Genomic DNA, 60,948 nt, shown 5'->3' with positions numbered 1-60,948 from the left:
GCACAGGTGTAAAGGGAGGCACTATAAGCGGGGTCAGGCTTTGATCGCTGGTGATGTAGACGGTCACCTCGGTTTTATGGACAGCCTTAGAAAGCCCGAATCCTCAGAAAAGTGTATTTGTTATGATTCTGAATACACATAGGAGACTGGGTTGCACACTCCCAATTACATTTTTGCTATGTCCCTCAAGCTGGAAAAGTCCTGGGAATTTAAGGGTGATGAGTGTCTTTCTGTGTTTGTTCAGACCTTTATTGGCAAAGAGTTCCGGGTCTACACGTTCCAGGCGCACAATTCCAAAGGTTACGATGCATACTTCATCATCAGACAGTTACTGAAGAAAAAGATGTGCCTAGAACTGATCACTCAGGGTAGTAAAGTAATGTGTGTAAGGTCCTGGGCATTCGTTTTATAGACTCTTTAAACTTCTTGCCCATGAAGCTTGGTAAGCTCCCACAGGTGATGGGGTTTGAAGGGTGCAAAGGGTATTTTCCACATTTTTTGAACACTTTAGAAAATCAAAATGACATGGGGCCTATGCCCGGTGTGGAGCACTATGGTGTAGAAAGCATGATGCCCAGGGAAAAAGCAGAGTTTCTCGACTGGTAGCAGGCCCACAGATAGGAGACGTTTGACTTGCAGAAAGAGCTCGTGTATTACTGTCAGCAGGATGTCAAAATTTTGAGACAGCCTTGTATCCTCTACAGAAAAGAGATTATGAAAAAGATGGAGAAGGGAGATCTAGTAGAGAGAGAACCTGGTAAATTCACCGAGATAAAACTGTGTATAGATCCATTCTGGTACATAACACTGGCATCTGTCTGCATGGCTATGTACAGGTTTATGTTTTTGGAGCCTAACACGGTAGCTCTTCTCCCTCCAGACAATGATCACAGGCAGGAAAAAGATATTCGACCCCATCTGTTCAGTGGCTGTTGTATACCTCTCACAAAGAAACTATACAAATACGGCATGCTTTACAGGGTGGGGAACTACAGGTAGGCTCCTACTCTTTAGACAGTTATGCCAGTGTTGACAGGGTACACACAGCCTTAGAGTTTAACGGGTGTTCTTTTCCATGCTTGTGCCACCTATCATTGTGAAAAAGCACAAAACCCTATGACGGGGACAACTTTTGGGTTTCTTTATTACAAGACGCAGCTCAAGACCGACTATCTGAAACAACTTGGTTTTGTAGTGAGGACTCTTTGGGAGCAAGAGTGGGAAGTGATGAAAGAAAGAGACAGGGAGCTTGCAGGTTTTTTAAACTGAGCCCAGTTGCCCTAGCCTCTCGTGCCTAGGGATGCTCTTTTTGGGGGAAGGACAAATGCTATGCACCTATATTACAAACTTAACTCCAGGGAAGAAATCCACTATTATGATTTTACCAGCTTCTACCCTTTTGTAAAGAAAACCAAAGAATACCCTCTCGAACACTCTGATATAGTTTATGACAAATTTGGACCCCTTGCAAATTATTTTGGAATTGCAAAAGTTAAAGTGTACCCCACACAAGGCTTCTTTTTTCATAATGCTTTTAGGAAACAACATGCTCTTCGGGGGGTGCCCGTATGAGTCTAAAAGCTCTCCACGTTATCCTCCGCCAGACACAAGGCAAGCCAGTATTCACCAGGTTGGTTGTGTGGATGTGCAATACAAACCTAGGGGTCTCTGAGACAGCTTGTCGCCAGGGAGCCAAATCACAAGGGAACACATCTAAGAAATTCTTTTTTTGTGTAAGGCACCTTGATAAGGCACACGAGAGCTGCACGGTGTCCATGTTCACATATAGTCAAGCAGAACGTCTCTCCTCTGATTTCTCTCTATGATGTTGTCAAAAACCCCATGCACGATCAGATTGACGGTGATGGTTAAAGCCTTCCCAAAACGTATTTCTGCTCTCAGGTTCCCGGTTTTAATCAGGGAATAGCCATCGGCGCATTCCTGGTCGGGAGACAGGTCAAAGGCAAACAAGATGTAACCCTGTGGAAACTTCTCACGGTCGATTAACAGAGAACAATCTGTCATGTGTTTACCAGCGTCTGTACCAGATTCATGTATTCTCTCACGCAGCATCCTGCCTCCAAGTCTGGTTGCAGAGGCTTGGTTGGTATCTGTTCACCATCCACATACAAGGCCACAAAATTAATATCATAATGTTTAAAATGAAAGGGATTTTTCGTGTAACTTCCACTCAAGGCATAGGACAAACCCTAGGACAAGCATTTTGGGTAACTGTCCCAAAAAACAGGTTCTCCTGGTTATTGACCCTGCTGCCCACGGGGATGCTGAACACTTTCATTCCCACACGGTCCACGGGATATTTAGCATTTGTGGTAAGCAGGGACTCCGCGTGCCCCAGACGAACGCTCAGGGCCATCCGTACTTTCTTCACAAAAAGCGATGCTGATACAATGCGCAATTTAAAGCCTTCGGCTGCACTGCCCATTAAACAGAAAGCGTCTTTACTGCGCGTCAGTTTAATTTTCACATCCACTCCGTTCAACAAATGAGACGTATCTGTTCTGATCTGTCTTTATTTCAATGGTAATGGTATCGATGTGGTGTTTTCTGACAGGAACGTGATGAGGTTTATCGTAGGTGATGGTGACAAACTCATTGTTCCTTCCTCAAACAGGGACACAGCATAACAGGGGAACAGAAAAGTCCCTCACAAACTGGTGTTCTACAATAACTGTGTGCAGATACAAGGACTTAACCCCCCCTGTGATGTCTGCCCAGAAGGGGAATTTTTGGACGCTGCGCTTGGGGCCCAAACCTAGAATGTTAGCTAGCTCCCTGCTGGTAGAAAACATAAAAGTAAAATCAGCGGATTTAAGGCTAACTTTTCTACCCACAGGGACATAGTTCATGACCACCTCAGGCGGTGGGGGAGGACGAGCCACGGGACTGTTCATATGATCCAATCATTCGGGTATGGACGAGTAATAACCTCGTCGTAGGATAAAACTCTATGCCATATCTTCAAAGGTGATTTCAAAAGGGGTGTTCTCGCGGATAGTGTTCCAGCTGTGTGGGTGTTGTATTTCCACTAACCCCACCTTCCAGGCACCCGGGAGACCCAAGGGCTTAATTAGCTGTATTGTAAAGTTCGAGCTGGTGTTTTGAGGAAAAACTGCAGAGCTGGCATTGCTGGGCAAAGTCATGTAACATCTGCCGTCGCTCATTTTTCTCTCCCTCAGTCTTTGCAGGAGGAATCTTTTTGTTTGTTTGTGTCTAAACGTCAGAATTGAGAAGCTTCCACCCAGCTGGTAAACTTATCGTCCCCGTCCCCCCGGCAAACCATTTCACCAGTAGCTGCTTTTTTCTCCCTTTTCCTTTCTCCGCTAGAACTTTTTCGATCCGGCAAATCCTGTCTCCTTTGGGGTTTACTTTTTGTAAATCTTCAGGGTAAAAAGTTCCAGTAACTGTCTCATCCTCGTAATCTTTTAAATCAGTATACAGGTCTCTGGCTCCTGGTTAAGGCTTCATCCACTATAAATATCTCATTGGTAAACGTCTGTTCACAACCTTTTTCAAAAGCTCCTTTGGTTTTAGAGAGTCTCACGTGGTCGCCTTTTCTAAAGGGGGCAACAACCGGTTTTATTTTAAAACCATCTCTATCAACCAGTTTCCATATCTTCAGAGAATTGGAAGGGTTAACATCAGCGGGTCTGGTACGTAGAGTTCTGTAAAAGCTCTGGTTGTAACTCTTCATAAAGTCAGGTAACAGGTCAAGGTGGCGAAAGGCGTTATGGGCTGTAAAATATCGCCACATCCTCCGCATCTTTTTCAAGTTCTGTTAAATCGCTCCACAACCCCTGCTTTGACTTCATTATCAGTAACAAAAAGCGTTAACGCTGTGCCATTTCAACAATCTGCTAAAAGGTCTGTTTCAAAATTCTTTCCACCGATTAGTTTGTCATTTTTGAGGCACGCGACCTTGGCTAAAAATAGCTTTAAAGGCCTTGGATACCTCACCACTCATCTTGTCTTTTAGGCCTAAGGCCCAGGCATATTTGGATAGAACGTCTATCACTGTTAAGATGTACTTAAAACCGCTGTTGTGTTTGGAGAACCAGTGCATACGGACCAAATCTGCCTGCCATTGCGCGTCCACATCTGAAAGAACGGTCTTGGTTCTTTTAAAACGTATTCAAGCTGGTTTGTGTAAAGTGTAAGCATCCTGGTGTGAAAGCCAAGCTCCTACCTGTCTTCTATTTAAAGTTTTATGATGCTTTTTGGCCACTTGAAAAAGAAGATTGACCCCGTCAAAGCCCCCAACTTTCCTGGGGGTTTAACAGATTTTCTTTAACAGAGCCGTCTGTGGAGACATGACTCTTCCTGGGACCGTCTTTTACGAACACAAGTATGGAGGGGGACACGTTCATTCTCAGACATTTAAATAAGTTTTATTAATCGCCTGGTTTAACACAATCTTTTACAGCCGCCTGAAACAAAGGACGCCATGACCCCTACCATGAGGGAGTCTGAGCTGGTTCATTCGTCCATTTTTGTCCTTTTCTGGATTTTCCTCTTGAGATCTGGGTCTCAGACAGGAGCAAAAACAGCTGATGCGCGATGGATTTACTCCCACAGGGCTACCGATGTGCAACTTCTCAAAGGCCTCTAGAAAGGCATCGTTGAGCTGTTGAGAGATTTTCAGACAAAAAACAGTGTAAGCACCCCACTGCCTGTTTTTAGATTTATGCAATGCCAGGTCGATTCCCAACCCCATTACACCCCCATGATTGACAGTCGCTTCTTAATCATTCATTTACCTGAGCGCCATCTTTCCCGTTCACCTTGTGACTCCCCCAAGCCACAATCGCCTTCCAACTTTAGGGCATGGACAATGAGAGGCTGTCACACTCACTGGGGTGCCTCACAAAGGTTTGGATTTTGGGGTCAGGTTCCGATGTAGCCATCAACGGTTGAGTCAAAGGGCCCTCCTCGGAACTGTCACTGCTGTAGCGCTTTCTCCCCACAACTCCAAAGGTCCTCGGAGCTAAAACAAAATCTGAAGGTCTCACGGGGGTGGTGAAGGAGTCCATGTTTCCTCTCAGCCTTTCCACAATTTCTAAAACATGTCTTCTTGGTAAGAGATGGCTTCCTCTGCCCAGAGTTTGGGACTTATGGGGTGATGGTGCTGCACTCTGATTGGCAGAGGGCATTGGGAGGAGTTCTTAGAGGGGTCACATGACCCTCTTCTGGACGGTTCACCCAATCCGAGAACCTGCCCCATTTTGGTCAAATCTCTTCTCGGGGAGGTCCTCTGCAGCCCAAACCCATCGCGATTGGCAGAAGGTGGTGGGAGGAGTTCTTAGAGGGGTCACACGAAGCACTTCCAGACGGGTCACCCCACCCCGGAACTCCCCATGATTGGTCAAACCTCCTCTCGGGGTGGTTTCCAGTGGCTGAAAGCCCTCCTGACTGGTAGAGGGCGGTGGGAGGAATTCTTAGAGGGGTCACACAAACCACTTGCAGACAGATCACTCCACCCCGGAACTCCCCATGATTGGTCAAACCTCCTCTCGGGGTGGTTTCCAGTGGCTGAAACCCCTCCTGACTGGTAGAGGGCGGTGGGAGGAATTCTTAGAGGGGTCACACAAACCACTTCCAGACCGATCACCCCACCCCGGAACTCCCCATGATTGGTCAAACCTCCTCTCGGGGTGGTTTCCAGTGGCTGAAACCCCTCCTGATTGGTAGAGGGTGGTGGGAGGAATTCTTAGAGGGGTCACACAAACCACTTCCAGACAGATCACCCCACCCCGGAACTCCCCCTGATTGGTCAAATCTTCTCTTGGGGCGTTCCTATCAGGGCGAAACCCATCCCGATTGGTAGAGGACAATGGGAGGAGTTCTTAGAGGGGTCACATGACACACCTTGCTTCCGGTCATTTGTCCGCCTTGACCCTGGAAGTAATACCTCATGGCTTGGGACTTCCAGTGACCGGTGGGCAAGGCTTACGAGGGCCAAGGGTGGGGTTAATTATTTGATTGACGGTAGGGCCCTTATACAACTGGAGCGCCTTCTTCTGTTTGTGTCCCTTCCGCTTCAGTCCCCAAGCACTCGGCCAGGACAGATGTCACTTATGACCTCCGTTGCCACCAGCTGGACAGAGGGACTTGGGTCTTTCTTGAGGACCTGGAGAGCTGAAATGACACAGGACAACATGTTAGTATACAGACTGTCAAATCACAGCTAAGCGTGATCACAGAATCTTCAAGTACCAGAGCAGAATGATCACATGGTAAAATGTGAAACTAGGCTCAGTCCTTCTATTGGGGTGGAAAATACATGAGAGATGAATATGCCTCACTTTTCATATTGTCACCTGTGCCGGAAATAGCTGGAGACTTACTACCTCTGAATACCACGCTACAGAAGCTCTCCAATACAAAGAAAGCTTGAGCTTCCTCCATTGGCTCCCTTCCATGCTCCCAACAAGCGGGGAGACCCTGACTCGACCAGAAAGTCATCCACTCTGCTGTAAATGGAAGAAGGTCCATTGTTTCAATAGCTTCCACTTTTAAGTTTATTTTCCATCTCTATTCAAGAGCCACTGTCTGAGCTCCAATCACCCTGGAATTCAACAGAGGCCAGGTCCAAGCTGCTTTGTGCAGGACGCAGGGCACCTACTGGAAGAGAAATTGCTGGTGGGAAATTTGGGGCAGCAGAAAGTGGCTACAATTTCTCCTCACCTGGGGAGTCCACAGAGAGCCAATAAAGCCCAAAGAGTGGATAGCACTGGCTGCGGAGGGGGCCTTGCCAGGACAACCAGGAGATGCACGGACTCACATCACACCCTCTGCAGCTTCCTCCTTCAGGGGAAATTAAAGCTGACTTTCTACTGGGCAAGAGTGAATTTGTCCTTTGACGTGTGGCTGATGCACTTTGCACCAGTGCTATCGGTTACAGCTGCTTGTCAGCTAAATTCCTTTAGAACTCACGGATGAGCAGAACTTCAGCTGTATTTATTACTTACACATCAGCAGATGTTCCAGGTCCAGCCATTTCATACGCTGCCTGTCTGTGTGTTCCAGGATGATGCCTAAATACACAATGGAAAACAAACAACAACAATAAAACCTTCCCTTGTTGAGTGCAAAGTGATATTAGCAGCCCCTAGACAGGTCTTTGGCCTCTCCTACTGTGGGCCTAAGGGTGAGCTGTGGGCAAGAGGATGCTAGTGCAGTTTAGAGTCCACACTGAAGAGAATGAGAAAGACTTTTTTTTTTAAGAATGTTTACACAAAACCCATTTGCTTTAAAGAGTCTGTGTTCCTCTTGCCACTGCTGTCAGTTATTGGAGACATACTAAGCTAGTGTCTTGGTCTAGTGGTCTGAGCAAAGGACTGGGGCCAGGAATAAGTGAGTTCTAAGCAGGGATCCCACAAGGTGACTGATAGGTGAGACTTAGGGCACAACGCCTGCCTGTCTCACCTGGGTATGCTTGGGAGAAGAGGGCACAGGGCCAAAGCGGAGGAACCTTTTGCCTCCTTGACAAGGTGGTGTGGCCAGGAACCTGAAACAGCAGGCGCTGAGGGCAGGTGGGCTGCATGCCTCCCAATGATGAAGTAGTAGTGAAGAGCACTGAGCAACACTGTGGGTGGGTCTGCACTTTGAGCAAAGGAGATCACTCCCAGTTCAATGGGACAGGCCCACTCTAGCTCGGACAGCGCTCGCATGCTAAAATTAGAATGTAGCTAAAGCAGCACGAGCAGTGGGAGGAGCTAGCCACCTTGAGAATCGACTTTGGGGTTTGGATGGGATCATACTTGGGGTGGTTAAACTTCTTGCTGCTCCTGCCATCGCAGCTACTCTCTATTTTTAGCACTCAGGGCTAGTGCGGGTATGTCTCATCAAGCTGGGAATTAGACCCCCAGCTCCAAGTGTAAACATGCCCTACGAGACAGTGTCCCAGCCTTTACTACTAAATGACTGCACCATGCTTTCCCTGCAACAATCCCAAAGCACTTTATAGCAAGTCATGATTTCCTCCGACCACCACACTGGAGAGGTAGGGATATTAACATCCCCATTTATGTATGGGAAGCTGAGGCACAGAGAGATTAATGGCAGCTCAGTGCTGCACAGTGGGATTTTCTTCTCTCTCCCTCAATGGGAATACCAAAAGGGACACTGGGCATCATCTCTCACCAGCTAACTTGGCTGCAACTGCTCGCATCTCTTCCCAGCTGCTACAGAAGTACGTGATGGTGCTTTTGTACAAGTTCTCCAGCAGCTCGGCATTCTCTTTGGCCTAGAGGAAATCAGGGACACATGAGCTCTCTCTGGCTAGAAGTGCCCTTTGACTGCGAGCACATGCTTTTACGAGCCACAGGTAAATCAGAGAAAGAACAGGTGACTGGGTGGACGTGGGAAAAATGGGGATCTGTGGCAGATTTACATTTTCCATCACCGTCAGTCATATATCCCACTCTGACCGTTATTTCCATTACCCATCACACATCTCTACACCACCACACGCCACTCCAGTCAAGAATCTCAGACACTTCAACAGCTAACTCACAAGGTGTCTGCAAATGTCCACCTGGAGCTCCTCAGGCTTCAGCTCAGCTGTGCTATCAAGGTGTTCATTCACTGCAGTTTGGAGCCTCTTCAGTCCCAAAAACGGGACACAGAGGTGAAACGTAGCTCTGCATTCCTGAAAAAAAGAAAGCGTGTCACACACACCATTTAATTGTTCCCTACTGAGTGCTATGGTCATTCAAAGGGAACTCATCTGCTTGCCTGCTCATCTATTCCAGGATAAAAAGGGATTCATCTGGATGTAATTGGCAGAAAACATGCAGGAATGACTAATAGAGGGGAGAGCTTCCACTGCAACCTGGAGGTAGCATCAATGTCTTTTTGGAACAGATCTACCTATGAAAGCTGCTTCACCAGGTCTCTCTTCTGTTCTGGGGAGGCGGGGGCCTGGGGTGCAGAGACAGACAGGAATAGAGAGCTGTCGGGCTCAGACCCATGACCTATCCTGGATTCTGGTGAGGCAGCCATGGAGCAACCTGGCGGGAACTGACTCAGCAGGAGGGCAATGAACTGAGGGGAGAATTTGGGCCTCCACAGCAGGCAGGACTAGCAGAGCTCCCCTGGCATTGGGAGGAAGATTCCTTTGGCTTAGTAAATAAGTCACTCTCGGTCTTACCACTGAAACCCTGGGGTTCGGGTCTTGCAGGTGCAGCAGAAGTGTGACCCAGCTCTGTCTAACCTGCTCGGCGAAATAGCCCTTCCATTTTCTTTTGGTCAGGCGGGCCAGGATGCCAAATAGGACAAAGGACAATAAACGAAGAGCATCGTCCTCCTACAGCCAAGAAAGCCCCATAAGTTAGTAACTAAGGGACAATCACATCACGTACCTCGCACAGCCATCTCTTCTACGCTAAAGTTGAGGGATTCCAACTACAGCTAGTCGGAAACACTTTCATGCACGAATTTTTGACTTGAATTTGCTGATTCATCAAACTATTTTAGCGACAGTTCCATTTTGATGAAATTCCTCCAGAAGCCAGGCAGGGGTCCTTAGAAACCTGCCTGCTGTCTTGACAGTGCACCCATTCAGCTCCTTGGAAGCCGATCTAGCAGGCTGACTGGGATCTTGGGCTTCCAAACCCACAGCGTCTGGGACCCTGGCTCTCAAATTTGCAACTCCCTGGCACTTCTAGCTCCCACAGTTTCCTGGGTTCCCAGCACCTGGGTTCCCAGCACCGAGAGCAGACTACCCGGACCCAAGGCTTTCAATAGAGCTCGGTTGAGAATAGTAATTCCGTTTCACAAAGAGTTTTGAAGTTTGGGGAGAGGGAGTCCCACAAATAGGAACAAAACCAAAATTTGAAATCTCAAAATTCTCTGCAAAAACAGAATCATTCCAACCCTCTCACATAAAAATGGTATAGAGCAGGCCCAACACTCTCTATTGTACCTTGGAACCCCCTTTTCATGGTTATCTAGCTATCTAATCTAGTATTCAGACTTTCTTTGAGGTTCTCAGTGGCAAGAAAGAAGAACAGAAGGGGGAGACTGTGGGAGCAGGGATGTCATCCCCATCCTCCTAATGTTCTCCTCCTCCGTAAAACACCTCTCTTCCCTGGGGCCGAAACATCTCTTCACTCTGACATGAGCAATGCCCAGGGAGTAAATGGAGTCTAATCAAGATCGCTTGAACTGGGGCTGGAGAGTTCTGGTCACATACGTTGTCAAAGTAGGTCCGGATCTGTTGGGTGAGGTCTCTGAAGGAAGAACCTATGTCCTTCTCTTTCAGCTCCTTCAGGACTTTGGCCACTGCTTTCATGCTCTCGCCAATGACTTCAGAACTCAAAGGGTCACTTAAGGCCCTGATCAGTATGACCATAAGAAACTTCTTCTGCTTTTTCACCTGGACAAAAATATGACATTAAAGAACACTGATCACACTTCTAATACGTTTTCTTTAGCAGTTATGAAGCTGTGGGAATTTCATCTCCCCCTCCCACCCCCGGAGACCTATAGCTGTATTTCAGACCAGGTTCGAGCTACAATGAGCCAAACTTGGTGCCATAATACACCTGTGTCATCCTATCATTAGATTCCTAGTTACTTAGATTGCAAGGCCAAAAGGAACCCTTGTGATTATCCGGCCTGACCTCCTGCATAACACTGAACTTCCCCGAAATAGTCTCTGTTGGAACTAGAGTGTATCTTTTAGAAAAACGTTCAATCTTGATTTTAAAATTGCTAGTGACAGAGAATCCACTCCAACCCTTGGTAAATTGTTCCAATGGTTAATTAAAATTACCATTAAAAATCAATGCCTTATTACCAGTCTGAATTAGTCTAGTTTCATTTTCCCCCATTGAATCTTCTTATACCTTTGTTTGCTAATGGGAAGAACCCATTCTCAAAATGTGTTCCCCATGTGAGTAGTTCTAGACTGTCCTCAAGTCACTCCTTAACCTTCTCTTTGTAAGGCTAAATAGATTGAGCTCCTTGAGTCTATCACTAGAGGTATCTTTTCCAATCCTTTGAGAATTCTTGTGACTCTTCTCCGAATCTTCTCTAATTTATCAGCATCCTTCTTGAATTGTGGAGACCTGATCTGGACACAGCATTCCAGCAGTGCTCACATGAGCGTCATATTCAGAGGGAAAAGAACTTCTTTACTCTTATTCAAGATTCCTCTCTTTATGCCTCTAAGGATCATTTCAGCCCTTTTGGCCACAACTTCGCATTGGGACACCTTATGTTCAACTGATTCTCTGCCATGACTCAAGTGGTTTTCAGCATCATTGCTTCTTGGGATACAGTCTCTCATCCTGTAAGTAAGGCCTGCATTTTTTATTCCTAGATGGAGACATTTACACATGGTCATATTAAAGTGCACAGATTGTTTGCTTATGCCCAGCTTAGCAAAGGATCTAGCTTGCCCTGTATTGACTGCAAAGAGGTTACTCGGGTATGTGAGAGAGCAGAATTTGGCCTAGTGCATTGGGTGCAGCCTCTGTAAACTCCGAAGAACTATTTCCCTTGGTTTCTCTAGTTATGCTGCATTCTAGTCAGTATTCTCTCTTACCTTCTCAGGTGCCCCATAGACTAAATTTCCCAGGCCTCTTACAGCCATCTGCCGGACAATGCTGTTCCTATCATGTGACCTTTCTTCCAAGATGCGTAAGACTGGCTTAAGGAACTTCTTCTCCCTGAGCATGGGATCACTCATTAGCTGAAAGGAAATCAACCTGTCCATTAGCCCCAATAGGATCATTAAGATTGGGAATAGAATTTGAGCAGACATGTCATACGCTAAAAACAAGGAGTCCTCCTACAGCCCCAGTCTTGAGGATATAGACAAATATGGCTACCCCTCTGATACTTGGCACATAATTCACTGTAACTTTAGCATTCCACACAAATGAGAAAGGTCTACAAAACATGGAGCTTTCCTTTTGGGCACTAGAATAGGGATCCACTCACCTCTTGAGAGCCTCTTAGTGGCTGGGTATGGTATCACAGTCCTTTTCTCACCCCTGGTGCACCCTGCCAGCCGTCCCCAGTGAGTCTTCTGTGGCTCAGGCCTCTGGCTGAGTCCCAAAGTCCAAAGGAACCCCTTCTGGGGTAGTCCAGAACAATCCCATTGCCCTCACTTGGGTCTCCAGCCCCAACTCTGGGTCCTTTACATTCTGCCCTTTGTTCAAGCTCTCCATTAGCATTGTCCCCTCCATGGGGCTTATGCCACTGTTGGTGGTAGGGGAACCTGGGCCTGCCCCTAACTCTGGGTTCCAAACCATGGATCCTATAAACAGGAGCTAGGCACTGCTTGATTTCAGTTCATTGTCGCTTCTTCCTACCGGCCACTTTTCGCTTCACCCTCACCTCAGGGTTAAAGTTCTTCGGGACTCTCTTCCTGAAAACCCAGCTTAAGTAAAGGCTGCCAGAATGAAACTCTGGCTGTCCCCTGAATTTCTGTGGCCAGAGAGCAGCGCCCTTTCTTGCCCCTCCAGTTCCTGCCAGGAACTGACCTGCTAAGGCCCTTCAGCTCCTTTTAGCCGAGCCTCATGGGCTCGGATTGGCTGCTTTCATGAAGCCTCTCTAGGCAGACCCAGACTGGGGGCTCTTTTCCTGGGGCAGGGTGTAGTAGGACCACGGGGCCTCTTGTAAGGAGCCTCAAAGCTCAGGTACAGCCCATCACAGGCACAGAGAGGTTGTTTTTCTTAGAAGCGGATGAGCCCCGAAGATAGTTGCTTAGCATAAGTGGGAAATATGATGCAGATGTTGGAGGAAGGTTGTGGAAAGGGAGGATGCTGCGGCAGGTATCACACTAGCCTAGGACTTAGGAGACCCAGGTTCCATTTCCTGCTCCCTCAAAGACTTCCTGTGTGACCTTGGGCAAGTCACTTAGCCCTTCTGTGCATCAGTTCCCTGCCTGTAAAATAGGAAACATAGTCCTTCCCTACCTCGCAGGAGTGTGGTGGGGATACAGACATTAAAGAGTTTGGAGGTACTCAGATACTAGAGTAATGAGAACCTAAGATAGACATTAATGTAGTTGTAGGTTGCTTGGTTGGTAGTATTAGGACACTAGGTTCATTCAGAAGATCTGCTGAGCGAAACCAAAATCAGGAGCTGTTGGTTAGGATCAGCACTAGGACTTGGCAGAAGAGGTCCAGTCATCCAAACTCTGTCCGTATCTCTCTCAGCCAGCACCTGTGGTTGTGTAGCTAGTATAGGCAATGACGGCAATAAAAACCACAGAGAGAGAAGGACTCAGAAAGGTATCGTGAAGTTCCTGGTGAGGTTTCCATATAAAGGAGGACCTATTCTACAGTCTAAAATGACAATTACTCCTATGAACAGAACTGTACAACTCCCGAAAGAAAGGCAGACAACAGTCTAATGGTGAAACTACTCTTCAGAGCCCTGTGTCTTACCTGGGCAAGGAAAGCTGTGCTGGAGACTCGGTGGTTTTCTGTGAGGGAATTCACCCAGGGGAGGAGGCTCTGTGTGATCTCAGGTGTTATGAGTCCAGATCTTAGCAGAAGACTGGAAGACAAAAGAAACCACTCATGGGCTAGATTGCACACTTCAAAAAAACTCAGCTGCTCTGAGCAGACAGCTCTGATATCTAGGAGTGGGAGCTGTGTGTTTCCACCCAGGACACCCCCCCCCCCACAAAGCTATAAACGGGAGGTTCCCTCTCAGCCACTCTATTGGCTACTGATTCCCAAGGATAAAATGATGCCTCCTAGATCTCTTACCTCACCAGCAGACACACTCCCTCATGGTGAGTCTTGGGGTTTTCCAGAAGAATCCAAGTTCTCTGCTTCCTGAGCGCTCTCACCAGTCTCTCATTCCCACCCTTGAAAAGCACAGACTCGAATGCTTTGATAGAAAGCCTGGGGAAAGAGAGGCACAGAACTGCAGCAATCAGGAGGAAGGTGCAGCTTGAACAGAGAGTCAGGAAGCCCCGGCTACTTCTCAGGTCTGCTGTTCAATCGGCAGTTCATCCATTGGCAATGTCCTGGACACCAGTGTCCCTGGAAGGACTTGATGCTGGGAGGTAAGTTTCAGTCTCATACATCTCATAGGACTAGTTTTGCTAGGGACAAAATTTTGCAGTCCTTTTTCTCTTTCTGCAAGGACTATGGGCACTAGCAGAGTAAAGTGATGTGGAAAAGGTACATGATCAGGACCCAGAAACAGGGGGCATCGAGTGTGGTGATCACTAATGGACATTCTGGGGTCATATCTCCAGATATGAGGTGACAGAGTGCTGAGGGTTTGCACTTGAGTCAGCACTCTGGTCACTATTCCTACTAATTCCGTTCCTCACAGAAGGCCTAATTGGAGAGAGGTGTACCTGATTACAAGGTCAGATTGGGGCTAGTGAGTCAAGGAACCAATCATTCCATTAACAGGGAAACTGTGTAAAAGGACATGGGCAGGAGCCCTTTGAGGGGAACAGACAGAGAAAGAAACTTGGGTGACCAGATGTCCTGATATTTGGGGCTTTATCTTATACAGGTGCCTTTTCCCTCCCCCCCACCCCACAGCCCTACCCCCGTCCTGATTTTTCACACTTGCTGTCTGGTCACCCTAAGAGAAACAGAAAGACAAAAAGCTAGGAGAGCCTGACAAAGTGAGGTCTCTGAGTGGAAACACCTTACCCCCCACCCGACTTTTGGAGAAGAGTTTAGAAAGTTGAGATACAATATAAAGGTGCTATGTATTGGTAGGGGGATTAAATAGACTATATGTTGGTGCTTAGAAGGAAAAAAGTCTCAACATGGTCTGTGTTTGTGGAAGCTGTGGGGGTGCAACACCCCTCTCTGTCACAGCTGGGGGCTCATCAGGGATTTCCCTGTTATCTATGCAAATGGAGAGCCTGATGGAGAAGCCGGTGTAGAGGTTTGGCAGTCCGGTGATGGAGGGAACACTGAAACAAGTGATGAAGCAGCAAAGAGAAGTGTGGAACAGGGGTTCTCAACCTTTCTGTTTCTGAGCCTCCCCCCACTCTCAACATGCTAGAAATACTCCATGGCCCAGTTCCAGGCCTCTGCCCTGCCAGGCATCAGAGTTTGGGGCTCCTGGCTCCGGATTTTAACCCCACAGGATGCAGGGACTCGGGGCTTTAGTGCAGGTGCTGGGCCTCAGGGCTCCAGCCCGGCTGGGCTGAAAGCTTCAGCTTTCTGCCCTGAGCCCCAGCTAGTCTAAAGCCAACCTTGCTTGGCAGACCCGCTAAAACCGGCCCGGCTGAGAACTTCTGGTGTAGAACAGTGGTCTCCAAACGTTTTGGCTCACGCACCCCCAGGGTGACCTGCCGCAGACGCGCCACCGATGGGAGACCTGCTGCAGGCGGGCCGCCAAAGGGGAGCACCAGCCTTGGACATGCAGAGCTGCCGCCGAAGGAAAAAAAACAGCAGAGTGCTGTCCGGCGGCGCTACTAATGCCACGCTCCCCCCGGGATCATCCCGCGCACCCCAGTTTGGAGACCAGTGGTGAAGAAAACCCGACAGACCTTCCAACAATCCCACCAGGCAGAAAAACAGCCTTTCCTTGCCTGGTAGGTTTAACAGCAAAAGAGCCGTCAGGAATTTATACGGGAGCAAGCCCAGGTCTGGCAACAACTCCTCCAAAGTTTGGTGAGTCCCGTGACAGGAAATGGAAACCAGGAACAGGAGATCAGACTGTAAAATGGGACCTGCGAACAATCCCGATGTGTTTTTGGTTACTCTTCAAGGAGCAGCAGTGAGACCTCCTAGGGACAGAAAAATGTGGGCCCTTCAACTGACACCCTATTTAACCAGGGAAGCACATACAGGGCTTTTAGTGATGAGCAGGCAAGAGATTATGACATGATTAAGGCAGCCATGCTGGACGAGGTGGGGCCTGTCCACAGAAAAGTACTGCCAGAAATGTAGAGTTGAAAGATGGATTGAGGGATTATGCCTCTGTGCATTTGGACAGGAATTAAAAGATTGGGCCACTCATTGGTAAGGCCAGATACTCAGACTGTGGGGGAGATCATGGACTGCATGATTCTGGAAGTTTCTTCAGAGTCTCCCTGAGCATATCCGAAGATGGGTTCTGTGGCGCCAGCCAGTTCATCTGGACCCCACAGTTAAAGTGAGAGGAATTTACAGAGGCGGACATTCCCAGAGTGAGTCAGTGGTTTAAGGGACTAGATCTGAGAAGGACCAGAGTGCCTACAGCTGGGAAGGGCAGCAAGAAGAAGAGGGAGGAGCCTCAAGGAACTGTAGTGGGAGCTTGGCCTACAGTGTGCTTCCGACATGGACGTGAAGGACATCTAAAAAGAGACTGTCCTAAAATGGACTGTGGGTTTGCCCAGTTTTGTGGTTGGGACAAGACTCCCAGGCAGGAAAGAAAAAAGAAAGTACCTACCGTATCGGTCTGGGTAGGGAGGAGCCACCAAAGGGACTAATGGACACAGCTTCATCCTGTTTGCTAATCAGGCAGGAGTTAGTGAAACCCCACTGGATACTTCCCAGAGGTAGGATCAAAACTGAATACCAGGTCCATGGGGACAAGAAATTCTGCCCAGTGTCCATGGGGACGATAAATTCTGCCCAATTTTAAGGACCCTGAATATTAAGGGGAAGTTTAGGCAGAAACATGTAGCGGTAGTGGATGGATTGCCCCACTGCCTTCTACTGGGCATGGACTGGAATCCCTTTCTAACAGGGACACCAAGGCAGGTATGGAGGCCCAGGAGGGTGGAAATAAAACCTGAAGGGCCAGGTAAAGAGGAAATATATGTAAAGGGTCTGGAGAAACCTAGACACGAAAGTATAGACAAGAGGGAGGAGAAAGAAAACAAAGGTCAAGCGTAAAGGTGACTTAAGATCATCCGTTGGGGTCAAACAGTCATCAGAGCCCTTACCACCAGGATCTCAGGAGCAGGCATCCCTAGAACACTTTGGAGGGACTCGGAGCAGTCTGTGTCCATGGAAGAGGCCGGGGCACAGCCTACCACCCCGTCACATATAGGTACCTAAAATGGGCCTGCACATGGGCCAACAGCATGAGCAGAATATATACTCGTGTCTGCAGCGCCAGCAATCACATAGCTAGGTACCCATCCATCTGAACAAATTCAAGTTTTGTGGACAAAACTGAGGCACCCATCTTGAAAACCTGACCCACTGTGGCCACTACCTAAGATCAGCCTTACTGGGCCAGTCCAATGGTCCATCTAGTCCAGTACACTCTCTTCCAACAGTGGTCAATGCCAGCTTCTTCAGCAGGAATGAACAGAACAGGGCAATCATGAAATGATCCAATCCCTGTTGTCCAGTCTCAGTTTCTGGCGGTCAGAAGCCTAGGGACACCCAGAGCTTGGGGTTGCATCCCTGACCATCTTGCCTAATAGCCATTGATGGACCTGTTCTCCATGAACTTATCTAATTCTTTTTTTTAAAAAAGCCCAGTTATACTTTTGGCCTTCACAACATCCCTTGGCAATGAGTTCCACAGGTTGACCGTGTGTTGTGTGAAGTAGTATTTCCTTATGTTTATTTGATACCTGCTGCCCATCCATGAACAGAGCTGAGATCCTGGTTTCCTAGGAAAATTCAGAGACATTATAAAACCATGAAGTCTGTAATTTGAGCACCTTGTTGGCACGAAATAAAGAAACACAACAAGAAGAGAAACTAATCATGTTGTGAGATTGGTGGGAAATGTACATTAATGTGCTACCAGAGCTGAAGTCAACTGAGGACTCAGGAATCTTAGTGTTAACTGGCGAGGGGCACAGAGTGGGTGCCGAGGGGCCTGGTACGTACATTCTAGTTCACTAAAAGATTGCCCCATGAGTCTCAAATAAAAGCCCATGTCACCAATATCATTGTGTAAAGAGTCATGGATATGCACTGAAAATTACATTCTTAGGATCTGTGTCTTGGGACTAGTCACCAGGAAAGGTGACAAAATGGTTTTCTTTCAGGCAAGAAATGTTTATCCATCTGTTTGTTTACATGTGAACCCTACATGCTTAATGTACATTCAGTTGAGAAGGACTGTGAGAACTTTAAAGAAAGAAAAGTAGCAGGAAGTAGACAGGGGGTGGGGACCCAATTTTGGGGTACACATCAAAGGTTTGCTCTAGTCTATTTGGGGGACATCTTTCACTTAGGAAGTAGATGGACCGCGAGTTTGCTTCATGAAAGAGGGGTCGCGATCAGGCTTGGTTGAGAACTTTGGGTGAGAAACATCTTTAGACAGGAGGTTAACCTGTTGGTTAAGTTTAGTTTCTAGGAGCAGGTTATGATTTCATTTGAAATGTAACCATTTTTTGCTTGCATTCTTACTGACGGTCACTGGAATCTCTGTTCTTTGATAATCTCCCTTCTTGTTTTCACTAGAAATATATCTAAGTGCTGTGTGTTTTGCAGTACAGAGTCTAAGTATCGAGTACAGAGTGTAAAGTAGAAGTAATAAACGGGTGTGTCCTGTTCCATTGGGAACAGCAGGCCTGACAATTCTGTGGGAGTTCAGTGGATAAAGGGCTGGACACCATACGGAATGGTCAGAGGACTCGGGGGTGGGTGTGTGCCTGTCATTAACCTGTACAAAGAGACTGAGGTCTGAGGAGGCCTGGGTGGCAGGGTTCGTTTTGCCAGAGCCTGGTTGTTTCAGGGAACTGACCCACAGCAGGCACAGACAAGACTTCCTCACTCAAAGGGCACGTGGTGGTAAGGTGCCTCGTAACCCTGGGAACTCCTCGGGAGCGTCACACAACTCTACTGGAATTCTCTTGGTTTCTCTCCCTTCCTTCTAATTACCGGCAAGGGTTGCCCTCAGTAAGTTGTAGCCCTTTTCGGATTTCTCTCGGGCTGCTTCTCGTTGGCAAAGGCAGCTTTTGTCCGAGGGTTTGGCTGACCTGCTGCAGGAGAAGAGGAAACAACTCTGGGAGCAGTTCCCGCACAGCTTTGCTCGACTGCAGGGCTGACACCACCTCAAAGATGGCACATGTTGCCTGAAAGGAGAGCATGGTAAAAAAGGAGATCTCTTCCCAACACCATCACACCCTCTCTCCCCGTCTGATATCTGCTGTATGAAATTCTCCCTTCTGCCAGTAACTTGAATGACAGCGAGCAACTTGCTTAACTCGTGGCTCACTTTCCCACATCTGTACAAATGTGTATGACCTCCCAAGGCATGCTGTGAGTCCAAAGGAAGATTTGCAAAGAAACCTGCTCCAAAGACTTTCTAATGGCCAGATAGTATTAAGTAAATCAGTAACGTATCTAAAACTGCCGTATTTGTTCCACAGGCAGCAGAGCTGGACTCAGGGAAACAGTCCATCAGAGGAGAAGTGCCCACACAGCAATATTATACCACACTTCCAGCTTTCCATCAGCAGGATTATCGCAGGGCACAGGAAAGCCTGAAAGACGTGTCTGCCATCTAACTTACTAAGAGAGGTTCAGCAGCTGCCAAATGCCTGTCCATTTCGGTCTCTGAGGTGATGCTGCCTTCTGTTCTTGTTGGAGTCTTTATCTTCTCTATTAGGGCTCGTAGGACTTGAGTGGCAAGCAAGGGGTCTCCCCCCAGAGATCTCCACTGCTCAGCGGTGTCACTGCAGTTTAACAGAAGTTACAGGTGAGCCCTGGACACTTTTGTGGCTCACCCTGAATGTGTCATATTTTAGCAAAGACCAAATGTTCTCCTTGCCTATGATGAGAGAGTTAGGAGTCCTGTCCTCCTTTAATGCTCCTCATGTTTAAATATTGAGTTTCCAGTTACAGAACTAAGTTAAGTGACCTCGTCCTCCTGCAGCCTAACCATTAATACTAGACTTCAGAAGGACAGGACACAGAGCGCCAACCTCACTTCCTGTTTTCTCCACTTCCCAGTCAATATGGAATCATGAGCATGTGGCTCCCAAAGATCTAGGGTTTGGAAGGCAAGTGGATGAAAGAAAAGCCAGATTCCTACTAGATGGACATACAACTATGAGAACGAATGTTCATGGCCATCCTAGGTCCCCTTCACAAATGGCGTCCCTACCCTCTGTTTGCCAGAAGCTGGGACTGGGCAACAGGGGATGGATCACTTGACAATGACCTGTTGTGTTCATTTCCTCTGGGGCATGTGGCACTGGTCACGGTCGCAAGACAGACTACTGGGCTAGATGGCCTTTTGGTCTGACCCAGTATGGCTGTTCTTATGGTCTTAGATTCCAGCACTGATAACTGATACCTCAGTTAGGGATCTTGAAATGAAATGATGGATCTGCTTCCAGTCCACTTTTAAGTACCAAGGATGGCACTCTGCTCTAGCAGCCACACCCTCACTGATACCAAGCAGAGGTCTGATGATAATATTGGCCCTAGTTTTTGCAATCAGCCAGGGATTTGCACCTGAAGCTGTCATGCTACCAGGAAACCAACAGCCACTGCTCATTTCCAGAGTGAGCTCAATTCAGGCGTCTAGAGAGGTAGATGTTTCCAACAATACACTCCAGTTATACCAGTAAAGATAGATCTTTAGGATGTCAAAGCAGCTATCCATGAATGGAAACAGAATGACACTTAATTTCTCTCCGCACCCCACCTTAACATGTTCTTGGACCTTCCTGCAGAAAGAGCCAGGCTATTAATCCTTAGGAATGATCCCAAACTGTCTGCTGCTTAAATGAAGCCCTACATCTCCTAGTAAAGCTGTGGGATCCATGTTTTACCAAGATGAATGCAAGAGGTAGCGTTATATACCTGTCCATCGGCAGACGTTTGCTGAGGAGGCTGGAGATCACTGCCTCTTGGTGATGGTGAGCTAGAATGGACACTGCCTCCACCAGGAACTGCCTCAAGCTGCCCTCCTGGATAGTAGGCATGTGGCGATGTAGTATAGCCAGGATATCTGGCACCTGGAAGGAACAAAACCAGAAAGAAATGTCCCTTTTTCTTTCTCTCCATTCACTCTAAAGAATCAAAACCTTTAATTAGCCATTTGCTGCTTTTTTAGAAATGCCTCACTTCAAGAAACAAATGTTCAAATACGTCTGCGTAACTTGAGCCCACACAAAGTGCCCACACACGGCTGTAAAAATTAACACTGACACACACATAGACATACCAGGTAATTTAATGTATGCACAAAAGGCAGCTTTGCTTGTCCGATTTTACAGGTGTGATTTAAGCAGCCAAATCTGACCATTTGCCTCGAAGAATGCAGAGCTCATCAACAACCACAAGCACAAAATATGCAAGTGCTTTAAAGACAGTGTGTAAATGCCTGGGACTCTGAACAGGTGACTACCTCTCATATTCATTCCTAGCCCTTCACATCTTCAAAACACTGTGCAAACATGGCAGTTCTGCTGCGAGGGTTCCCTGTCCTGAGGCCTTTCACCAGCCTTGTTAGAAGATTTGTGGAGTGCTCCTTTCATCAAGCCCTGATGTACTGGGCTCCAGAATAAGGCATATAAATAGTGGATCCCAAAGACACTAGAGTTTTCTCCCTCCTTCCTTCTCTTCTTAAAGGGTACGTCTACACAGCAGAAAAATCCCACAGCAGTGAGTTTCAGAGCTCAGGTCAACCTGGGCCTGTGGGGCTTGCACGATGGGGCTAAAAGTGGAGCTGTTCCTGCTCGGGCTGGAGGCCAGGCTCAGAAACCTGGCAAGAGGCTGGCAATAGCCCAGTGCTCTTTTTAATCCATGTAGCCCTTAGCCATCGGCCTCCTAAGACCTGGAGGCCTCCAAGTGCCAGTCATTCTGTCTTCTTGTATTTTCCCCAGAGTCTGTTTTCTCAAGCCTTTCTTGGCTGAATACTGTGGCAACAAGCTAGACCAATAAAGAACCAACCATCTTCCTTTTCCCTTGGATTATCTCGGTCTACTGCTCTTGATTCTGCCATTGCCTATCTTAGGGTAGGAACAGAGATGGAATCGACTCTATGTCCGAGGGGGAGAAACAGCAAGATTTTTCTTCCTTACACATGAGGGCAAAGATCAAAAAGCCTAGAGTTTAGGCAGAAAAGCTCTCCAGTTCCCAGTTTTACCTTGTCCAGCATGGCATCTCCACACTCCTTCAGGATGATCTTCATCCATAGTCCAGCTGCCGTGGCACAGGTGGGGCTAGCAGACAGCAGACCACCCAATGTGGCCGCAATAAAGTCTGTGGCCTGTTCGGAGGGAAAGTACTCACTAACAACCTGGGAACAAATCAAAAACAGGAGAGACCGCAATGATGTTTGGCTCCAGCACTTTTAAAAATGGAAAGAAAGATATACCGGCATCAGCAAATGGTGAATTAGCCTCCTGTCTAGCTCGCCATTTGGGATTACAATTCTCTCTCTAGTCTATAGACTACATTTTTGTATTCTACACTAATGATATCAGGTTAGAGGCAAAGACTCTGCTGCATAGTTAGCACAACATTGTACTGGATAGGCAGGAGGTAAGTTTCCCTTTGTAGTCTCTTACATACACTGTATCTTTTTACAGCATATAGAAGTCAGTCAAGAGAGGCATGCACACAAATATCGGCGAAGGCAAACCCACAAGGTGACGGAATGAATCCTGGGTGGTTTCTCAGCTTGATGTTCCACTAACACAGTTTTTCTCCTGGGTGGCTGGATGGCAGGGCCGGCTCCAGGCACCCGCCGAGGAAGCTCGTGCTTGGGGCGGCAGATTGCAAGGGGCGGTGTTCCGGCCAATCTTAGGGCGGCATGGGGGCTCTTTTATTTCATTATTTTTTGTGCTTCACTGCTCTGGATCAGTGAGAAAGCAAGAGCCGGCCCTGCTGGATAGGTACATGCGTGTGCATCCGCGTGCGCATTTTCATGGGCGTGCAACGTTCTGTGGAATCTGGTTTTTACGTGGCATTCAGAGCACACATCTATGAAAAGCATCTTGCTGGTTACTAGCAGCCAACGCCCCGCTCCCACAGCTCCCTCCGAGTACGGAAAGGCATCATGAAAGAGCAAATGTCAAATGAACGGTGCCCGGTCACTCGCACATCCGCACAAGCTTTTTGAGTCAGTTACCCTGGCCATTTTGGAAGATGCCTGAAACAGAGCCTCGGGGTCTGGAGATGTTAGTCCTTCACGGAGACATCTCAGCTCCTCCTCTGCTGAGCCCAGGTTTATGGACTGGCCTGGAGTGGAGAAAAGGAGAAAAAGTACTGTAACGATTAAGGAAACTGAACCCCTACTGCATGGATCTTCATATGGGAGGATCCATGTGCTATGTTGTCATCAGCATAGTGTAAAATCTTGGCCCCACTGAAGTCAATGGCAAAACTCCTGTTGACTGGAATGGAGTCGGGATTACACCCTAAAATGTCTGTACGTTAACAGTAGTGGTATGTTATTGTGAATGATCCAGGATTGAACAAGCACTGTATTCAGCTTGGAGCAGCTTTGTGTGTGTGTCTGGTTTCAGTAGTCTCTCTGCTCTCACTATTTACATCTAAGCTCCTGTTCAAGTACAACTCATGGAGGTAGATCAGAGGTTCCAGTTTAGAGGTGAATCCCTCCACCAAACTCTCCTTGTAAAAGAGACGGGGATAGACAAAAAACTTTGGCAAGAAACCCAGGCTCATCATCAGTCACTTCTAAACAATGCTGGGATTACTATGTTGTACATTCAAAGGTTGGAGTCCCTTATTCTGTTTCTGAATCACTAACACTGTTTTTAGGACTGATTAAGAATCATTGGAAATAGGATGACCAGGGGTCCCGATTTTATAGGGACAGTCCCCATTTTGGGGTCTTTTTCTTCGATAGACTCCTCTTACCCCCCACCCCCTGTCCCGAGGTTTCACATTTGCTGTCTGGTCACCCTCATTGGAAATGGCCTTAAACGATAACCAAGCTCTATCCCTTAACATCTAACCATTAGGTGAAAAGAATATCCTACTCTTTCACAAAGGGGAAAAATGGCCTCTACTTACTCCAGTCGCTCGGAATGCTCATGGCAGAGGGCTGCTGGAAGAACTGTTTGTTTACAGAATTATTCCAGGAAACCCCTCCAGTCCAGCCAGTGGCAGGGTAAAGAGAATGAAAATGTTTAGTACCAAGGGCTTGTCTCCATGGAGATATTCAAGAAAGCTAATCCCCATTCATTTTCAAAATGCATTAGTTATACTCCATTCAACACCTATGGGGACACACTGATTTAGAATTAAAGTGGCCTTCATTCAGGTTAGTTTCATTCATGGAATTCACTGCAATTAATAAGGCCCATTTTAATTCAGAATCAGAGCATCCACACATGTGTTTAATGCCATTTACCTCATGCACTTGAAATGTACACCTTTAGTTCATTTGGATTAACTTTCCTTACTGTCCCTGTGTAGACAAGCCCTAAGGAATTTAGCCCTTATCTACCTGTATGCGGACCATTTATTAGTTGTACAGTTCCCAAAAGTGTGCTAGGCTCTTTACACATGAGAATCTTCTCTTCTAATGAGGTATTTACAAGATGCCCACCATTCTGTTATCTAAGCAACAACAGACAGGACAGAAAGAACTAGATAGGCAGACAAATGGACATTACAACAGTGAAAGAAGGTGAAGAATTCCTTATACCTGCTAATGGTCTCCTCACCTTGTATACAGAGAAGGCAGCTGATACAGTCAACCACCCACTGACGGGACGTGGCCAGCGAATCACAGCTGTATGGTGCTATTAGTCCAATCAGAGATCCAAAGTGATCAAAAGTTCCCTGAGTCTAATGAAAAAAGAACAAAGAACGAAGAATGAATGGTCTCCAGTTGGACTAGACTTCACTTGCCATCCTTATTGTTCAGACCAGTCAGCTCTGTGTTTTTTGGGGAACCAGGGCACAGTATCTAGCCTGTCTGACTCATGAAAGACACCACCCGCCCCTACCAGTCTCTGTTTGAACCAAAACCCATCAGAGAAAAGGCTTGCAGAGAACAATGAAGGGTGTTGGGAGACACACCTACACCCCTCCTGAGAAGGGTGACAAGATTAAGACATCTCCATTTGCATACAGAATGAAGAACAGAGACAACTCCCCTAGCCTCATCTGCATGAAAGATGGGATAGGAATTAGCATGAAGAATGAGGAACAGAGAACCGCACTGAACTCTGGGACCAGAAAAGCAGGGACGCATTGCATCATGCGAATCCCTGCTCCAGATGCTAATGAACCTATGCCTGCACACACCTAGCTCAGCAATTATCAGACCAATTCTAGTAATAAATCTTAATTATCCTAAAATACTGAAGCAGCCTAGTTGCCTTGTGAGCTCCCCGGAAAAAACCACCACCCATAGCCAAGAGTGATCAGCTCCTATTGTCTAGCCTAAAGAAAACCCTTGAAAACCCATTAGTTTACCCATAAACAAATCTAGTGTTCTCCCTTGAACCATTGTATTTTCTCTACAAAACCCCCTACCTATGCCCAAGTAAGGGTTCTGATGTATAGACCCAAACTCTGCATCAGTTCCACTGGGATTCCATCTCCTGACTGATTGTGCTGGGGGCTCTGCCTGTCTCCAGCACTCAGGACCCGGAGCTACCACCATTACCTGGGAACCCCACCCAGTTCAAGCCTCATGGAGTGGATGAGATTCCCCCCCCCTCGCCCCTCCGTTTTCTTTTCTTCCTCAGGTATTAACCTTTCAAATGTAACCATTATGTTTGTTTAGCCCTCCTTGTGTAGTTATCACTATTATTCAATAAATAACTTTTATGGTTCAGCTGGTTGCTTCTCTCTCCCTCTCTCTCTCTCTCTCTCGCTCTCCAAATTTCACTCTGTATTTTCCGCTTCCCCCATTTACTCTGCAGCAACCCTTCTTTTACCTAAGCTAAAGTGCCCAAAAATACTGTGGGGTTTGCTCATGAAGTGGGTTACTACCAGTACAATTGTAATGTGGAAGTGGGATAGGGATGTGTTAAACTTGGGGCACATCAGAGGGGAGCAGCTGAAAGTGCTGCTTAACCCAGCCCATTGAGTACAGGGACATATGAGAGGATCAGCTGGAGAGGGCTGGTTGACCTGGTCCGCTCAGACTTGCTCTGCTAGTGTGAGCGTACGTGCGTGCGTGTTCATCTAGTTCTAGGGCTGGAGGAACCCAGCCCTGGGGAACCGAGGTCCTGCAGGGTAGCTCCATTGGGAGGGCACTTGCAGAAGGAAGGAGTAGAGCTCCATATGAACACACAAGTGACATAAGCAGCACATTAATAGAATTACAGATCCCCCCCTCCCCCCAAGAAGAGTAACCCTAATCAATGAGCCTACCCCAAAGTAACAGGCACATCTGGTAACATGGTGCCCCTGATTCCTGTTCTGTACTGGGTAATGCACATTGGAAAACATAATCCCAATTGTACATAGAAATGGATGGGGTCTAAATTAGCTGTTATCACTCAAGAAAGAGACCTCAGAGTCATTGTGTATAGTTCTCTGAAAGCATCCGCTCAACATGCAGTCAAAAAAGCTAACAACATGTTAGGAACCCTTAGGAAAGGGATCGATAAGAAGACAGCAAATATCATTATGCCACGATAGGAATCTACAGGACCCCCACACCTTGAATACTGCGTGCAGTTTTGGTCATCTCATCTCAAAAAAGATGTGTTAGAATGGGAAGAAATACGGAGAAGAGCAACAAAAATTAGGCCTATGGGATAACTTCTCACCCAAGGGAGATTAAAAAAAGAGCGACGTTTCAGCTTGGAAAAGAGACGACTCAGAGGGAATATGCTAGAGGTCTAAAAAATCATGACTGGTGTAGAGAAAGTCAATAAGGAAGTGTTATTTAGCCCTTCACCTAACACAAGACCAAGGGGTCCCCCAATGAAATTAATAGGCAGCAGGTTGAAAACAAACCAAAGGAAGCATATCTCCACACAATGCAGTCAGAAGACAGGATACTGGGCCAGATGAACCATTCTTTTGCGGGAGGCAGGTTAGCCATTCTTATGTTTTATGTTCTTAGCTGGTTAAATAGAAATTTTCCTTTACCACCCTGGGAGCATAAGAACCAAGAATGCATTTGTGACACTGGCAGACCAGGCAACCTGTGTATGACCCATAATAACTTAACAAGAGGCACTTCCACTGTATCAAGACAGTTCGCTTGCACGTGAATTTCAAAGAGATGGATTAGACTAGCAATCCTCAACTCATTCAAAAATGAACAATAGATGCTAAGTCTATTTGTCTTTGTTGATCTATACGCGGTTAGAAGTTTCACAATGTAACCAAATTAGCTTGTCGATGCTCATTCCCTTTCAGGTCTTCATTATGTGTGCAAGGTGTTCAGTTAACCTTAAAATCAAAGATGCAAGATACTGCAGGAAACTAATAATTTCTACATTGTCTTCAGCTTAACTCTCTGTGTTATAATGGAAGAACGGCTAATCACCTTATGCGAATGAGTAACTAGTTTACTGTGTATGCACAGGAAATAGAAGATTAGCTTCAAAGCAAAGTACAGGAGGCGATCTGCATTGCCTAGTCTTTCTCGGGGGAAGGTCCTGCTGGAACCATTTTTGTGAGGTAGGCTTGTCAGCCTGCTAGAATAGCTAGAAAAGAGAAGGCTCGGGCCTCATCCTGTCATCTCTAGTCTGCTGAAACTTTGAACAGGGAAAGTGTAAGCCATAGGACAGAGAGCTTCCAAATCATCATTTGAAAGAACCTGGAAAATGCATGGAAAAACTAACAGTCTTTACATCTAAGCTGCCTTTGGATTCTGATCTGTTGGGATGATTCCAGAGAGACTTGTACAAGCCAGCAGTTTATTCCATCACTGTTGTGATCCTGAACTATGAACATTGACAGTCACTTGTATGGATATTGATCTTTTAACCATTTGTAACTCTCTTCTTTCTTTTAAGAAGAAATCTTCAATTTCGTTATTAAGGATTGGCTGGCAGCATGCTATTTGGGAAAGACCTGAGATTCACCTTGACCTGGGGATAAGCATCTGGTCCTTTATGATGGGTGAACCTCACATATGGTGAATGAGGTTTTCAGTAACCCCTCACTATATTAGACTGGGCTGTTTAGATGGGAGCCTAGGTCTGGAATGCCAAAAGGGGACCGTGTTTGGCATTTTGTTAACTAGGGTGGAAGCTCTTTTGCTGTTGACTTGGTGCATGTAATTCTAGAATAAGCCATCAGTTTGGGGGATCGTCTGCCCTCTACTTCTTGCAGTCTGCCCGGAGTGTGGTCACAGCATTGTTGTGTAAACCTCTCTCTTATGGAAGCAGAGGGATCTTAGTCACTTTGAGATCCCAGCTGCTGCCCTGGAAGCTTTTTTCATGCATTTGCATTGAGTGTCAGATCGGATATAAGCAGGGAAGTCAGCTGAAGGAAGAGGAAGGCTATACTCACTGTGCTATGAACTGTCTCTTGATAGGCAGTCAGCAGCTGGATGGTGGCCTGCAAGGCCCTTTCTCTCTCCCACTCCTTCTCTGAATGGAGCCATGTCTCTAGTAGCTGTTGGCAGAGCAGGGGAATGGACAGAGTTAGTACCAGAAAATCCCTCCCAAAAGTTCCTCTTAAACAGGTTTAATTGTTACTAAAATCCCTCTCCAAAGCACCCGACCTCCATGGAGTGAAGGAATTACATGTCTAATGGAAGTGCCAGGGACCAGATTCACCTCTGAGTGATTGAAGACAAAGGAGTTACATGAGAGATGAACCTGGGCCTGTGTTCGTGATGTCTTCTGTAGACTGTCTGATGGGAGCTGTCTACCACATTGCATGCTGTTTGATGTCTGCTGCTGTGTTCTGTTTCCTGGGCAACTTCTCCCACATTGAGTGGCCAAATGACAGAGAGGAGCGTTTCTTTTTATTAATTTGAAAAAGAGCAGAGAAGTCCCCCCCGAAGCCCAGCTCCTTTTAGAACTTCATTTTTATACTGAAGGTGCATCAAACTCCCCACCCCTCAGCTCTTCAAGATATTCTGTTCATGTCTGAGGAACAGGAAGTCTCCTCTGGATGAGTTTCCATACACAGGGCTTAACTCAATATGAATGAATTCCTCTTTGAAGAAGTGATCAGTTTCAACTGGTTCTCTTGGATTTGGCTACTGCAGTGGTGATTTTCTTGCCGGTCCAAGTAGCGTCAACTACATTGTAAGAAGTTGGTCCCAATCCAGCCCTGGCATAAAATGGCATAGCTTCTGTGGATTTCAGCGGGGCACATGCCTGCTTATCCCAGGAAGAATTTGGTGCTTTTTCCCCCGACAATTCACTCCATTGTGGAAAATTCCTCCACAACTGAAGCTTGACCCCCTAAATCTCTGACTCTTCCCTGCAGTAACACAACAAACAAACAAACAATCTTCACCATGGTTCAATGGTCTACTCACTTGAAACATTTCCTGGAACCAGTGTGCGGTTGGTTCTTCCTCCAGCAAAGTCTTCATTAGCTTGCCAAGGGCTTCCAAGGACTCTATGTACAGTGACTGAAACCAGAAGAGAAGGAGTGAGGCTCAGCAGAGATAATTTGTGGGGGGGGGGGGAGGGGACGACTGGGGGCTGGGGAAAGCTAACCATAACCTTGCCAGGGAGGCCATGTGTGACTGCCATCACCCAGTGCCTGCTGGGCAGAAATACAGTGGATGGTGCCTGAGGAGAATTGTTGTCACGTACCTGTATAGGCAGAACATCCTTTGCTGTCTCACCTTCCTCTTTCATCATCTTCTCCAGGGGAGGGAGGGGAAACAAACTTTTGAAACACTGATGAAGGAGCTCACGGTTTTCCTTCAAGGTCAAAGATGGTTTGAGTTTGCTGGCAGAAGAAAGAGAGAGAGAGAAAAGTCATGCATTAGACTCAGTACCACCTCCAAGTAAAAGAAATGGGTCCAATGACTGGAGATTCTCTCAATCTAAAACCCCAAATGCAAACAACCCTTCACTTTGCAGCTGAGCACCTCTTTGCACCTCTATTAAGTATTGGCTCATTGAGAAGTAAAGCTAAAGCTTCAAGTCCCCTTTTTAGAGAAACCCACTAGCTTCCTTCCCCCTGCCAGCAAGCCAGACACCTCCCTCCCCATCTGAACTCTCCTGCATTGGACTGCATGCCCCACAACCTCCAAGTTTGTGTCTTTCAAGCACAAACCTCCAAATGGACACATTCAAACCCTCAAGAACTAAAGTTCTGCAGGTGAGCAGCATGTGAGCCAAACCCGGCAGGCATCAAACTGCTCCCAACCTGGCACTCATGAACTAACAAAGACGACGTCACAGTGCCAGGAAATATGGCAGAAAATAGCCTACCTCAGATGTCTAATGGCAAGAATTGCCTTGTAGCGAACTGGAGATGCCAGGGAATCCAGTGGTTCCTTTTTAATGAAGTCCTGAAATGCACGAATAGGGAAATTAAAAAAATGGGAAATGGATTTGAAAGGCAGAGAGGCTGTCCTCTCACACCCTGAAACAGGGCCATATGCCAGACCTGTAATAAACAGACACCGTGCTCGGCAGGCTCTCTGCCTCAGAAATGGACCGTAGGGCCATCTGCAGGCTATACGGAGGACAGAAAGATAACTCCCCAGACACAAGCCATTCCTGCCACTTACAGCCCACAATAGGTCGGCATCCCTGCCAAGCTCAGAGTGGACCCAGCAGCATCTGGGTGCCGTGCAGGTAGCTCATGAGACTGCAGTGGTACAGTCACAGCCAATGGATAAAACAACATCTACCTGGAAACCCAGTCTGATGACATTACAACAAACTCCTTTGTACTTCAGTCCTCAAAGCTCCTCATCACTCACCAGCATGTAGCCAAGGAGCTCCAGTTTGTAAGAGAATTCGTACTCCTGGGAGTCTCTGGTCTCCAAAATGGCACAGCTAATCTCCGTGACAACCTGGATGAGGGTTAATTTTAGGTGCATGTCCTACATAATCCAGAAGGAGAAACAAGAGGATGTGGATGAGAAACGGAGAGAAGAACCAGAGTCCAGAAGATAAAGATCAGGAATTAAATCTAGCCACAGGAGAGGAGAGAGGTGTCCACAGACCCCAGAAGGCAGAGAACCCTGGATCTGCACCCACCTCAGAAGAAGAGAAAACCCAGGTTCATGAAAGAAATCCAGGGCCACTTACACCAGAGCAGCCAGGACTCCTGCTTGATGCAGCAAGGAAATCAAGCTCTGTGCAATTTAAACAAGCAACTTGTGGATAGAAAAGGCAAGAGCCGAGGGCAGATTATTTAGAATTTACCTTGTTTGTAAGAGCGATGCCCAGCACCTGAAAAACAAAATGCAAAACAGCTATTAGCAATGTCTATAGTCCCACATAACACACATCCTCAAAATGGCCTGGCTGGTGAATATGGAGCAGAGAGAAATCATGATTGTTAAATCTTCCAAAAGGCAGGAAACGTATCCAGAGGGGGTGTTTTGCAGAGGTCAAGATCAGGGGCCATCCTATGGAATATTTGCATTTGTGAACTTCTGGAAGATATCCGTTTGGTTCAACTGTGATCAACTTTTTTGACAAAGGCTAAATGAGATTCTCACTTAGACAGGGCAGAACTGAATGGCAAAGTGACGTGGCGAGGTTGCACTGAGAGGAGAGTCAGTACCAGCAGTCAGACACCTAGGGAACAGAAATAACGAGCACACAGACAAACAAGACGACAGAGAAGAGGGAAGGGAAGTAGTGAGTCCAAGAAACAGAGTGACAGCAAAGAAACTAAATACAAGTTAGCACCATTCTCTCTTGGCTAGCAAAAGATAGAGCTAGATACACATACATATTAGGGGAGTTAGAGTGTTATTCTGAATAGCCTGAGTGTGACTCCATGTGAATTACTGTGTAGCTGTGCTCGACAGAATTTCAGAAGACTATAGAAAAACTAGAGAAAACACAAAGAAGAGCAACAAAAGTGATACAACATGTGACAGCTCACGCTCCATCCATTACAGTTTTAAATTTCAGTTATGTGACAAATTATTGCTCAAAGGAGAGTTTTAGAAAATACAAGCCCTCTCTCTATAAACTCAGAGGCAATGCAATAATTTCAGGGTAATGCCCCTCACAGTTGTCATGCCAAGGCTCTTACCTGACAACTGGTTCTGTAATGGTGAATGATGTTCCTTGTGATGTCTGCCTCTACTCGGGAGAGAAGCTGCTCTTTTGGAGCATGGACAGCCACGTTGCTGTATGTCAGCATCAGGGTGCGGCGAGTCTTGCCTCTTGTCCCATGGTGGTAATCCTAGACAGTAGGAAACATCACTAGAGACAAGTTCTTCTGATTCATTTGGCCTTGGAATGAATCAAACATTGGTGGAGCCGGGCCCCCGAGCCTTGAATACTGCTGGAGCCCGGGCACCATGAGCCCATAGAACTCGCCGCCCCATCGCCATCATTCCCACTGGGTAACTCTGACCCAGAGAGCCGAAAAGGCTGAACCGACAGCAGTGGAGTACACGGGAGCTTAGTCATTGACACTGGTGGGTACAAGATCAGGCGCTAAATGTCTTGCCTAAGGCTGCACAGTGAGTAAATGACAGAGCCAGCAATGGGAGCCCAGAGGCCTAGTCTCCTGCTCTATCCTCTAGATCAGTGGTGTTCAACCAGGGGGACTTCTGTACCACTGAGGGTCTGCAGGGGTCTTCCAGGGGGTATATCAACTCATCTAGATATTTGCCTAGTTTTGCAGCAGACGACAAAGAAAGCACTTGCAAAGTTACTAACTCAAATTTCATACAATGGCTTCTTTAGACTACTCTATATACTGCCCGCTGAAATGCAGGTACAATATTTAGATTCCAGTTGATGTATTTTCTAATTCTAGGGCAAAAATGGGAAAATAAGCAGTCTTTTTTTCAGGAATAATGTGCTAGGACCCTTTTATAATTTTATGCCTGATTTTGTAAGCAAGTAGTTTTTAAGTGAGGTGAAATTTGGGGGACACAAGACAAATCAGACTCCTGAAAGGGGGACACTAATCTGGAAAGGTTGAGAACCACTGCTCTAAATCAGAGGTTCCCTAATTGTCATCCGTAGACCACTGGTGGTCTACCTAAAGCGGGTTGGTAAGCCACATGTTGCTTGCAACACCTCCTCATTTCCAGCTACTAACCTGGGATAAAAAACAGTTAAAAATACCTTCAATGCTTTTCCATGCAAGCAACTGATGTAGTTCCCACACATTGTGCATGGGAGGGGCGCTCAAGCCATGAGACATCAGACGATAAAAATCATTTGAGAGAACCCCAGCTCCACATTGTGCTCCTGTCTGCTTAACGGCAGGCATCACGTGGAACGCATACACTGGGGGACAATGCTAGCTGACCGGAGCCGACACTACTGCGGGGCTGCTGCCCCTGCTTTAGAGGGAGAGGAAGTTTGAGAGAACCCCCTGGCTCCTTTACCTTCAGGTGGCTGACGAACCCAGAAATCTTAACCTGGCTCATTGCAGCCCCAAACTCCTGAAGTGCCTTCAAGGTGAGGTCCAAGTGGCTCGCAGCACAGACTGCGAGGATGGAGACGACTCCCTGTCACCCAAGAGAAATACAGGTTAGGATCGAACCAGGTGTCTGATAGAGCCCACGAGTCCATTCCTTTCACCCAAAGTGGTGTAAAGTGCCAATCGGGCCTGAGACACATGGGGAGCGGGCGCTGAGTGAAATAGCAATCAAGAGGCTAGGAAGCAAAATGGCATCTGTCCCAGGCCAACTCAGAGCTGAGCCCCACAGGGAGCATTCAGGGATTACTTGGTAAAATGGGGAGAGGGACAGAGGCCTCACCTGTCTCTCAGGGGCTTCCATATAATCTGCTGTCGTCAGAAGTGTATGAATCTGTGATTTAACATGGACCAGGTCCTGACAAGCTGCTAAGGACGTTCCTAGCGCCTTATACAGGACACTCTGAAAGAAAGAGACCAGCCCTGGGATATCAGGAACACAACGTGCCTGTCAGTACAGACCCAGCTCAGCAACACTCAGGAAGGAACAAGACAGCCAAGTCCAAGCACCCATGCTGCAGAAACATCCCATCGTCTAGCCCAGCCAGAGAACCAACAATGCAGTACAGACAAGCAGCCTGTCCAAGCAAATATTGGAAGGGCAGGGGGGCAAGAGAGCAGGGAATAAGTACAAACAAATTTTATACGCAGAATAAAATATCAAATAATGAAACCTTGAGAGAAGCCTTATGCAGCCCTCCAATCAGAATTTCAGGGGAAAGTAACTAGAAACTAAACCTTAACAGAGAACAAACCTTCTCTTTGGAGGGGCTGGCATAGCCGGCCATCTGCCAGCTCAACTCAAGGGATATCTGGCTGCTCCAGGCACTGTCGTCTATCATCTCCAGAGATGTTCTTAGGAACTGCGTGTAAGACCAGAGTTAAAGCAGATGGTTAATTGCAAGAATGTGGGGGCTGTTGTGGGGTTTGGGGTTTTGTTTGTTTGGTTGGTTTTTGCTTCCTTGTTCTGTTGTAAACTTTCCAATATTCGGGTGTCCTGGGAAGATTATTTCCCTATTGAGAACTATAAACATTGACAACCCAGACTTCCTCTGCCTCTTGTTCTTGAACCTTTGCCTGAGGATTCCTCTCAGTCCCCAAACCCAGATGGACAGTGAATTGGAGAATGAGATGGAGCCAAGACATCTGACCATCGAGGAGTGATTTTCCAGTGCATGGACGATGGCTCTAGTCAACTTTGAACAAAGGGCCCTGGACTACGAAGGACCAGGCACCTTCTCTGAAGTGCTATGGACCCTTTATGACACCTCCCGAGGTACCCAGGGTTGTGAGGGACCTCACTACCACCTGCCCTTAGCATGAGGAAGTCTTCTCTGTACCTGCCAAGTGTCAGCTCCTGACTCTGCCAGTCACAGGAAACACAAGCACACCCTTCTCACCCCGTCCAGGATCCACTGTCCTTCCACAGATAAGCAATCAGTACACTCCAACCGCTCGCCCTCTGGACATCCCCAGAATGTCCAGCCCCTGTTCCACTGGACACTCACAGAATTCAGAGGTTTGCTACACACCACCTTACCAGCTTCACCTCAGCATCACCGCTCCATTTCACACACTTCAATACATTGACAGTGAAAAGAAGTAGAGTTTAATTCACCAAGATCAGAGATTTGAGAAGCAGCAAGAATAATTAATGTACACAAATGGTTACATAAAAATAAAATCCTAACACACTTCTAGAGCTTCAACTTAAAGAACCAAACAGTCCCCTGTCTCACAAGGGATAGCTCCCCCAAATCTCTCTCCCTGCAGGAAACACCCAGACCAAATGTGATCCTCCATTCATAAGACAAGCCAGTTGGCAATTTGTCCAATAGGTGAAGGATACCTGGTGCAGGATACCTCTGGACCTCCAGATATAGTTCCAAGCATCCATTGTCCGCTTGTAAACAGGGTACCCCCTATTGTTTGTGTGTTTTTCTTGTCTCGAATCTCCTCTGGAGACTTTGCAATCACTTGATTAGAATTTTGCTCTATTGATTAGCATCCACTGTGAATAATTCCTCAGTCTACATACAGCCATTCAAGCAGCTAAGCATCTTCTGCCTGAAAGAAACTTCTTTATCACCTTCTGGTGACCAGCCCCAACGCACAGACCTTCAAAGCATCAATTTCAGTAGACAACCATAACGCCTTAGATATTATCCATCCAGTCACTGTGCAATGATTATGAGGATTATGCAGTGTGGCACAGGCATCCAGGAAAGGCTTTATATGACACCCTTTGATGATATAGAGATCAGATCCAGGGAATCCTGGGAACCCTATGCACTCCTGTGGCCTCTGCCAGTGGGTACCCAAAGGACCCGGGGTCACACCCTCAACTCCCATTGAAGTCAGCCAGAGGTTAGTAACTCTCAGCACTTTGCTGTTTCAGGCCCGACTTTTGAACAGCAGCCAGGAAATATCAGAAACCTCACAAGAGAACCTAATCTTAGTTGATTTTTGAGCCCAAAGAATTTCAAATGAGGCTGGATCTGGAATGGGAAATTCTAGAGTGTAATCCAACCCCAAATGGAACTCCAAACCTTCTGGGGCTTCTTTGTCACTAGGTCCTTTCCTTTCATTTTCAGCCCTCGCCATAAAAATCTTCCTTGTCTGGATTTACATGAGGCTGTAAAGAGCTCTTTCTGACCACAAAGACTTCTCCATGAGATACAGACACCAAACCTTGTCTTGTCTCTTTTCCTTTTTGGGTTTCTCAGAGCAAGTTTTCTTTTGAGTCGCAAATAGAAAAAAAAAATCCTTTAGATGTCCCCCAGTGATGCATTAGCACCATTAGCATGCTAGGTTTCTGGTTAAGTTTTGTGTTGTTCCCAGGGGTAATACAGAGGGATTTATAACTAGAGCTGGTTGAACAATAGTAAGGCCATTTCAGAAAACAAGTGGGATTTTTTTGTTTTCTTGATTTTTCAACATACAAATGAAAAGTGAAAACAAAAAATATTTTGCTTTTCAAAATGAAAAATGACCATTATTCAATTCTTTGTTTTCCCCATTTCCTTCCCTTTATCCCTCATCCCCGTGCTTTTTTCCCCCTCTTCCACTTTGTCATTGAAAAGTGGGGGGGGGGGGAAGGGAGGGGGGGAAGGAGACAAACAGCAAAGCAACTGGAAAAAAAAAACAGCTTCAGTTTCAAAAAACTAAACTTTTTCTATTTGGGTTGGGGTTATTTTGTTTTGGGGTTTTTTTGTGTGGGTGTTTAAAAAAAAAAAAAAAAAGAACCCTGAAAAATTTGAAAATGTCCCATGAAAATAAAAAGGCCATTTTTAATTGAACAAAAGTTGCAAATGAAATGGTTTGACCAGCTCTGCTTATAATGAATAATTTATCATTAATTTTTTCCCCAGCTGATATATTTGGAGGGGGAAGAGAGGACTGTGACAATACATCTGAAAGCCATCCTCTACCTGAAGCAGCATGTGCTCCCACCGTGCATGGTCCAGGGAATTCTCTGTGTTTCCTATAAAGCAGAAGGCAAAACAATAATGTCACCTAGATTCGCAAGAAGAGTCATCCCAGGTATCTCTTTTCCAATCAGTCCTTCTAAAACTCCTGGTCTGCCAAGCTGTAACATACCTGGGCTTTCAAGGCAAAATGGAACTGTACCTATTGGGTTCTGGGAGAGTCACCCCGCTCCTGTCCTGAGGGGCTTAAAACAGCCCTGGGCGAGGGCTGTAGGAGGGAAAGAGGTGAGAGGTTTTTCGCAGGAGTGGGTGGGTGAGATTCTGTGGTCTGCGTTGTACAGGAGGTCAGACTAGATGATTATAATGGTCCCTTCTGACCTTGATATCTATGAATCTATGAAAGGGATTAACAAGAGCTGGGCTGACGGGGAAAGCAGCTACAGCTGTAGCCAGGGTAATCAGGGCCCAGCTGGCCCTTATAAGAGGGCCGTGGGCCAGTAGGAGAAGGTCTTTTTCTCTAGTTTTGAAGGGAGTAGGGCCTGTCTGCCTGCAGAAAGGGTACTGGGACTGAGTGTGGGCTGGGCTGGGCTGGGCTGGGGAAAGGCCAGAGGAGCAGGGAAGCTCTAGGGTGGCAACTCCCCAGGCTATCGGGCCTGGTCCAAGGCCCATAGGGGTACTGGGTTGCAGGGAAAGGCAGCAGACCCAAACCCCCTTGCCTGTGGTGACTGGCTCTTACACTGCAATCTGCCCCAAGGTGCAGGGGCCCAGACTGAGGCAAGGTGGGGATTAGAGGGTTGGGCGTTCCCCAGAGAAGGGAGACCCATAGAGACTGAGGGGGTACTGCCAGGGCGCAGCACCCTGGGTAAAAAGGGCACCGGGGTCTGAGAGGGATACGGGCCTGCAGAGGGTGCTCTGTGCTGGAAAGAGCTAATTCCCAGATGGCCAGCAGGAGGCGCTGCAGGGGTGAGTCGTTGCGCCGTCACAGGGACCTGCGCCAACGTTCTTTGTTGGACCAACAGAAAATGTCCTGTTTCAGAGTAGCAGCCGTCTCAGCCTGTATCCGCAAAAAGAAAAGGAGGACTTGTGGCACCTTAGAGACTAAGAAATTTATTGGAGCGTAAGCTTTCGTGAGCTACAGCTCGCTTCGTCAGATGTTATGTACCCTGCTGACATTTTTATTCAGGGTCCGTCAACCCACCAGGAGTGAGATGCTGAGCACTCCCAATTCCGCTTGACTTGAATGGGAGCTGAGGGTGCTGAGCACCTCACAAAACTCTTCAGCACATCAGAAGACTGGGTTTAGTAGGAATACGAACTTTTCCTGCAGAATCAGAGATTCTGGACTTGATCCGAACTGGATGTAAATCGGTGTAGCTTCACTGAAGTCAATGGAATTATACTGATTTACATCAGCTGAGAATCTGGCCCTGTTTCTGAGTGTCCAGCTCTAACCTAGCCTTCTTTAATGGCGGCACAGTGTAGTGCTGGGGACTCTGTACAGCCGCAGCAAGGAGGGAAGATACAGCTCATTTTTTAAAATCTTTTTTGGAATATCAAACCCGCTTGTCCATGGGGGGGTTCGACATTCATGAGAAACATAGCGGGCTTGTGCTGCACCTAGGGTCTGTCCTGCTCCCCAGAGACTAGACAGGCACAGCTCCGTCACTGGAGCTCTGCTGGCCTAACGCCATCGTGTAGACGCAGCCTGCACTGACTGAAGGGTTTTTTCCATGAAGGTCAATAGAGTCATACCACTGTAAAATTGGTGAAAGACATTATTAGGCCCACAATACCTAGATTCTCCCTAGGGCACCCACTTGGCCAACCTAGCTTTTATGGTGCAGGTTTCCTTACAGAAAGACAAACTCTGGGTTTTTTAATTGAATCCCCCTTGAAAGTAAACGTGGGGTTTAATTTTCAGAAAAAGTCCGTTTGCAAAATCAGACTCTATATGTAACCCCAAAATCTTTCACTAACCTCCAGCTTCATGCGTATTGACTTTCCCAAAAAATAACCTAGCAAAGGCATGGGGGAAAGTGCTGTGACATTTCCATTCAGCTGAAACCTTCCTGGCCTGATTCTGCCCTGTTTGAATTGGCCTCAGTGGTTCACAGTTATCCAGAGGAAGGAAAAGTGTGGGCCTAGAAGCCCCATTTCAATTCCCCACTGTTCCCACGTACTGCAACAGGAATGGCACAACACACGTCAATACGAAGCTGCATTTTCTGGCTTCCCTTCTATTCTCCATGGACCACACTCCTCCTAACTAACACTTTACCTTCAATGTACTGCAGCAGAGATGGGATCTTTACTACCCACATCTCACCCACTGCTGCATGGACAGTTTGGTGCAGGGCCTTTAGTAACTGCAAGGCAGCACATCCGTGTCCTTCCCTTTCATAAGGGGATGAGGCTACTACCTGTCAATGAGAGAGAAAGAACAGGCTAAGTTTTGTCAGCACAATACCAGTTTGTTCCTGAGGGAGGGAATAGTTCAGAGACTCTCATTGTGGAGACAATCCAAGAGAGTTGTTGCTTCTACTGCAGTGCCTTCCTGAAGAAGAAAGCATTCTAGCTAGTAGGAGGATGCAGGACAGTGTGTCTCAGGAGAGGCCAGAGAGAGAGAGAGACCCAGTCATACACATTCCTCAGCCTAAGGGTATGTCTACACTACGGAATAAGGTCGAATTTATAGAAGTCGGTTTTTTAGAAATCGGTTTTATAAATTCGAGTGTGTGTGTCCCCACAGAAAATGCTCTAAGTGCATTAAGTGCATTAACTCGGCGGAGCGCTTCCACAGTACCGAGGCAAGCGTCGACTTCCGGAGCGTTGCACTGTGGGTAGCTATCCCACAGTTCCCGCAGTCTCCGCTGCCCATTGGAATTCTGGGTTGAGATCCCAATGCCTGATGGGGCTAAAACATTGTCGCGGGTGGTTCTGGGTACATATCGTCAGCCTCCCGTTCCCTCCCTCCCCCCGTGAAAGCAAGGGCAGACAATCATTTCGCGCCTTTTTTCCTGAGTTACCTGTGCAGACGCCATACCATGGCAAGCATGGAGCCCGCTCAGGTAACCGTCACCCTATGTCTCCTGGGTGCTGGCAGACGCGGTACGGCATTGCTACACAGTAGCAGCAACCCCTTGCCTTGTGGCAGCAGACGGTACAGTACGACTGGTAGCCGTCATCGTCATGTCTGAGGTGCTCCTGGTCGCCTCTGTGAGGTCGATCAGGAGCGCCTGGGCAGACATGGGCACAGGGACTAAATTTGGAGTGACTTGACCAGGTCATTCTCTTTAGTCCTGCAGTCAGTCCTATTGAACCGTCTTATGGTGAGCGGGCAGGCGATACGGACTGCTAGCAGTCGTGCTGTACCATCTTCTGCCGAGCAGTCATGAGATGTGGATGGCATGCAGTCCGTCTGCTGCCAGCCAAAGATGTAAAAGATAGATGGAGTGGGTCAAAACAAGAAATAGACCAGATTTGTTTTGTACTCATTTGCTTCCCCCCCCTCCCCTGTCTAGGGGACTCATTCTTCTAGATCACACTGCAGTCAAGGTGCAGCGAGGTAAATCTAGCCATGTATCAATCAGAGGCCAGGCTAACCTTCTTGCTCCAATAAGGACAATAACTTAGGTGCACCATTTCTTATTGGAACCCTCTGTGAAGTCCTGCCTGAAATACTCCTTGATGTAAAGCCACCCCCTTTGTTGATTTTAGCTCCCTGAAGCCAACCCTGTAAGCGCCCCTCCCAGCGTCAGAGCAATGGCAAACAATCGGGCATCTGCTGTCCAGAGCAGTCACAATGGAGCGCTCTGATGGGGCTAAAACATTGTCGCGGGTGGTTCTGGGTACGTGTCGTCAGGCCCCCGTTCCCTCCCTCCCTCCGTGAAAGCAAGGGCAGACAATCATTTCGCGCCTTTTTTCCTGAGTTACCTGTGCAGACGCCATACCACAGCAAGCATGGAGCCCGCTCAGGTAACCGTCACCCTATGTCTCCTGGGTGCTGGCAGACGCGGTACGGCTTTGCTGCACAGTAGCAGCAACCCCTTGCCTTCTGGCAGCAGACGGTGCAATACGATTGGTAGTCGTCCTCATCGTGTCCGAGGTGCTCCTGGCCGCGTCGGCTGGGAGCGCCTGGGCAGACATGGGCGCAGGGACTAAATTTGGAGTGACTTGACCAGGTCATTCTCTTTAGTCCTGCAGTCAGTCCTATTGAACCGTCTTATGGTGAGCAGGCAGGCGATACGGACTGCTAGCAGTCGTACTGTACCATCTTCTGCCAGGCAGGCAAGAGATGAGGATTGCTAGCAGTCGTATTGCACCATCTTCTGCCAGGCAGGCAAGAGATGGGGATGGCTAGCAGGCGTACTGTACCATCTTCTGCCGAGCAGCCATGAGATGTGGATGGCATGCAGTCCTTCTGCACCGTCTGCTGCCAGCCAAAGATGTAAAAGATAGATGGAGTGGGTCAAAACAAGAAATAGACCAGATTTGTTTTGTACTCATTTGCCTCCTCCCCTGTCTAGGGGACTCATTCCTCTAGGTCACACTGCAGTCACTCACAGAGAAGGTGCAGCGAGGTAAATCTAGCCATGTATCAATCAGAGGCCAGGCTAACCTCCTTGTTCCAATAACAACGATAACTTAGGTGCACCATTTCTTATTGGAACCCTCCGTGCAGTCCTGCCTGAAATACTCCTTGATGTACAGGCACCCCCTTTGTTGATTTTAGCTTCCTGAAGCCAACCCTGTAAGCCGTGTCGTCAGTCGCCCCTCCCTCCGTCAGAGCAACGGCAGACAATCGTTCCGCGCCTTTTTTCTGTGCGGACGCCATACCACGGCAAGCATGGAGCCCGCTCAGCTCACTTTGGCAATTAGGAGCACATTAACCACCACACGCATTATTCAGCAGTATATGCAGCACCAGAACATGGCAACGCGATACCGGGCGAGGAGGCGACGTCAGCGCGGTCCCGTGAGTGATCAGGACATGGACACAGATTTCTCTGAAAGCATGGGCCCTGACAATGCATGCATCATGGTGCTAATGGGGCAGGTTCATGCTGTGGAACGCCGATTCTGGGCTCGGGAAACAAGCACAGACTGGTGGGACCGCATAGTGTTGCAGGTCTGGGACGATTCCCAGTGGCTACGAAACTTTCGCATGCGTAAGGGCACTTTCATGGAACTTTGTGACTTGCTTTCCCCTGTCCTGAAGCGCATGAATACCAAGATGAGAGCAGCCCTCACAGTTGAGAAGCGAGTGGCGATAGCCCTGTGGAAGCTTGCAACGCCAGACAGCTACCGGTCAGTTGGGAATCAATTTGGAGTGGGCAAATCTACTGTGGGGGCTGCTGTGATGCAAGTAGCCCACGCAATCAAAGATCTGCTGATATCAAGGGTAGTGACCCTGGGAAATGTGCAGGTCATAGTGGATGGCTTTGCTGCAATGGGATTCCCTAACTGCGGTGGGGCCGTAGACGGAATCCGTATCCCTATCTTGGCACCAGAGCACGAAGCCGGCGAGTACATAAACCGCAAGGGGTACTTTTCGATAGTGCTGCAAGCTCTGGTGGATCACAAGGGACGTTTCACCAACATCAACGTGGGATGGCCGGGAAAGGTGCATGATGCTCGCATCTTCAGGAACTCTGGTCTGTTTCAAAAGCTGCAGGAAGGGACTTTATTCCCAGACCAGAAAATAACTGTTGGGGATGTTGAAATGCCTATATGTATCCTTGGGGACCCAGCCTATCCCTTAATGCCATGGCTCATGAAGCCGTACACAGGCAGCCTGGACAGTGGTCAGGAGCTGTTCAACTACAGGCTGAGCAAGTGCAGAATGGTGGTAGAATGTGCATTTGGACGTTTAAAGGCGCGCTGGCGCAGTTTATTGACTCGCTTAGACCTCAGCGAAACCAATATTCCCACTGTTATTACTGCTTGCTGTGTGCTCCACAATATCTGTGAGAGTAAGGGGGAGACGTTTATGGCGGGGTGGGAGGTTGAGGCAAATCGCCTGGCTGCTGGTTACGCGCAGCCAGACACCAGGGCGGTTAGAAGAGCACAGGAGGGCGCGGTACGCATCAGAGAAGCTTTGAAAAACAGTTTCATGACTGGCCAGGCTACGGTGTGAAAGTTCTGTTTGTTTCTCCTTGATGAACCCCCCCACCCCTTGGTTCACTCTACTTCCCTGTAAGCTAACCACCCTCCCCTCCTCCCTTTAATCATTGCTTGCAGAGCCAATAAAGTCATTGCTGCTTCACAGTCATGCATTCGTTATTCATTCATCACACAAATAGGGGGATGACTACCAAGGTATCCCAGGAGGGGTGGTGGAGGAGGGAAGGAAAATGCCACACAGCACTTTAAGCACAGCACTTTAAAAGTTTACAACTTTAAAATTTATTGAATGACAGCCTTCTTTTTTTTGGGCAATCCTCTGTGGGGGAGTGGCTGGTTGGCCGGAGGCCTCCCCACCGCGTTCTTGGGCGTCTGGGTGTGGAGGCTATGGAACTTGGGGAGGAGGGCGGTTGGTTACAGAGGGGCTGCAGTGGCAGTCTGTGCTCCAGCTGCCTTTGCTGCAGCTCAACCATACACTGGAGCATACTGGTTTGGTCCTGCAGCAGCCTCAGCATTGAATCCTGCCTCCTCTCATCACGCTGCCGCCACCTTTGAGCTTCAGCCCTGTCTTCAGCCCGCCACTTACTCTCTTCAGCCCTCCACCTCTCCTCCCGGTCATTTTGTGCTTTCCTGCACTCTGACATTATTTGCCTCCACGCATTCGTCTGTGCTCTGTCAGTGTGGGAGGACAGCATGAGCTCGGAGAACATTTCATCGCGAGTGCGTTTTTTTTTCTTTCTAAGCTTCACTAGCCTCTGGGAAGGAGAAGATCCTGTGATCATTGAAACACATGCAGCTGGTGGAGAAAAAAAAAGGGACAGCGGTATTTAAAAAGACACATTTTATAAAACAGTGGCTACACTCTTTCAGGGTAAACCTTGCTGTTAACATTACATACATAGCACATGTGCTTTCGTTACAAGGTCGCATTTTGCCTCCTCCCACCGCGTGATTTTGGTTGAATGCCAGCAAACATACACTGCAATGCTTTGTTCTACAGTGATTCCCCAGTACGTGTTGCTGGCCTGGAGTGGTAAAGTGTCCTACCATGAAGGACGAAATAAGGCTGCCCTCCCCAGAAACCTTTTGCAAAGGCAGAACCGCAAATGCCAGGGCAAAGTAATCCTTTCACATGCTTGCTTTTAAACCATGTATAGCATTTTAAAAGGTACACTCACCAGAGGTCCCTTCTCCGCCTGCTGAGTCCAGGAGGCAGCCTTGGGTGGGTTCGGGGGGTACTGGCTCCAGGTCTAGGGTGAGAAACAGTTCCTGGCTGTCGGGAAAACCGGTTTCTCCGCTTGCTTGCTGTGAGCTATCTACAACCTCCTCATCATCATCTTCTTCGTCCCCAAAACCTACTTCTGTATTGCCTCCATCTCCATTGAAGGAGTCAAACAACACGGCTGGGGTAGTGGTGGCTGAACCCCCTAAAATGGCATGCAGCTCATCATAGAAGCGGCATGTTTGGGGCTCTGACCCAGAGCGGCTGTTCGCCTCTCTGGTTTTCTGGTAGGCTTGCCTCAGCTCCTTCAGTTTCACGCGGCACTGCTTCGGGTCCCTGTTATGGCCTCTGTCCTTCATGCCCTGGGAGATTTTCAGAAAGGTTTTGGCATTTCGAAAACTGGAACGGAGTTCTGATAGCACGGATTCCTCTCCCCAAACAGCGATCAGATCCCGTACCTCCCGTTCAGTCCATGCTGGAGCTCTTTTGCGATTCTGGGACTCCATCATGGTCACCTCTGCTGATGAGCTCTGCATGGTCACCTGCAGCTTGCCACGCTGGCCAAACAGGAAATGAGATTCAAAAGTTCGCGGTTCTTTTCCTGTCTACCTGGCCAGTGCATCTGAGTTGAGAGCGCTGTCCAGAGCGGTCATAATGGAGCACTCTGGGATAGCTCCCGGAGGCCAATACCATCGAATTGTGTCCACAGTACCCCAAATTCGAGCCGGCAACGTCGATTTAAGCGCTAATCCACTTGTCAGGGGTGGAGTAAGGAAATCGATTTTAAGAGCCCTTTAAGTCGAAATAAAGGGCTTCATTGTGTGGACGGGTGCAGGTTTAAATCGATTTAACGCTGCTAAATTCGACCTAAAGTCCTAGTGTAGACCAGGGCTAAGTCAAGCATCTAGCTACAAAACCAATTTGTATAGTTAACTGTCCCATTCCACAGAAAACCTATTCTCATGGTCTACTCACCAGGAGTCGCGCCAGCAGCCCCTGGGGTGTAGGGAGTTGCACTAGGGAAAGAAACAGAATAGCGTTAATTATGCCAGGCTTTGCAGAGAGTCCTGCTGATGTTCTTCACCTATCCATTTCCAACATGCCCACCAATGTTGAATACAGCTGATAATAATTTGCATTTCCATAGTGCTTTCAGTCTGAGCATCTCAGAATGCTCTACAAACATGTATGAATTCCACCTCATAGCACCTCTGTGAGGTTGGCATGAATTACTCCTTCATTTCACAAGTGGGGAAGCTGAGAGAGAAAGATCAAGTGATTTCCCCAAGGTCACATCCGAATTTTGGTGGCGAGCTGGGAACAGAACCCACATTTCCTAGCTCCCTCCCATGGCCGTGTTGTAATCACAAGACCATCCCTCATTCATTTTAGCCTCCTGATTGCAGATGAGAGAACTGGAGCAGACTGAACCTGTTCATTTCATAGTGCCTGGAGAGAAGAAATGAAAGAGTTTCTCTTATAAACCTCGTCCACGGTAGTCGAGGCAAGCAGCTGCTTCTCCTTCCCGCTGCTTTTTCTCAGCCAGTTCCCTCAGGCATCTGCAAAGAGGCTTCAAAGTACCCGTGTACTGAGCTGGCACCACATACTCCAGCAGCCTTGGCCATAACACCTGCAGAGAAGAGCGAGACTGCTCAGTACGGAGCTATTTCCGTTCCCCCACCTCCAGTATCCTGCTGTCTGAATCCCTCCCTGCCATGTAGCTTCTCCTTTGATTCCTCACGGACCCTTCCCTAACCTATCACCTCATCTCTCTCTCCCCATTAGCTCACTCTACCTGTCTGGTGCCCCCTCACTCTGTCTTTTAAAGACACTATCTTGTTTGGTGAGTGTTAGGATATAGATATTCAGGCCTGTCTGCAAAGGCCTGTACTTTAAGAATTTAGGTGTATTCTTATCACTTGGCTAGTTATAGAGGTATAAAAGAAAGAATCAAAATCACTGTCTGCTGGTGTAAGAGCCTTCTCTTACTGTGACAGTCTGAGGCCCTGTTCTTAGGCTAAGGCCTTTGGCTAAGCAGCAGAGGCAGCCATAAGCTAGGAAGCGAACAGTCACCTCCTCACAGTCCAAACTAGTCACACTGAAATCAGGTGCTATTGGGCTGTTAGGAATACAATCCTGTCCTGATAGTGCCTATCACCTCCAGAGAAAGGGAAGGGCCTAGAAGATGTAAAAGGAAACTTAGTTTGATAGCATCCTGTCTGGCAAGAACTCACTTACCAATACTGGGATGTGAAATCCTCACTTCTGTATTGTCTTGTCATTATCATAGAATCATAGAATATCAGGGTTGGAAGAGACCTCAGGAGGTCATCTAGTCCAACCCCCTGCTCAAAGCAGGACCAATCCCCAATTTTTGGCCAAGATCCCTAAATGGCCCCCTCAAGGATTGAACTCACAACCCTGGGTTTAGCAGGCCAATGCTCAAACCACTGAGCTATCCCTCCCCCCATTATAGTTCCCACTTTGCTATTGTTTGTCTGTATAATCTCTGTCTGCTTCTGTGCTTGTTCCTGTCTGCTGTATAATTAATTTTGCTGGCTGTAAACTAATTAAGGTGGTGGGATATAATTGGGTACATAATCATGTTACAATATGTTAGGATTGGTTAGTTAAATTTCAGGAACATGATTGGTTAAGGTATAGCAAAGCAGAAGTCAAGTTTTACTATATAGTCTGCAGTCAATCAGGAAGTAGGGGGGTGGGGGAAATGGGAACAGGGAATGGGGGTAAGGAAATTGGAATCATGTTTGGCTAAGGGCAGGAATGGGAACAGGGACACAGGTGTAAGGCTCTGTGGTGTCAGAGCTGGGAAGGAGGATACTAAGGAAGGAAACTGGAATCATGCTTGCTGGAAGTTCACCCCAATAAACATCGAATTGTTTGCACCTTTGGACTTCGGGTATTGTTGCTCTCTGTTCATGAGAGAAGGACCAGGGAAGTGAGTGGGTGAAGGAATAAGCCCCCTAACAGTGAGCAATTGGGCTCTCACCCAGAGATGAAGCCTCTTTCCCAGCATTAGAGCATTATGGAGATATTTAGATAGTAACATAAGCTTACTCAGAACTTGACAGACCTATATAAGGCACAGTCCCAGCCCCAATATCTCTTCAAATCCAAGATCACCAACTCTACATTTCAGAAGTATTCATGGGGGATCTAAGGGGAAGTTGCACTCAGACAGTGGAAAGAATTAAGAGACGATCTCTGCAACATGATTCCTTCCAGTTAAGTTGCTTTATATCTTTTCTCTACTGTGAACCGCTTACTCCATGATGAAGGGGTCACATCATCCCTGACATGAATTTGACATGCTGATCCTCCATTATGCTGACTGTGCAGAAGGCTTCCTTGTGGAGGGGTACAAGGAACGTAAGGAAGAACGTCCCTATTTCAAGAAGCAGTAGCAAGAGGTCACTTACTTGGGTCATTCCATTGACTGAGGTGTCCAGACATTGCAGGATGTCAATGCACAGGGTTTGGATCGTGCTTTCTTCCTCAACACCCTGGGTGAGAAGTGTTGTACCCTGCTGTGAGATAGCTAGATAGAACTTATTCGCTAGTCGTAAGACACTGGCAATAGAACCAGTGTCCTTCTCTTACAAAGCCATCTTGAGCATTGACCTATGCCTGCTTTTATACTGCACTGGAAGTGCACAAACGTCTGAAGGGAAGAGAATAATAGAAACTCCGAACTGGTGGGTCAGATCCCAGGCTTAGGAAAACCCTGAAATGAAGGGAATGATTCACTGGACACAAAAGAGTTCCCCCACAGTGTTCAACTTTTTAAAATTTGAAAAACTGTTTCATCTTTTGATCTCTGAGGAAAAACATTCCGATTCTGCCCAGGGGAAATAAATTTGCAGAACCAGGGGGATCCAATCTCTTTGTTCTGATGCCCCAACCAGCTTGGTCATTCTGTGTGTAGTGAGTGTGATTCTATCAATGGGACCAAAACTGGCCTGATGAGAAAAAGCAGCCTTCTTTAAGAGATATGTGTGTGTGGTTATTGCCACAAGCTCCGACTTTGTAGAAAAGGGGCCAGGCAGAGCTAAGATCTTCAACAACTTACTGTCAAGTTGAACTGTTTATGTTCATACATATCACGGATTCAGTCATGGAGCACAAAGTATCTGGGGCCCGGGGCTGTGTCCATGGATAGAAATACGGATTGAAGATATTTTTATGCAACCTGCATAACCTGAGTGTTTTGCTGATAGTTTAGGTCTGCTTTGACAGCCACAGAACGGGGCATCGTTCTGTTTTTTGGAGAGTCTATTTACAACAAAAAGATGTGCTTCCTTGTACAGGAACATTTCACTGAAAAATGGTGTTTTCTGAATGTTCAATGACTCATCAGAGGTTGGAGCAGCATAGATAACTCTGTTAGATGGAAATACCCAGTGTGAGATTCTGGTCTCTGTTACACTAGTATAAATCCAGAGTAACACCACTCAAGTCAGTGGAGTTACCTTGACTTTACACCAATATAACGGATCCGATTCTGGCTCTATTCATTCAGTCCAGCTGTCCTGGAGTCAAAACTCCCACTGAAGTCAAGGGGAGCAATCAGCATGCAAGAATGGTAGGATCGAGTCCTAAGTGTTAAGAACTCTCCTTACCAGTTTGCTGGTGGACACACTGAACTCGCTGAAAACATATGCTACCAGATCCCATGCTGCACAATTCTCCACACTTCCTGAACTGAACAGCGTCCTGATGAAATGAAGAGCTGCCTTCCTCACCTGCAAGGGTAGAGATTACACACAGCACTTCTTGTTAGCCCTTCTGCCTGAAATAGGAGCTAGGATATGATATGAGAGTCCTTATGCTTTTGATTTTGTCTCCTTCGATTAGAAACATGGATACATTTAACACCGGCAGGAGAATGACATGCCTTCTCTATTCTGCAGTCTCTCATCTGGATCGGAATGAAAGCTCCACCCAGATATCCATTCATCCCATAACACTGAAAAAGTTGAAATAGTTCACTGTTCCACACACAATCTTACCGTAGCATTCTGATCACTGAGAGTAGATTTCACTGCCTTCACAATCAGAAGCTTTTTAACTCTTGTCTCAGGCACTGAAAAATAAGGAGAGGTGTACAGTGCTTCTTTGTTCCACACACACTCACTTTCCACATTGGAATTAATCCTGGATTCCAAAGGGCCCTAGTTAAGAATAGTATCAAGCTTCTCTCCTCTACAGAATCAGTGGGGAAGACTTAGGACCAGATTCTGGTCTCAGTTGCACCAGTGTAAATCTAAAGTAATTCCATGTCTCTAAATAGTGCCATCCTACTACTATGATGGAAATATTATAAAGGAGTTTGATAGACTGAGGTGAGTGAAGTTAATCTGTGTTTACACCGGCATAACAGGACTCAGAATCTAGTCTAGAGTGTATAATACTTAGGATTCTCGAGTCAGGAGTATTATTCTATTTTTATCTGATTATTGTTAACATGCATTAGCCCCAAGTTAACTTCTGTATTTGAAGTTGAAAAAGACCTTGACAAATATCTTGGGCTACATTCAGCACTTAGTTGAACCTGTTGATTTCTGTGTGGCCATATGGGAGTAACTTAGGGCAGCATTTGGTCCCTTAGGGGATCTCCAAACCACTGGTGACTGTGTGTTCTAGAGCCTCTGTGCCCCAGTTGCAGAGGTGATGAGTCTGCTGCAGCCCTGCCGTGCCTACACAGCCTTGGTTCTTTAGCTCAATCTCGAGTAGCTCAAGCTTTTAGCTCTGGATGTCCTCAACTCAACCCTCAGCATGTCGGCCAAGAGGGCAGCTGGCACAGTTGCTCCTGTGTTACTTACAGTCAGCCCCAACAACAGCTCTTAGGAAATCTAAAGACGCCACACGAACGGCCTCATGCTCAATCTCCAGCTGCTCGTGTAGAAATGCTAGCAGATCATCAGGAGAAGAACGGGCTGCAAGGGAAGAAATCACATCCTCACTGTCTGCAGAACTCTTCTTCTTACCGTACCTCACAAAGGTAAGGAAGTTACAAAGAAACCACTGTGTAACTCAGAGTCTCTTCCCCTTACCTAGCAGAAGTACACAATGGAACAGCTCTTTGTGGTTTTCGATGCTGAGCTGCTTAGCTGGAGAACAGATCTGTGGGAAGAAGGGAAATGGTGAAAGAAAAACGAATCAGAAGCAAGGGAAAAGAAAAATGTTCAATTCATTTCTAAGCTTCCACTTCCTGCTTGTCCAACTAGAGGTCTGAACCCCAGGGAGATGGTCCTGCATGCACAGCAAGACTCCAAGACAATGACCAATACATTAGATAAGAGAAGCTAAAGTGTTTTGAGCAGCAGAGCTGACCTAATCAAGACACAGCCACAGTTTTTACTTTACAACTCTGACTCCCCCTGGTAATCGGCTTATGGTGAAATCGCTTTACAAACTGAGCTGGATAGTAGCTAAGAAAATGAGACCGCTCCCTGCTTACTCTTGAGCCTGCAGAAATCAGTAAGGCATGAGGAGGTCCCCAGGCTCTGCACGATCATTCCATTGATTTTTTAGTGTTAATATGCTTCACATCTGCTGTGCCTAAGCTGAAGGGATCCAAGCAAAACCACCCCTCACCTGGTTGTGCAGAGCACTGCAGATGGCTTGAAACTTCCCTTTCGGTAGAGGGATCTTATATTCAACAGAGACCTCCAAGAGCTGGCTCAGACTCTGCAACAGAGGGCGAAAGTCAGGTGGTGGGCACACAAAGGAGCCATATGTAGTGACTGAAGCAGATTCAGGGGATTCCTAGATTCCAAGGCCAGACCGGATTCTTGCCATCATCTAGTCTGACCTCCGGTCAGTATGACACAGGCCATAGACCTTGCCCAGAATAATTCCCAGAGCAGAGCTTTTAGAAAAACATACCAATCCTGATTGAAAAATCGTCAGAATCCGCCTCGGCCCTTGGTAAATGGCTCTAATGGTTAATTATCTCACCATTAAAAATGTACGCCGTATTTCCAGTCTGAAAGTGTCTAGCTTCAGTTTCTAGCCATTGGATCAAGTGACACCTTTCTCTGCTAGACGGAAGAGCCCATTAGATAATAGGAGTCCCTCATGTAAGATATTATAGACTGTAATTAAGTCACCCTGTCACAGGATAGGTCCACCCCGTCAGGGTGGTATCAGGTTGAGGAGGAATTGAAGTAGATCTGGAGCGGCCCAACTGGCCTAGTCTCCCTAGCCACCACAGCAGTCCGGGCTCCTAGGGCAGCATCGCCTAATGGTCGGGATCAGTGCAGCAGCCCTTGGGTGAGGGACCGCGGCCCAACGGCCTGAGTCACTTGGGCTGCCCTTCTCGGGATGGCAGTGCGGCCTAGTGGCCAAAGTCAGGAGACCCACACTTGGCTGCAGGGCAATGCGGCCTAGTGGCCAGAGTCGATAGAACCACCTTTTGCGGCAGGGTAGTGTTGCCTAGTGGTGAGCCCTTCTCCACTGGGTCCTACCTATTCCACAGGGTCCCAGCCCAGGGCGCAGGGGTATCTGCCACCAACTCAGCGGGGATCCTTCCAAAGCATGCTGAGTCAAGCCTGCTACCTCAAGTGGATCAATGCTTCGTCCACCTAGGCTGCTTCCCACCCGTTCTTCCGCAGCTGGGAGTCTCAGGGATTCTGGGGTCTCTCCTCCATCTCTGGCATTGGGTGGCTGGGGGTCAGCTGCAGCCACAGTCCGGCTGGCCTCTGAATCCTGGAGCACTGGCAGTCTCTCTGCAGGAGCCTGCAATGCGCCTCTGCACCCTTTGGCAGCATCCCAGCCTGAGCTGAGCGGCTCTCTTTTGTATCCTGGGTCCAGCTGAAGCATGCCGAGCAGAGATGAGGGGGCATGACCTCCTCGGCCCACAAAGCATGATTAACCCCTGCTGAACCCATGCGGGGTAGGTAAACCCCATCACACACCCTTTTACTTTCTGTGTATTAAACTAAATAGATTGACTTCCTTGATTCTCCCTCTGTAAGGCATATTTTCTAATCCTTTCCTCACTGTGGCTCTTCTGTCAATTTAGCAACACCCTTTTTGAATTGTGGGCACTAGAACTGGACACAGGATTCCAACAGTCGTCAGACAAGTGCCAGATTTAGAGGTAAAATAACCACGGTGCTCCTCCTTGAGATTCCCCTTTTGATGCATCCTAGCTTTAGCTTTTTTGGCCACAGCATGAGTTCATGTTCAGCTGATTATGCCCCATGACCCCCAAAATCTTTTTCAGAGTCACTGCTTCCCAGGACAGCATCCCCCATCATATATGTCTGGCCTAAATCCCTTGTGCCTAGACGCATACATTTACATTCAGCCATATTTAAAGGCATATTGTTTCTTTGCGCCCCGTTTGCTAAGTGATCTAGATCACTCTGAATCCGTGAGCTGTCCTCTCCATTATTTACCACTCCCCCATTTTTATCTCATCTGCCAACTTTATCGATAATGATTTTATGTCCTCTGCCAGGTTATTGATTAAAAAATGGTGAAAATCTAATTCCTTCCTGCATCTAACACACTTTTCTCCGTTGCTGCTTGAAGCTTCCAGAATGTCTCGGATGCCATCTACATACTTTACTATGTTTACACAGTTGTGTAGTGCCCTGATGTTATCAAACAAGTCCATGATACATTGGTTCCCTCCAAATCATGGGTATTTCAACCCCCAAAGTGACCACATACTCTGTACTAGAAAGCTTCAACCAACATAGACGGTGAGTAAATATCACTACCAAGAAGTTATAGCTGTCTCATGACTTCATTTACAACTGTGTAGCCCCACTGAAGACAGAATATGGCCCCTTACTTCTCGCTCATGTGGTACTGAGGGTGGATGAAATAGAGAGACAAGGCGAGTGAGACAATATCTTCAATTAGATTATCACACCCACCTTGTCGCTCCAATATCTTGGACCAACATGGCTACAACAGCACTGCATAGAACGGTAGATGAAACAGACAGGCAATGATTTTATATCTATCTAGTTATGCAGTGCAAAGCAATGACCCTCAAGCCTCCTTGTTATTAATTTTCAACCGTTGACAGTTGACTTGGTACTGACCAGAGACAACATATGGTAGCCCCTGCTCTGAGGAGCTTATGATCTAAAAGAGAGACACAGAGTTGACAGGATGTTTTGGGAAATCACAAGGAGAGAAAAGGAGTACTTGTGGCACCTTAGAGACTAACCAATTTATTTGAGCATGAGCTTTCGTGAGCTACAGCTCACTTCATCGGATGCATACCGTGGAAACTGCAGCAGACTTTATATACACACAGAGAATATGAAACAATACCTCCTCCCACCCCACTGTCCTGCTGGTAATAGCTTATCTAAAGTGATCATCAGGTTGGGCCATTTCCAGCACAAATCCAGGTTTTCTCACCCTCCACCCCCCACACAAATTCACTCTCCTGCTGGTGATAGCCCATCCAAAGTGACAACTCTTTACACAATGTGCATGATAATCAAGTTGGGCCATTTCCTGCACAAATCCAGGTTCTCTCACCCCCTCACCCCCCTCCCAAAAACCACACACACAAACTCACTATCCTGCTGGCAATAGCTCATCCAAAGTGACCACTCTCCCTACAATGTGCATGATAATCAAGGTGGGCCATTTCCAGCACAAATCCAGGTTTTCTCACACACCCCCCCCACCCCCATACACACACAAACTCACTCTCCTGCTGGTAATAGCTCATCCAAACTGACCACTCTCCAAGTTTAAATCCAAGTTAAACCAGAACATCTGGGGGGGGGGGTAGGAAAAAACAAAAGGAAACAGGCTACCTTGCATAATGACTTAGCCACTCCCAGTCTCTATTTAAGCCTAAATTAATAGTATCCAATTTGCAAATGAATTCCAATTCAGCAGCTTCTCGCTGGAGTCTGGATTTGAAGTTTTTTTGTTTTAAGATAGCGACCTTCATGTCTGTGATTGCGTGACCAGAGAGATTGAAGTGTTCTCCGACTGGTTTATGAATGTTATAATTCTTGACATCTGATTTGTGTCCATTTATTCTTTTACGTAGAGACTGTCCAGTTTGACCAATGTACATGGCAGAGGGGCATTGCTGGCACATGATGGCATATATCACATTGGTGGATGTGCAGGTGAACGAGCCTCTGATAGTGTGGCTGATGTTATTAGGCCCTGTGATGGTGTCCCCTGAATAGATATGTGGGCACAATTGGCAACGGGCTTTGTTGCAAGGATAAGTTCCTGGGTTAGTGGTTCTGTTGTGTGGTATGTGGTTGTTGGTGAGTATTTGCTTCAGGTTGCGGGGCTGTCTGTAGGCAAGGACTGGCCTGTCTCCCAAGATTTGTGAGAGTGTTGGGTCATCCTTTAGGATAGGTTGTAGATCCTTAATAATGCGTTGGAGGGGTTTTAGTTGGGGGCTGAAGGTGACGGCTAGTGGCGTTCTGTTATTTTCTTTGTTAGGCCTGTCCTGTAGTAGGTAACTTCTGGGAACTCTTCTGGCTCTATCAATCTGTTTCTTTACTTCCGCAGGTGGGTATTGTAGTTGTAAGAAAGCTTGACAGAGATCTTGTAGGTGTTTGTCTCTGTCTGAGGGGTTGGAGCAAATGTGGTTGTATCGCAGAGCTTGGCTGTAGACGATGGATTGTGTGGTGTGGTCAGGGTGAAAACTGGAGGCATGCAGGTAGGAATAGCGGTCAGTAGGTTTCCGGTATAGGGTGGTGTTTATGTGACCATTTTTTATTAGCACTGTAGTGTCCAGGAAGTGGATCTCCTGTGTGGACTGGACCAGGCTGAGGTTGGTGGTGGGATGGAAATTGTTGAAATCGTGGTGGAATTCCTCAAGGGCTTCTTTTCCATGGGTCCAGATGATGAAGATGTAATCAATATAGCGCAAGTAGAGTAGGGGCTTTAGGGGACGAGAGCTATCACCAGCAGGAGAGTGAATTTGTGTGGGGGGGTGGAGGGTGAGAAAACCTGGATTTGTGCTGGAAATGGCCCAACCTGATGATCACTTTAGATAAGCTATTACCAGCAGGACAGTGGGGTGGGAAGAGGTATTGTTTCATATTCTCTGTGTGTATATAAAGTCTGCTGCAGTTTCCACGGTATGCATCCGATGAAGTGAGCTGTAGCTCACGAAAGCTCATGCTCAAATAAATTGGTTAGTCTCTAAGGTGCCACAAGTACTCCTTTTCTTTTTGCGAATACAGACTAACACGGCTGTTCCTCTGAAACCTGTCACAAGGAGAGAGTATCTTGTTGTGCAGGTGTTTTGTTTTTTTATCTCCTTCTCCTCCTCCCCAGGAAACAGAGGATGCTTTTCATCAGGGGCAGTTACCTACAAATCTTGTTGCCTGGGTCACCATGTGTATAAAGCCAGAACTTGTGTGCATATTTATTATCTAACAAGTCACTATCTAGACCAGGAAACCCCACTGGTAGCCAATTCCTCCTGCAGTTCACACATGCACACACAGAGACAGTTACCTTAATGAGTGGTACCTCACCTTGGTGACGTGAAAAACATCAATTTCCTCCTTATATTGCTCAAGGAGCCATGAGATCTCCTTAAATATCGGATTTTGTGGCTCCTTTTTGTGTAGTAGGATGCCCATCATGGGACCAAGGGCTTTGATGATGGCCTGCTTGAGCTGCATAGATGAGACACAGAATTTATGTTCCTATGAATTCATTCAATATCTTCCAATAGGCACACCTTTTCTACTTCTAATGAGTGCAATTTCCCTTGTTCCACTGTCGGAACGGTCCTATCCCAATATTTCCTGGTAAAGAACCAGGACTCGTAGGGTTGGTGTCAGGATTATATTCTAATGCACCTCACAACTAGAGCAGGTAAAATATTTCCCCAGATTAATATGCATTCTAGGCCAACTCATCCCTGCTGTAACTCCACTGGGGCTGAATGGACTTAGACCAGGAATTAATTTAGCCCACTATCCCGGGTTCATCTGCACATTAGGTGCACAAAACTAGAATCCATGTACACTAGGTACAGACCGAATTTCCATGATGTGGTGACATTATAAACGTATGGGTTTTCAATGTTTTACATGACACTCTGTTCCATCCAAAAGGACCTACCATTAAATGCCATCATCACAAAGAGTGCCAGACACACAGAATGTAACATCACAATTTCCGCTAAAGGTTTAGAAAGTCAGCAATTCTCACCTCCAGCTCCTCACAGGTCAGCCAGTTGCTGGTCACATGACAATATAAGGGAAGAATTTGATTGCAGAATTGTGATTCACCCATTCTGGGGAATGAGCACTTTTCCCAGTTCATAAAATATCCATTCACTGCCCTTGAGCATTTTTCCAGAACTGCACGGAAGGAGAGAAGACAGGCAATGTGAAAAGGACATAGTAATAATGAGGAGAAGTTGCTTTCTCAGAGAAGACACCCAGGCCTATCGTTTACTCCAATTCCATGGCAGCTCCTATCAGGACTAGATGCTGAAATCCCATATCAATTTGGAGCTATTTCTCTTTCCCCCATTCCATTTCTTGTTTCTTAAAAGGCTTTTTTCTTTGTACATCTCTCCATCTTTTTTCAATGACCATCATTTGAAGACTCGCGTCCTCTGCAGTTGTTGTTTATTCAACCCGAACACTGTATGATTTCATCTTGAGTTACAGTTTGTCTGAAAGATGTTCAGTGCCCCTAACTGTCATTGGCTTTAGTGGGATTTGAAGGTACTGGGGAGCACTTTGCCCTAAAAGTAGGTGTATCTAGTGTCCTTGCTAAGAGGAATTAGGGCCCAATCCTGTTCTCTATGAAGTGGATGGCAAAATTCCCATTTCCCTCAAGGGCACAGGATTAACCCCTTACTGAGCATCCCCTGAAAAGCAAAGGAAGAGAGAAGTGGAGAAGAAGAGAAGACAGAGAAAGAGGGTGAAAGGAGATGATGATGATGATGAAGAAACTAAGGAGAGAGAATGGGTGGAGGAGTGGGAAACAGGGGATTTTTAAATGTACAGTAATGAAATCTGCTCCCTTCACCTCCTCCCCCAGGAGCCTCCTGGCAGAGGGGCAGCTTCAGCCTTTGTGTCTGTTTATTTTAAACGATATGCGTGAGTCACAAAGGGCCTGAACTTACAAATGCTCAGCACCTCCTGCAAAGTAAGGAGCATTCTCATCTTCACTGAGTGCCACGGGAGCCAAGGAACGCAGCACCTGGTGCAATCCAGGGAAGGGAGCACAGTTCAGGGCCTGTTTGCAGACTTGGTCAGTCACTTAAATCTGTACCAAGACCCCCTAAATATCCTGGCTGGGATGATTTAACTGGGAATTGGTCCTGCTTCGAGCAGGGGGTTGGACTAGATGACCTTCTGGGGTCCCTTCCAACCCTGATATTCTATTCTATGATCCATTTGGGGCACCTACAGGAAGTGCTGGCACTTACCACCACAAAATGCTTGTCTCATCCTGCTGTCCTTGACTAACTCCAACATGGAGATCATGACGTTCAGGATCATTCCCACAAAAGGGATACACTTAAGTGCTGCAGAGAAAGGCCAGAAGAGAAGGAAGACAGACAATCAGTTGCTCTCTGCCTTCTTACAACACACTTAGAAACACTGTGGGGCAGGATGCTATGGGTTCCGAGGCCATTGGCGCTGCGTAAGCAGAGCAGAATGGCTTTAAAGCAGCCATTGAAAGCCAGTGGGGGAGTCACCCTGAAGAGGGGAATCCTCCACAAGTGTACAGCTGTGCCCAATGCCCAACTCACTCCCAGAGTAAGGGGAGAGAGCACTGGGGCGGGATGGGAAGTGGGGTGGAGAAGAGCTCCACTAGACCTGATCTTCCACTCATTCCCATCCTTCAGGTACTTCACTCAGGGGCATAAGTTAGAGCTTGCACCTCCGGCTGGATCGCTCATGATCTGGAGGCCAGAACTAGCAACAGCAGTTAATCTTGTGTTTCTACACACACACTCAAACAGAGCTCTGTTTAGCGGTAACATTTTTAGGTAGAGAGATAATCCCCTGTCCTTAAATGAAAAACAATCACTTTGAAAGAAAAGAGGGAAGTGACCATACCATAGGCGGATGACAGGTTGCCCAACGTAATGAAAATAAACTCCTCAGGCAGCTCCAGATGATACATCAGCTCTACCATGACATCGCTGAAATAGCAGCGTGCCAGAGTCACTAAGGTGTTGCTAGCTGCCACTTTTAGTTCATTTCTTGCTTCCTAAAAACAAAAACCAAAAGAGAGAGACTGAGGTGACTGAAGCCGGTTGCACTAGCCAGAGTTGTTTACATGAGTCAAGTCCTTATTTCTGTGCACAAGTGGTGAATGAACCAACCCAACTTTCTGAGGGTAGAGTCATTCGTCATAAATATTCCTTGAGTCACTTGGCTAAACAGTTTTCAGCCTTCGAGTTGCTTGCAAGCTGCTTCGTTAGCCTATTCACTGTTAGCTACTTGTGGTGGGTGACTGGTCACCATAGTCACATGATATTTTCCCTGCCCTTCCCTGAGGCGGTAAGTGAGACACAGACTGGGCAGCTTCAAGATATTCCGAGAGCTTTCCTGGAATAAACTGTCCCCCAAAAGGAGGCTGACTTCCTTTGGAATAAGAGAGGGATTTTTCCATGGGTTTTCCTGCTGGCAAACTATATTCTAAATCCAATGCTGCTTCTTTTGGAGATAGCTCAGATTCTGTCTGTCTTGGGGCTTTATACTGCCACTTATCGCGACAGTATCAGAGCGCCTTCCCCATAAAATCAGTATCAATAATGAAATCCTGAGTAGACTACGGGAAAGACTTGCTCCTTAAGACACCATAGGCCTGTCTCTGGGTCTGAGATCATGTGTCTCAGGTCCTGATCCTGCAAAGCACTTCAGCACATGTGTAACTTTCAGCATGTGAGTTGTCCCATCTTATGCATGTGCACAAGTGCTGTCTAGGACCTGGGCTTTGGTCTGTAGGAAGGTGTGGGCCTCCAACAGAAGAATACATTTTCATTTCAGTATATAGTTTATTTCCCCAAAAGAGAGTTTGAATGAGTTAAAGCTTTGGATCCTTTGATTGGTATCTCGGGAGAACTAACTTACCTGAGTCTCTCTCATGTGGTTTGAGGCTAGTGTTGTTATTTTCTTCAGAAGCCTTCTCTCCAGGCCCTGGGTGTCCTGCTGTAAGACTTTCTCCAGGACACAGTAAATGTCTACTCTGTTTTGCTGGGGACAAAACATAAAAGAGAAGAATTGGGAAAACTCTTTCTTGCCGACCAGACAGTAATGTGGCTAATAAGCCCCTGCCCTAATTGGTGGCTTAATTGGTGTAAAATGTGCCCGGCCCTCCACAAGCACCGCATTGAGCAGCGCTTCAGAAGCAGCCGAGCAACTGAGACCGTTTAATCTTCCTGGAGAGAAAAGAGCCAGAGGAAGCGCCCTTCACTGCCCCCTTCTCTAGTTTCATTTATTCAGAACAAACAATAAAAATGAGCACCTTGCCCTTGCTCTAGCCACTCCAGGCAGAATTTGTAAATGTGGAATATAAAATACCCAACTCCTGCAGTAAATCCTCAACCGCTCCCAGGGGCAATGAGCTCAGCCGTTAGATCTACACGGGAGTGGGTTTCTGAGTGGGGGTGGAGGGACACATGTGGACAGGGGGTGCCAGGACCCACGGGTGTGCAGGAACACATGGAGACAGGGGCAGATGTGCCTTACTGAATGGGAGAGGTTAGGGGTCAGACAGGGTCTGCATGGGGGGAGCTGCTTAACAATTCCTCCCCGCCCCTCCCAAAAAAACTCTTCCATACTTTTCCCACCCATACCCAGCAACGCTCCAAGTTCACACCCAGGCTCCTTCCCAGCAATTTACTTCCCTCTCCCTCAGCTCCTCCATTACCCCTGACTCTACCAAGCCTTTGCACTGCGCCTAAGGGGTGCAAGAAATATGGTTCTGTATTGAGTTTAAATGAATTATTACTCTGAGTTCTGTATTAACATGCATAGTAAGGAATCAATTTGTCAAAAAACATTTCCTGAATCCTTTTTGTTGTCTGTATTCATACAGACATACTTGCTGACAGGTATTTTGAAATAAATAACCAAAAATAATTTTAACGGGTGTAATTATATTGTATTATTTTGACAAACAAAATATGCAGAATTTTGCAGAACTTCTAAAATATTGTATGCATCATTTTTATTTTTTTCTTGCAGAATTCCCCCCGTAGAAAATATATAGATAAGGGTCCCTTCAATGCTATAATCTCAATAATATGTCATCATAATAAAGGAGTGTTGGCTAGGATTTAGAGCAGGGAGTCAGTTCACTTGGGTTTTATTCACATTCTTTGACTAACTTGCTAAGTGGTGTTGAGCAAGTTACTTAATTCCCTGTGACACAAGTCATCCGTAAATGAGGATAATGCTTCCCATTCTCACAAGGGTGCTGTGAGTCTTAATTCATTAGTATTAGGGAAGTGCTTTGAGATTTTTGGATGAAGATGCGAAAGAAGGGCAAAGTATTATTAGAAGAGATTACTGCTAGTCCGATGGTGTACTTTTACTGTCTACAGCCCATGTACTCCACTGTGTGTAAAAGGACAATGCTCTCTTTATAGAGCATTATATCATCCTGATCTGTAAGAACAGCATTTTGCATGATGAGTTTACGCCTGAGGACAGAAGGGCGAATACTGATTCTCCTGATGGTGCGCCAGGCCAAGTTCTACACTGAATTATCCCCGTGCAGTCCCCTGTACCCCCAT

The 60,948-nt window shown here is 47.0% G+C and overlaps 3 long non-coding RNA genes across 3 annotated transcripts; all 3 read right to left on the bottom strand.

Moving 5' to 3' along the window:
• Window positions 1-13,769: 13,769 nt before the first annotated feature.
• LOC142070382 (uncharacterized) lies at window positions 13,770-19,591 on the bottom strand. Its single transcript, XR_012666342.1, has 3 exons — window positions 19,432-19,591; window positions 18,798-18,991; window positions 13,770-13,889 (listed from the first exon to the last, which is right to left on the bottom strand). It is a non-coding gene; the product is annotated as an uncharacterized LOC142070382 (long non-coding RNA).
• A 5,052-nt stretch (window positions 19,592-24,643) lies between these two features.
• On the bottom strand, window positions 24,644-29,405 carry LOC142070357 (uncharacterized). Its single transcript, XR_012666311.1, has 3 exons — window positions 29,314-29,405; window positions 28,332-28,436; window positions 24,644-24,692 (listed from the first exon to the last, which is right to left on the bottom strand). It is a non-coding gene; the product is annotated as an uncharacterized LOC142070357 (long non-coding RNA).
• Window positions 29,406-29,636: 231 nt separating this feature from the next.
• Window positions 29,637-30,806, bottom strand: LOC142070342 (uncharacterized). The gene is made up of 3 exons (XR_012666300.1): window positions 30,721-30,806; window positions 30,224-30,303; window positions 29,637-29,735 (listed from the first exon to the last, which is right to left on the bottom strand). It is a non-coding gene; the product is annotated as an uncharacterized LOC142070342 (long non-coding RNA).
• Window positions 30,807-60,948: the final 30,142 nt, after the last annotated feature.

The sequence above is a fragment of the Caretta caretta genome, chromosome 28 (assembly GCF_965140235.1).
Source record: "Caretta caretta isolate rCarCar2 chromosome 28, rCarCar1.hap1, whole genome shotgun sequence".
Lineage (NCBI taxonomy): Eukaryota > Metazoa > Chordata > Testudines > Cheloniidae > Caretta > Caretta caretta.
The sequence above is the reverse complement of the archived record's forward strand: the minus strand, read 5'-3'. Positions and strand labels throughout refer to the sequence as shown.